Source organism: Plecotus auritus (assembly GCF_963455305.1).
Source record: "Plecotus auritus genome assembly, chromosome: 9".
NCBI lineage: Eukaryota > Metazoa > Chordata > Mammalia > Chiroptera > Vespertilionidae > Plecotus > Plecotus auritus.
The window spans coordinates 113,336,244-113,408,332 of record NC_137783.1 but is presented as its reverse complement, the minus strand read 5'-3'; the positions used below and the strand labels follow the sequence as shown (position 1 = coordinate 113,408,332).

At 37.6% G+C, this 72,089-nt stretch overlaps 5 protein-coding genes across 5 annotated transcripts; 2 read left to right on the top strand and 3 right to left on the bottom strand.

Annotated features, from left to right (window-relative positions):
* Window positions 1–10,881: 10,881 nt before the first annotated feature.
* Window positions 10,882–11,832, bottom strand: LOC308233358 (olfactory receptor 52A5-like; the record flags this gene model as incomplete). The annotated part of the gene is made up of 1 exon (XM_080640283.1): window positions 10,882–11,832. One exon carries the CDS (start codon window positions 11,830–11,832, stop codon window positions 10,882–10,884), a length of 951 nt encoding a protein of 316 aa, XP_080496409.1.
* Window positions 11,833–24,639: 12,807 nt separating this feature from the next.
* On the bottom strand, window positions 24,640–25,644 carry LOC308233663 (olfactory receptor 52A5-like; the record flags this gene model as incomplete). Its single annotated transcript, XM_080640638.1, has 1 exon — window positions 24,640–25,644. One exon carries the CDS (start codon window positions 25,642–25,644, stop codon window positions 24,640–24,642), a length of 1,005 nt encoding a protein of 334 aa, XP_080496764.1.
* An 11,917-nt stretch (window positions 25,645–37,561) lies between these two features.
* On the top strand, window positions 37,562–38,509 carry LOC308233662 (olfactory receptor 51V1-like; the record flags this gene model as incomplete). Its single annotated transcript, XM_080640637.1, has 1 exon — window positions 37,562–38,509. One exon carries the CDS (start codon window positions 37,562–37,564, stop codon window positions 38,507–38,509), a length of 948 nt encoding a protein of 315 aa, XP_080496763.1.
* Window positions 38,510–43,926: 5,417 nt separating this feature from the next.
* On the bottom strand, window positions 43,927–44,877 carry LOC308233354 (olfactory receptor 52Z1P-like; the record flags this gene model as incomplete). The annotated part of the gene is made up of 1 exon (XM_080640279.1): window positions 43,927–44,877. The coding sequence occupies one exon, from the start codon at window positions 44,875–44,877 to the stop codon at window positions 43,927–43,929; it is 951 nt and encodes a 316-aa protein (XP_080496405.1).
* Window positions 44,878–70,515: 25,638 nt separating this feature from the next.
* On the top strand, window positions 70,516–71,469 carry LOC308233661 (olfactory receptor 51A4-like; the record flags this gene model as incomplete). The annotated part of the gene is made up of 1 exon (XM_080640636.1): window positions 70,516–71,469. The coding sequence occupies one exon, from the start codon at window positions 70,516–70,518 to the stop codon at window positions 71,467–71,469; it is 954 nt and encodes a 317-aa protein (XP_080496762.1).
* Window positions 71,470–72,089: the final 620 nt, after the last annotated feature.

The following is a 72,089-nucleotide window of genomic DNA, read 5'->3' as shown; positions in this document are numbered from 1 at the left end:
CTATAATCCTGAGTGATAATTTGCAGTGTTTTGTTAATCAGTTTAAGAGATTTTTCAATCCATTGCCATAAGCTTTGCATTCACATCTTTTTAAACTTATTATTCTGAAAAAAAAATCAAAATGAAATTTATCCCAACAAAATGAACTGTTTAAAGGTCTCTTCTAAGTTGATATTAGTGAGGAGCTCTACATAATTTTCTTTATAAAATTCATGTTTTGAATCTATAATCACACTATCCTGTTTTTCTTCCATATCAAAACAACTCCCTTTGTTACTCTATCTGACTCCCTTTTACACTGATGCTGTGAATTCCATTGAGGACTATGTTCCTCTCAATGGTTTTCTTTACACTCATTTTATATATCCCCTGCCCAGCAGTCTTGCTCAGTCCATAGTGTCACTAACCACTGGTTAAGAATAAAGAAATATTGCCTCTACATAAATCTAACCTGAACACAGCACACATACACTAAACTGCCTTCTAAACAGTTCCATCTTGGTGAAGTGTCTCTACTTCTGGGAGCAGGGACAAGTAGTAAAAACATTACCTTCTGTATAAAGAATCTTCTAATATTCTAGACAAATTTTTTTTTCTGTCCTTAATATATGACTATTAAATATACCTACTTGAAATTGATATTTTATTTTATCTATAACTGTTTAATATAAAAAACTCATAAAACTTAATGCAGATGCAAATTCACTTGCCCTGTTTTCAGGTGTATATCTGCATGGAGGAGTGTGGGGATTAGCAAAAGTGAAGAATAAGTCTAAGATAACCAACAGATGCAAAACATTGGGGGGGTGAGGGCATGTATGGGAGTGGAGTGGGGGGGGGCAATGGTAAGATATGTACACATATAATGCCTTAATAAAAAAAAGATAAATGTTAAGAATTTGAGTATCTTAACATATAAGCTTCCTCTGTTTATCTTTTAGTACTATATTCAAATACTCACCTAAGTCAGGAGATATTCTTGCTGTAGTTAAAGATCTAAAGTGATTCACCATCGATGACAAGGAAAACAAATGGTGAAAGTGCTCACTAGACCAAGAGGAACTCAGTACTACTTGTTTACCCTCTCATGTCTTAGGTGAAATTCTGACAACCTAAGTATCATTCTCCTTTTAGCATTTCATAAGAGTGACCCCTCATGCATAATTATAGGGTGTAATTTCCCACAGTCCCCATAGATCCTTTCTAACATTTCTCTGTGTAGACCTCAGAAATGCCTAGAAAAACATATACTCACAAGCTCAATTCTTCAGTCTTTTTATGTGCCCGCATTGACATGCTAATGTAACTATATATGCAGTTATAAAGAAATGTTTTCAATGAGACAAATAGAGGACAAATATAATGTCAACATTTGGGCAAGACTATGATGCAATTCTCCTGAGGAATGGAGTTAATAGAGAACATGTCATATACAATATAATATTTTTTTCAGCTTTCAGTGACTTGTAAAAATGAATGTACAAATATTGGGGAAAATAAGCAAATATGAATTCCAGTACCTTATTCCCAGTATATTCAGAGGCTCATGATTTAACTTCATAAAGCTGAAAGAAAGAAATGGAAGTAGAGCACCCTCCCTAATAAGAGATAATCCAAACACTTTTGAGATACCTATTTAGACCCAATCGATTTTTTTCTGTTTAAATCTGTAAACAACTTTTCTATCTTTTATGGAAATAATTATTCTTAGAAATGTCATACTATAATATATAGTTAAGAAAGTGAAGGAAATATAGAATCAAATAAGTGATAGCAAATATGTGTATTGAGTTCCAAATCTTTAATTTTCTAGGTACTTCGTTACTTTCAAATGTTACTATTTGACACTCTGACTTTGCATTTCAAGAAAAGTCAAGTATCACCCAAGTAAACTGTAACTTTTTTGAAAATGTTAATGAATATAGAAAATTATTTTAAAATGTGAATAAATAGCTGGATTTTTATCACACCTAGAAACAAAAATTAATTCATTTGCACTTTTATTTCACTAAAGGCCAATGAAAATTTGTTGTTGAAATATGTTTATATTTCCAAATTGACTTCTTTTCATAATACACACTGAAAGACACTGTTCAAAGTTTTCTGTCTCCACTTCTTTATAATGTTACAAGAAATTAAAGACACTATAAATCAGAGAGCAGAATTTTTCTAGAGTTTATTGAGTATTTTCCTAATCTTTTATAGAAATATATTTGAAATAGTCATCTGCAAAGTCAAAAACAAATGAATGTTATATATATTTAAGATTTTCTATAATAAATTTAGTCCCATGCTTTCCATTTTATTTTTACATATTTTAACCGTTTGTATACTATTTATCAGAATAAGTCATATCTCTCTCAGAGTATCTTGGAGATACCATGTTGAACATTTGGGAAAATGGACGTTCAGGCCATGGCTTTGTTTGATTATTGTATCTAGGCATAATTTTGTATAAATGAAAAATAAAATATAACTTTTTAATATTTTAGTAAGATACTATCTAAACATAGATGAGTAAAATTCTGCTCTCTGATTTATAGTGTCTTTAATTACTTTGTTCATCAGTGTATGTTGTTCATTATATTCCACATATGCGTGAGACCATGTGATATTTATCTTTCACCAACTGGCTTATTTCACTTAGTATATTACTCTCCAGCTCCACCCATGCTGTTGCAAATGGTAAGAATTCTTTCTTTTTTACAGCAGTGTAGTATTCCATTGTATAGATGTACCACCATTTTTTAATCGACTCATCTGCTGATGGGCACTTAGGCTGTTTCCAAATCTTAGTTACAATAAATTGTGCTGCTATGAACATAGGGGTGCATATATTCTTTATGATTAGTGTTTCTGATATCTTGGGATATATTCCTCGGAGTGGGACTACTGGGTCAAATGGAAGTTCCATTTTTAATTTTTTAAGGAAACTTCATACTTTTTTCCACAGTGGCTGCACCAATCTGCATTCCCACCAGCAGTGTATGAGGATTCCTTTTTCTCCACATCTGCCGGGGCTGACCAGCAGACCCTGAGCGATGGATGAATTATTACTTTGACACAGGATTGCTGTGAAAGAGAGGGCTAAGGGACTGCCTGGCTAAAGGAACGAGACAACCTTGATCACCTGCCTCTTCAGGCTTTTATTGTAACAGCAGTTTGAGATAAAGTTTATTTTTTAGATACAATCAGTAGGGTAGGTAATCTTGGGAGGACACATGTGTCTGGAGTGTCCTTTAAGCAAGGACACCTAAAGATTAAGCATAAAGATTCTAGTAAAACACCCAGGGGCTCAGATTTGTTTGGAAAAGTCAAGGCAGGGTCTGCCACCTTCGGCAAGGTCCCCCAAGAAGTCCCAGACCTTTTAGAGATTCCTCCTTATAGACTTTCCAACCAAGTTCCATGCTTCCCCACACACATCCTTGCCATCCCTTGTCATTTGTTGATTTGTTGATGATAACCATTCTGACAGGTCTGAGATGGCACCTCATTGTCGTTTTGATTTGCATTTTCAGGATTAGTGACTTTGAGCATGTTTTCATATACCTCTTAGCCTTTTCTATGTCCTCTTTTGAAAGTGTCTATTTAGGTCCTTTGCCCATTTTTTGATTGGATTGCTTATCTTCCTTTTGTTAAGTTGTATAAATTCCCTATAAATTTTGAAGATTAAACCCTTCTCAAATATAACATTGGCAAATACGTTCTCCCATGCAGTGGGCTCTCTTGTTATTTTGTTGATGGTTTATTTTGCTATGCAGAAGCTTTTTATTTTGATGTAGTCCCATTTGTTCATTTTCTCCTTAGTTTCCATTGTCCTAGGAGATGTATCAGTAAAGATATTGCTACATGATATGTCTGATATTTTGCTGCCTATGGACTCTTTTAAGATTTTTATGGTTTTCTGTCTTATGTTTAAGTCTTTTATCCATTTTGAGTTTATTTTTTAATATGGTATAAGTTGGTGATCTAGTTTCATTTTTTGTTGCATGTCTCTGTCCAATTTTCCCAATACCATTTATTGAAGAGACTGTCTTGACTCCATTGTATGCTCTTTACTTCTTTGTCAAATATTAATTGAGCATAATGGCTTGGGTCTATTTCTGGGTTCTCTGTTCTGTTTCATTGGTCTATATGTCTGTTCTTGTGCCAGTACCAGGCAGTTTTGAGAACAGTGGCTTTGTAATATACCTTGATATCTGGTATTGTGATAACTCCAACTTTGTTCTTCTTTTTCATGATTGCTTCAGCTATTTGAGGTCTTTTTTGATTTTATATAAATTTTTGCAGAGTTTGTTCCAGGTCTGTGAAATATGCATTGGTATTTTAATCGGGATTGCATTAAATGTATAGATTTCTTTGGGTATTATGGACATTTTAAGGATGTTGATTCTACCAATCCATGAACACAGTATGTTCTTCCTCTTGTTTATATCTTTCCCTATGTCTTTTTTCAGCATCCTATAGTCTAAGTACAGGTCTTTTACCTCATTAGTTAAGTTTATTTCTAGGTATCAATGGTAAATGGAATTCTTTTTTTTTTTTTTTTTTAGTTTCTCTTTCTGTGAGTTCATTATTGGTGTATAAAAATGTCATAGATTTCTGGGTTTTAGTTTTGTATCCCATTATGTTTCTAAATTCATTTATAACATCTAATAGTTTTTTGCTGGTGTCTTTAGGGTTTTCTATGTACAATATTATGTCATCTGCGAATAATGAGTTTTACTTCTTTTCCAATTTGGATACTTATGATTTCTTCTTGTTTGATCGCTATGGCTAGCACTTTTATAATAATAAAAACATAATATGCTAATTAGACCACACGTCCTTCCAGACGTCCTTCCTTCCAAAGCTGTGGCAGGTGGGGACCGAGACAGAGGCAGCTGTCGTGGGAGCAAGGGCCAAGGCCCTTGCACGAATTTTGTACATAGTGCCTCTAGTGTTGAATAAGAGTGGTGAAAGTGGGTATCCCTGTCTTGTTCCTCTTTTTAGAGGAAAAGGTTTTAGTATTTACCCATTGAGTATGATGTTGTCTGTAGGTTTGTCATATAAAGCTTTTATTATGTTGAGGTATGATTCCTCTATTCCCATTTTGCTGAGAGTTTTTATCAAAAAAGGGTGTTGGATTTTGTCAATTGCTTTTTCAGCATCAATTGATATGATCATGTGGTTTTTGTCTTTCAATTTGTAGTTGTCTTTCTTTATAGTGTCTTTGTCTGGTTTTGGGATTAGGGTAATGCTGGCTTCATAGAAAGAGCTTGAAGTGTTCTTTCCTCTTGAATTCTTTGGAATAGTCTGAGGAGGACCAGTGTTACTTCTTCTTTGCATGTTTGCTAAATATCCCCCATGAAGCCATCCACACCAGACATTTTGTTTGCTGGAAGTTTTTTGATTACTGCTTCAATTTCATTGGTAATTAAATGTTTATTCAGGTTTTCTGATTCTTCCTGATTGAGTTTTGGAAGATTATATTTTTCTAGGACTATGTACATTCTGTCTAGGTTGTCCAGTTTTTTGGAGCAGAATTGTTAGTAGTATTTTTTAACAATCCTTTGTATTTCTGTGGGGTCAGTTGTTACTTCCCCTCTTTCATTTTTTATTTTGTTTATTTGGGTCCTCCATCTATGTTTCTTGGTGAGCCTGGCTAGAGGTTCATCAATCTTGTTTATCCTTTCAAAGAACTAGCTATTGGTTGTATTGATTTTTTGTATTGTTGTTTGTTTGTGTGTGTGTGTGTGTGTGTGTGTGTGTGTGTGTGTTTCGTTTGTTTGTTTGTTTTGTTTTTTGGTCTCTGTGTCATTTATTTCTACTCTGATCTTAATTATTTCCTTTCTTCTACTTACTCTTGGATTTTCTTATTGCTCTCTTTTCTTTTTAGTTCTTTAAGTGGTATGCTTAGATAACTTATTACCAGTTTTTCTTATTTCTTGAAGTGCTGGAGGCTAAGAACAGTAGTTAGCATAGTAAATGTGAGAAGTTTGTCAGAACTCCTCTGTTCCTGTCTGTCTCCACAAACTCAATCTCCATAAATTAATTTAAAAGTTTATCAGAAGGCTTATAATTAAGCATATTATTACCTGCTGCCAAACAGCTGAGGGCAATTCCCCTAACCTGATAATCCTTTATTGTTTACCAAACCTTACCTTTGATATGAATATCTGCTTTGCTAAAGGGAAAAATGTGTGAGTAAAAAGCCCTGGGTCTGGACATTCAGGGAGGCATTGCACCAGAGAGCTGGTTTCCATCTGGTTTTCCCAAATTTATATTTCTTGTCTAGTCTCTATCCATTTATGTTGCAACCCCATCTCCAGATTCCTAAACCCTTGTTGCGAAAAGACTGTTGCATTTAAGTAGGCCTATAGTGCTGTGAATGTCCCACTCAGGACTGCTTCCATTGTGTCCTATAGATTTTGGATTGTTGTATTTTCATTTTCATTTGATTCCAGGGTGTTTTCTATTTCTTCTTTGATCTTTTTGATAACCCATTCATTGTTCAATAGCATGCTATTTAGACTCCTTTTGTTTTATTATTTTTTATTGTTTTTATTGTCATTGATTTCCAATTATATGCCATTGTGATCTGAGAACATGCTTGATATAATTTCAATATTCTTGAATTTGTAAACACTTAGCCTCTGCCCTGATATGTGCTTTATCTTTGAAAATATCCCATGTGCACTTGAGAAGAATGTATGTTCTGTGGCATTGGGGTGAAATGTTTTAAAGATGTCAATTAAATTCATATGGTCTAGTGAGTCATTTAGTATTGCTTTTTTTTTTTTTTGCTGAATTTTTATCTAGAGAATTTATTCATAGACTAGAGGCCCAGTACATGAAAATTCCCTCATCCCAGCCTGCCCCCTCTCACAGTCCAGGAGCCCTCAGGGGCGGGAAGCGACCCAGCAATCAGGGGAAGGTGATGCCCCCATCACACCTCTGCTTCTGCCACTGCTGGAAGCACAAGCCTCGGCTGGCCCTGGTTACCTGAGCCTCGGACAGCCCTGAGCGGCTAGGCAGCCTCCATCAAAGGCTTCCCTGCTCCTTGGATCAGCCCGGGTGGCTGGGCAGTTGTCATCGGTGGTTTGCCTGCACCTTGGGCTGACCCTGGGTGGCTGGGCAGCCACCATCCAAGGCTTGCCTGTGCCTTGGGATGGCCCTGGGTACCTCAGGGACTGAGGGGACTCAGGGACTCCAGACCCAGGCATGTGGAGTGGCCATACCTGCCTGGGGGTAGGCCTGGCCATGCCACGTGCCTGCCACCCCAGCTGGGCTGAGGGGACTGGGTGCCACCATCTTGTGGCTGTGGGCACCACCATCTTTGAGGGTGTGGCAGTCAATTAGCATATTCCCTCTTTATTAGATAGGATGACAGTGGGGTATTAAAGTCCCCTACAATGATCATATTGCTATTGATCTCTCCCTAGATATCTTCCAGAAGTTTTTCTGTTTGTTTGTTTGTTTTTATGTATTTAGTTGCTCCTATATTGTGTGCATATATGTTTAACAGAGTTATATCCTTTTGTTGAATTGATTCCTTTAGTATTATGAATCTGCCTTCCTTATCTCTTGTTATGGCCTTAACTGTGAGGCCAATTTTGTCAGTTTTACTAACCCAGGTTTTTTTTCATTTCCATTTGCCTGAAAAAATTTTCTCCATTGCTTAATTCTTACACGTGTTGGTGAATTTATCGTCCAACCTATTGAGCATCCTTATAACCATTATTCCGAATTCTTTCTCTGACAGATTGCTTGCCTCCATTTCATTTATTTCCTTCTCGGGTGATTCCTCTTTTTGTTTTATATGGGGGTTGTCTCTTTGTTTTCCCATTTTTTTCTGTTCTTTGTGGTTGTTTCTATTTTATTAGAACAAACTGAATTTCCAATTATATGCCATTGTGATCTGAGAACATGCTTGACATAATTTCAATATGCCACCCAGAATTTTTTGAATTTGTCTTATGTAGTAGATGTTTTGTGGGGTACAGTAATGCAGTCTCTCAGGTCTTCTGGGCTGGGTATTTTAGTGATGCCCCCTACTTGAGATATTTGAGTTCTTTTGATATTATTGGGTCTTGAATGTTATTGGCCCATTTTTGAGTGGAGTCTCCTCTCGGGGTGTCTTGTCATGTGGATTGCTCCCTACACCATGCCAACTGTTGTGAAGGAACTGACTAAACAGCACAAAATACAACATGACAATACACAACACAAAAATAACAGAACATGAATGTACACAAGACACGTATAACCCCAATGAAAGTTACACCAGAAAAAAAGAGAATTAGAAGAGAGAAAAGAGAGCAAAAATGTTATTGAGACAAGAGAAAATTGAAAGAAAGAAATATGGGGAGAAAATACCACAAAATAAACAAACCAAAAAGCACACACAAAAAACACACAGAAAAAGGGGGGACAGAATCTGTAGAGGCTGAGGTTAAATGTAGAAAATAAGGTTAAGGAATTGGATGAAAAGTGGATGGACCACAGTTTAGTATAGAGGAAGTAAAAAGAGAATGAGTGAATAAGGAGGGAAAAAAGAAAAATAAATAAATAAATAAAAATTAAAATATTTTTTAAATTATTTTTTAAATTAATTAATTTATTCATTTACTGAAAAACAGAATAGAGGAGATAGCATATAGGCTCTAATTTAGGTAGTGAAATTAATTTTAAAATTAGGAGAAGAAAAGAGCAAGATAGGAGAGGCAAAAAATGTTTGACTAGCAAAGAAAGAGAAAAGAGAAGGATGGATGGAGTAGTAGCAGGGAAGAAGAAATTAGATATTTGAATAAGCCAACAGAGACTACAATAATAATAACACATCAATCCAGCAGATATAGAAGATCAATTTTCAACAAGAAGTAAAAAGAAAGGAAAGAGATAAACTAAAGTGGGGACAGGAGAATAAAAAATAGACTGGAAAAGGGAGAAGCAAGAAAGAAAAAGATGGGGAAAAAAGAAAAAGAAGATAAAATAACAATAAAAAATAAAAATAGAATAAAGAAAAAATAATACTAGAAAAAATAAAGAATAAATTAATTTAAAAAATAAAAAAAGTGAAGTGTTGTTCATTTCAGCTGAGTTTTAATGCCCCATGGGGACTGTTTTAGGATCCCTTTCTTCTGTTTTGTCTGCAAATTCTGGGCTTCCTATAGTTAGTTTGGTGCTGACCACTGTTAGGAACTGTCTTTGGCATTTAGCATAGTGTTGAAGCTCCATGCGATCCACCACTCCTCTGTTCCTGTCTGTCTCCACAGGCCTTGGCTGGAAGCAGGCTGGACCAATTTTCTCGCTTTGCCTGTCTGCTAGCTGTCAATCTGAATCACTCAAGCATCTGTTTCCCACAGGGCTTTAGGTGGGGGGGGATGCTGTTTCACTCTTTGAGAATCAGACAGGTGTTTCTTCCTTGATCCAGAGCTACTCTTCCACAATAGCCCAAAGTATTACTCTGTCCTTAATTGGTCAGAGATCCTTGTATAGAGACTAATGGCATTGGCTGGCAACCTGGAGTTTTTTTTTTTTTTTTTTTTTTCAATATTTTATTGATTTTTTTACAGAGAAGAAGGGAGAGAGATAGAGAGTTAGAAACATCAATGAGAGAGAAACATTGATCAGCTGCCTCCTGCACACCCCCTACTGGGGATGTGCCCGCAACCAAGGTACATGCCCTTGACTGGAATCGAACCCGGGACCCTTCAGTCCGCAGGCCGACGCTCTATCCACTGAGCCAAACCCGTCAGGGCTCAACCTGGAGTTTTTAATCAGTCTGGTTTCCAGAATATTGCGGCTGAACTGACATATCTTCCAACCCAGCCACTGATAGCTCTTTGGGGCTATTCAGAGCCTTTGTTCCCTTTGTGTAGCTCAAAATAGAGGCAGGGTGGGGCAGGCTGTATTACCTGTGTTGAGGCTACTGGGAGGAGCTGGCTCTTCAGCAGAAAAATGGCTACTTAGGTTTGGAAGTTTACAAGTGTCCCAAAGCTGGATTCCTGGTCATGTCTCCCTGTCCTACTTCCCTCCACAGCCTCTTCTCAGGCTCCACAAATCTGTGCCTCTATCTGCACCACAGCCTCAGGTAAGTGTTTATAATTGAAAGGTCCTATGAACTGAGTTTAGTGGAAAGCAAAGACAAAACAACCACAAAACTGCTGGTTTCTCTCCTGCCAGCACTGCACTACTCTGGCCACTTTTCAGGCCACCTTTCTGGATGCAGCCTTTCTCGGCTATGGTCTTAGATCTAGATTCCCCAGCTGTAAGCAGCCCTGTGACTTTTCCTCTCCACAGTTGAATGTTATACCTGTCCCCAAGGAACAGGGCTTTGGTGCAGTGCAGCTGCCTCCTCACGCTCTCAGCCCAGTGGTTGTGTATCACTCTCTAGCCCAGATCCCCTTTCGTACCATTCTACAGGTGTCCTCTGCCCTTCCTGGTTGCAAATTTTCCTCTCAGCTATGTCTAACTTGTTAATTCTAGGTGGATGATCTCCAATTTAGTGCTTTTCCAGGATGGCCCCAAAGTAGGTGCACAACACATTAGCCAATTCAGCCACCATTTTTCTCCTAATCAATATTTGATATTTTTTAACAGAGGCTAAAATATTAATATTTAGTTGTACTTTTACAGAATGTACTTTACTAAAAGCTGATTTAACTACAAACAACTATTCATAATTTCTTTTTTTATGTCACTTATTGGCTAAACATATGTTCCAAATCTAAATTTATAACAAGATAAATTATTTAAGGAATCATATCCTTTCTGTCTCTAATGAAAACCTAGAACTTTATATTTTAGCATACAATAAACTATATAAAGGACAGAATCTCACCAAAAGCTAGTGTTTCTTATGTAAAATTGTTGTTATTTGAAAAAAATAATAAGAAATTAAGAGGCATCCTTAGAATGAAAAATGAGGGACACTCGGTCTCGAATCTGTTTGGTCTTCACACCATACACAATAGGATTGAGCAATGGTGGGACAAGCAGGTATAGATTGGACAGAAGAATATGAATGTAAGGTGGAATGTGGAAGCCAAACCTGTGTGTAAAGAAAGAGAAGAAAGCCAGGAGATAAAACTCAAGAAAGACACAAATGTGAGCAATGCAGGTGTTAAAGGCTTTGAGCCTGGCTTCCTTCTGAGGCAGACTGAAGACAGTTATAAATATTTGAATGTAGGATAGTGTGATGAAGGTTATATCAAAGCCAAGTATACTGAAAGCCACAAACAGACCATAGATCTTGTTGATTCTAATATCTTCTGCTGCCAATTTCACGATGGCCATGTGCTCACAGTAAGAATGGGAGACCACAGTGGTCCAGTAATACTTCAACCTGCATTTGATGAGGATGATACTAGGAGTCACAAGAAGGACTCCTCTGAGTGCCACCCCAACCCCAATCAGAGTGAGAAGTTGGTGGGTAAAAATGGTTGCATGTCTCAGAGGATTACAGATAGCCACATAGCGGTCCAGGGCCATGGCCAGCAGAATACCTGATTCAATGGACTGCAAGGTGTGAATAAGGGACATTTGCAAGAGACAGGCATCAAAGTATATCTTTGGCAGATGAAACCAGAATATTCCCAGCATTTTTGGCAGGATACAGGTACTGAGAGCAATGTCTGTAGCTCCAAGCATTGCCAGGAGGAGATACATGGGCTCATGGAGGCTGCGCTCAGATTTGATGATGACCAGGATCAGAGAATTCCCAAACAGAGCAATGATGTACATGGCACAGAAAGGGATGCCAATCCAAGACTGAACAGCCTCCAGACCAGGGATCCCCACCAGTGTCAGCATTGAGGGCATGAAGACTGTGCCATTGAGCTTGAACATGATGGCTTAGATGGAACTCCCTGCTTTAGAGCTTCTGATTTAAGGTGTCATTGTGGGTTATCTCTCTTCTATTTTCTGTACTCACCTAAATTTCTGCAAAATATGAACTGGGAAAATTTTTACCTAATAGAATAACAGCCATATATTAAAATTTGTTGTAATTGTTTATCTAGAAAGTTTTTTTTATCACAATCTGATTAATTAATAATATATCTATTTTTCATATGTATACAAAACTGATATTATTCCATATTACTTTATTATAATAAATCAGTAAACATCAAAACCAAGAACATTGAATGCCAAATATATTCTGTAATATTATATAGGTGATTATATTTTTTCGGTTTATGATTTGATTTCTGATTAAAATAAATAACAGGTTTAACATATTTTTACAAGCACCTTTGGATACTATTAAACAACTCTGTTTCTATTTATTTGGCTATGGATGTGGTAATCTATGATCCAAATACATATTTGCTGGCAATTCTCATATTTAAACATTAGTACAATTCCTTGGACATTTACTTTTCTCTCACATATTGAAATTAGGCACACAACTAATACAAATTAAGGTCAATATTCTTTTATTAGGTATCTTCTATAGGTGGGGCTCTGTGCAGGGTCTGGATAAACAAACAGCAAAGCTACAGAACTTATCAGAAAATGAGGCTGAACCCATTTGACTATTTTGCACTTCAATTTTACACGAGAATATTTGATCTTATGATTACACTATATCATGCTTCCTGAGTATGTTTCAAAGCTAATAATGATCTTGCTGTGTGATAAAAAAGATTTATTTATATTTGCAATAACTTTTTTGGTCATTTTTCTAAATCAATTTAATTCTACTCCAAGAGCCTCTACTCAGAAAGGCTACACCAAAGCAGATGAAGATATATGAACAAAAATTATCCTCTCACTTCTTGAATTTCAACAAATAAGAATCTAAGTCTGAATGTATATTTCTGTAAAGGGATATTAAATGCACATACATAAAAAAATTAGATCATTTCCTTTAAGATTATTTCAGTTTTGGAGAATCAATACATCGAAAAGCTCACTTCTCTGCTGTTCTAAGCAATTGTTTAAGTGATTACTGAGTAATCCAGGATGCAGATAATATGTAATCACTAATTATTAGTCTTCCTAGCAGTTTAGCTCTTATATATTCCTTGAATCTACATGGACAAGAACTACTTCTTAACTCTCTGGATATTCTATTTCTGATGTTTGCTATTCCTCTCATTAACTCTTTACTCCTAATCCTGGCTACCAGTTATCATCTCACCACAAACACACACACACACACACACACACACACACACACACACACACACATCAGTATTTAGAAAATTTATAGAATCAGGCTCATTTCAAGTATCAGTAATATGTACTGATTCTTTTTTCTCTTCAAAGTGAAAAGAAAAAAATTTGGTTTTCAGGAAAATGGCCTTCTCACCTGTCCATCTTGAGTTTTTCACACTTGCTGATCACTTTCTTTGATAGTCTCTATTAGCTGTGACAGAGCCAGAGTTGGTCTGTGAACACATTATACAAGAGTCAAAACTACCTGAAGGAAGCTTTGTTCTGAGGATGAGTTAATATCAAAGAAAAAGCTGATGTCTACCCTGATGAAGATTTATTACCCCCAGTATCTTAGACTCTTATCCTTGGCAAAAACTCATGGCATTATAATTCATATTGTTCTTTAAGAAACATTTACTTTTGATCACTTGGCTTTGTGTGCCTACACCAAGAGGTACACATCTGAGGAGTTGGTTTTTATTTTTATAAAATAGTTCAGAAAGATCTATTAAAGGACTTTTCCTCCAAACTCCTGCTAGCACTCTGTAATTCCACCCAGTTTGGTGTTCATTTTTTACTTATGCTGTGTGGCCACAGACTCTCTTTGTTCAATAGGGTTGTGCAAAATTATTTTCAGGCATCATGGACATCCAGTTGTAAATGAGCCAAAATGTGGTCTACTACATTGCTGCCTTAGTCTTATAGGGTTATAAATTCAAAAGGTTGTTTGTTTGTTTTTTCTTAATCACCACTCATCTTTGCTAGTGAAGAAATACACCAAGCTCACTGACCATTTAACTCTCACTTATTAATTCTATTTTCAACTCTTCATACCTTCACAGAAGTTCTTCATGTGAGAGCCATATTCTCTTAGTTTATCATTGCTGCCATTACTCCATCTTCCTGATTCACATTCTTCTCTAACTTTTTATCCTAATAAAAGAATAATATGCAAATTAACCATCACTCCGCTACACCCACAAGCCATGCCCACCAGCCAATCAGGAGCGATTATGCAAATAAACCCAACCAAGATGGCTACGGCCACAGAGAGCAGGAGGGAGGCTTGGGTTTCCCCAGCAATGGAGGAAGCCAAGCTTTCCGCCTGCCCTTGCCGGCCTAGGCCTCCACTCAAGGCTACAAAGTTTCAATGATAGAAGATACATAAACCTAAACAGAAATGGCGGCAGCCAAGGAGCTGGAAAGAGCAGGAGGCTAGGGTTGCCCCTGGCAATGGAGGAAGCCAAGCTTTCCGCACACCCTGGCCTGCCTAGGCCTCGCTTAAGGCTACAAAGTTTCAATTATAGAAGATACATAAATCCCAATAGAAATGGCTGCCACCACGGAGCAAGCAGAAGGCTTGGCTCTGCTCCAGGCTACAAAGTTTCAGTTGTAGAAGTTAAATAAACTCCAGCTACCAGGGCCTCGACTTGGGTCACCAGGGGGCGTGGCTGGCCTGCAAACCATGACAGGGCCCTCGCCCAGGCCGCCCCACACCCCAAGGGAACCCCCAGCCTGATCCGGGACACCCTTCAGGGCAAACCAGCTGGCCCCCACCCATGCACCAGGCCTCTATCCTATCTAATAAAAGAGTAATATGCAGATTGACCATCACTCCAACACACAAGATGGCTGCCCCCATATGGTCAAAGATTCTGCCCCTATGTGGACACAAGATGGCCACCACAAGATGGCCAGAAGGGGAAGGCAGTTGGGAGGGACCAGGCCTGCAAGGGAAGGCAGTTGGGAGGGACCCAGGCCTGCAGGGGAGAGCAGTTGGGGGGGACCAGGCCTGCAAGGGAGGGCAGTTAGGGGTGACCAGTCCTGCAGGGGAGGGCAGTTAGGGGCAAACAGGCTGGCAGGGGAGCAGTTAGGCATCAATCAGGCTGGCAGGGGAGTGGTTAGGGGGTGATCAGGCTGGCAGGCAGAAGTGGTTAGGGGCAATCAGGCAGGCAGGCAGGCGAGCAGTTGGGAGCCAGCAGTCCTGAATTGTGAGAGGGATGTCCGACTGCTCGTTTAGGCCCGATCCCACTGGGATCAGGCTTAAATGGGCAGTTGGACATCCCTTGAGGGGTCCCAGATTGGAGAGGGTGCAGGCTGGGCTGAGGGACACCCCAACCCGTGCACGAATTTCGTGCACCGGACCTCTAGTTCATTATAATATATTAACTACCCCTTTGCCACACTATCCTTTTTCCTTTAATTATCTATCACCATGTATCTGAAAATCTCACAACATAATCTATATGTTTATTTTATCCAACTAATAAACTAAATAATATTAGAAAAAAACATAATTCTGGAAACTTATGCAGCTCTGAATTCTATAGCTGGTTTCCAGTTATTTCTATTCATACATTCTTCCTTTTTTAAAAACTCTGTAATAACGTATCTCTAGCAGCTATAAGACATTTGTTACTATTTTACTAACTCTCTTTTTTTTCTCTCAATACAGAAGAAGTCTCTTCCAGGTAATTTCCCTAATTATGTTTTGATATCTATTTATCATTCCTTACTCCTATTCTAGAAATTAGATATTTTTGGTTGTTTATCACCTTTGCCCCCAAAGCCTGAATTTTCCTTATGTACTCATTGACCAATTATTTCCTTTCTGATAATATATATTTCAGGTTTAAACACATTTTCTTATAAGAGGTGCTATTATTTCCTCTTGCTAATATTCTCTATGACATTTTATTTCCTTCTATAATTCTGAGTGATATTCTGCAGTATTTTGCTAATCAGTTTAAGAGATTTTTCAAACCATTGCCATAAGACTTTGCATACACATCTTTTTAAACTTAATTATTCTGAAAAAAATCAAAATGAAATTCTCTCCAAACAAAATGAACTATTTAAGGTCTCTTCTAAGTTAAAATTTGTGCAGTCCTTTTAATCATTTTCTTTACCGTGTTCATGGATTGGTAGAATCAACATCATTAAAATGCCCATACTACCCAAAGCAATCTATAGATTCAATGCACTCCCCATTAAAATACCAATAGCATATTTCACAGATCTAGAAAGAACTCTCCAAAGATTCATCTGAAAAAAAAACAACACCTGAATAGCTGCAGCAATCCTGAGAAAGAACAAAGTAGGAGGGAGTCATTACCAGATATGAAGCTGTATTACAAAGCCACTGTTCTCAAAACAGCCTGGTACTGGCACAAGAACAGACATATAGACCAATGGAATAGAATAGAGAACACAGAAATCGACCCAAACCACTATGCCCAATTAATATTTGACAAAGGAGGCATGAACATACAATGGAGTCAAGACAGTCTCTTCAATAAATGGTGCTGGGAAATTTGGTCAGACACATGCAAGAAAAATGAAACTAGACTACCAACTTACACCATACACAAAAATAAACTTAAAATGGATAAAGGACTTAAACATAAGACGGGAAACCATAAAAATACTAGAAGAGTCCACAGGCAGCAAAATCTCAGACATATGCCAAAGCAATATCTTCACTGATACAGCTCCTAGGCAATGGAAACTAAAGATAAAATAAACAAATGGGACTACATAAAAATAAAAAGCTTCTGCACAGCAAAAGAAACCATCTATAAAACAACAAGAAAACCCACTGCATGGGAGAACGTATTTGCCAACAACATCTCTTATAAGGGTTTAATTTCCAACATTTACAGGGAACTCATACAACTTACCAAAAGGAAGATAAACAACCCAATCAAAAAATGGGCAATGGACCTACATAGATACTTTTCGAAAGAAGACAGAAGAAAGGCCAAGAGACATATGAAAACATGCTCAAAGTCACTAATCATCCGAGAGATGCAAATCAAAATGACAATGAGGTACCATCTCACACCTATCAGAATGGCTATCAACAAATCAACAAACAACAAGTGTTGGCAAGGATGTGGAGAAAAAGGAACCCTCATGCACGGCTGGGGGAATGCAGACTGGTGCAGCCACTGTGGAGAACAGTATGGAGTTTCCTCAAATAAACTAAAAATGGAACTTCCATTTGACCCAGTGATCCCACTTCTAGGAATATATCCCAAGAAACTAGAAACACCAGTCAGAAAGGATATATGCACACCTATGTTCATAGCAGCACAATTTATAATAGCTAAGATTTGGAAACAGCCTAAGTGCCCATCAGCAGATGAGTGGATTAAAAAACTTTGGAACATCTACACAATGGTATAATATGCTGCTGTAAAAAGGAAGGAACTCCTACCATTTGCAACAGCATGGATGGAGCTGGAGAGCATTATGCTAAGTGAAATAACTCAATCAGAGAAAGATAAACATCACATGATCTCATTCATTTGTGGAATATAATGAACAACATAAACCGATGAACAAAAACAGATCTAGAGACAGAGAAGTATTGATCAGATGCTCAAACCTCAGAGGGAAGGTAGGGGAGGGTGAGGGTAAGGGGTAAAGATCAACCAAAGGACTTGTATGCATGCATATAAGCAACATCAATGGATGCAGACAACAGGGGGTGAGAGTTAGGGCAGGACTTGGGGGGTGGGGGGAAGATGGGGGGATAAGGACACATTTGTAATACCTTAATCAATAAATAAAATAATAAATAAATAAATAAATAAATAAATAAATAAATAAATAAAATAAAAAAGACTCATGTTTTGTTTCTATAATCACACTCTATCCTTTTTTTCTGCCTTTCTCAAAATACCCTTCCTATGTTGCTCTGACACCTTTACACTGCTGATGCTGGGAATACCATTGAGGACTATGTTCCTCTCCATGGTTCTCTTTCCACTCATTTTATATATGCCCTGCCCAGCAGTATTGCCCAGTCCATAGTGTCACTACAATAAACACTGGTTAAGAGTAAATAAATATTGCCTCTACAAAAATCTAACCTTAATATGGGACACATATACTAAACTGCCTCTTAAATAGTTCCATCTTGGTGAAGTGTTTCTACTTCAAGAAGCAGGGAGAAGTAGTGAAAATCCAAATTTGGACATTAGATTCAAGTATCTACTTAATACCACTTTCCAGTCATATAGCCAATATATCTCAATAGGTTCTGGACTCCTATAAAGAGACCTTTTATTATGTATAATTACATATGGGGGGAGAACCTCAATTTCTCTAGAAAAAAATTGAGTTGCCCATCATTTCTTCAAATCCAGCCATATATTGAGTGACTAAATACTTAGCAATAGGAGGCATAATTTTCATGTATGTTAGTAATATTACTCATAACATTACATGACCTTACAAACCTGTCATAGTAAAATGTATGCTAGAAGTCTGTAAACTAACTTAGAATTCTACAACTGTTTTCTTATACTTTCTGTGCTTCTAATACTTGCTTTAGGCTTTCTCTGCATCCTCCTTGTCTTTCCCATCTGACAATTACTAATTTATTATTAAACTCTCAACTCAAACATTACCTTCTGTATAAAGAATCTCTTAATATTCCATACAAAATTCAATTTTTTATTTTTGTCCTCAATATATGACTATTAAATACACCTTACTAGAAATTAATTAATATTTTATTTTATCTCTATCTATGTAATATAAAAATGCATAAAACAATTCAGATGCAAATTCACTTGCCCTGTTTTCAGATGTATATCTGCATGGAGGAGTATGGGGATTAGCAAAAGTGAAGAATAAGTCTAAGATAAATGCTAAGAATCTGAGTTATCTTAACATATAAGCTTCCTCTGTTTATCTTTTAGTACTATATTCAAATACTCACCTAAGTCAGGAGATATTCTTGCCGTAGTTAAAGATCTAAAGTGATTCACCATCGATGACAAGGAAAACAAATGGTGAAAGTGCTCATTAGACCAAGAGGAACTCAGTACTACTTGTTTACCCTCTCATGTCTTAAGTAAAATCCTGACAACCTAAGTATCATTCTCCTTTTAGTATTTCATAAGAGTGACCCCTCATGCATAATTATAGGGTGCAATTTCCCACAGTCCCCATAGATTGTTTCTTAACATTTATCTGTGTAGATCTTAGAATCCCCTAAAAAAAAAAAAACATACTCACAAGCTCAATTCTTTAGTCTTTTTATGTGCCTGCCTTGATGTGCTCATGTAGCTATACATACAGTTATAAAGAAATTGTTTTCAATGAGACAAACAGAGGACAAATATAATATCAGCAGTTGGGCAAGATTATGATGCAATTCTCCTGAGGAATGGAGTTAATAGAAAACATATCAAGACATGTCGTCATATACAATATAATATTTTTTTCAGCTTTCAATGGCTTCTAAAAATGAATGCACAAATATTGGGAAGAAAAAGTAAGTGCCAACTCAGGTATCTTATTCCCAGTATACTCAGAGATTCATGATTTAACTTCATGAAGCTGAAAGAAGTGAAAGTAGAGAACCCTCCCTAACAAGAGCTAATCTAAACATGTTTGAGATACCTATTTAGACCACATGGATTTTTTTCTGTTTAAATCTGTAAACAACATTTCTATCTTTTATGGAAATTATTATTCTTAGAACTGTTAAACTATCATATCTATATATATAAAACCCTAGTATGCAAATAGACTGAACAGCAAAACAACAGAACAGCTGGTTGCTATGATGTGCACTGACCACCAGGAGGCTCACAGAACATAATGGACATTGGCCCAGGCAGGATGGTGGAGTAAGTGAGCGGGGATGCCAGGCCAAGGTGGGGTGCCTGTCACTGTCATTGGGGCGAGCCTCTGGCAGACCCCAGTCCCACCTGGTGTTTGCACCTGCTGCCGGCACCAGCCCTGCTTGCACCCATGACTGGTGCCCAGCACTGGCCCTGATCACTTGGTGCTGTCAGCAGGTATGAGCGGCAGCTATCAGCTCCAATCGCTCCTCAGAGCTTCTCCACTTCCCACTGCTCCTGAAGGGCAATTGGGGCAGCATCCACTGCTCACACTTGCTGAGGGCACTGCCCGCTTGCACCTGCTTCTGGAGCTGGGCCCAATGGCTCAGGCCATCAGAGGGTGTAAGTGGGCTGGTGCTGTCAGCGAGTGGGAGTGGTGGAGGTGGGAGTGGGGTTGCTGGCAGACAGGGGATGGAGAGCCATGGTGGGAGGGGCCAGGCCGGGGGCATGGAGGATGGGCGGAGACCTGCCCCTGTGCCCACCGTGGCCCACAGTGCCTTTCAAGGTGTAGGAATTGGTGCACTGGGCCCCTAGTATAGTATAAGAAAGTGAAGGAAATATAGAACCAAATAAATGGTAGCAAATATGTGTACTGAATTAAAATTCTTTAATTTTCTAGGCACTTCTTAATTTTCAAATGTTACTCTTTGACAGCTGAATTTGCCTTTCAAGAACAGTCAAGTATCAACCAAATAAATTGTAAGAATTTTGAAAGTTTTGCCTTAACCGCTTTGGCTTAGTGGACAGAGCGTCAGCCTGCAGACTGAAGGGTCCCAGGTTCGATTCTGGTCAAGGGCATGTACCTTGGTTGAGGGCACATCCCCAGTAGGAGGTGTGCAGGAAGCAGCTGATCAATGTCTCTCTCATCGATGTTTCTAACTCTCTATCCCTCTCTCCCTTCTCTCTGTAAAAATCAATAAAAGATATTTTTAAAAAAGAATTTTGAAAGTTTTAAGAAGGATCAGAAATTATTTTAAAACATGAATGAACACCTGGATTTTTATTGTACCTAGAAACAAAAATTAACTTATTTGCATTTATATTTCACTAAAGGCCAATGAAAACTTGTTCTTGAAATATGTTTATATTTCTGAGAATGATTTTTGTTTCACAATAACACTGAAAGACACTGTTCAAAATTTTTAGTCTCCACTTCTTTATAATGTTATGAGAAATTAAAGACACTGAATGCAGAATCTTTCCAGAGTTTATTGTCTGTTTTCACAATCTTTTACAGAATATATTTGAAATAGGCATCTGCAAAGTAAAAAGCAAATGAATCTTATGCTGTATTTGAGGTTTTTTAAATATTCAGTTTTATGCAGTCCCATTTATTTTTATATATTTTAACAGTCTGTATACTATTTATCTGAATAATCCATCCTCTTTTAGACTACCATAGAGATACCATGTTGAACATTTGGGAAAATGGAAGTTTAGGCCATGGCTTGGTTTGATTATTTTATTTAGGCAAAATTTTGTATAAATGAAAAATAAAATATAACTTTTTAATTTTTTGATAAGATAATATTTAAATATGGATGTGTAAAACTAAAAATGCTAAGTGATAATTAGTTTTATTCACAATGTTCAAAATTATGCCACCTTATAGTGCCTCAAGATGCACATGACAACCCAGCTGAGGTATAGTTTTCAGGAATGGCAAGATTATTCTTGTAGTTGTTATGAAATCAGAAAATATACTGTGGTTTTTGGAGAACTGGAGTTGTTAAGACCTTGCAGGAAATTTGGTAGTGTTCAGCATCAACAGAGCACACTGTTGGTGAGGTGTTTTTTCAATGAGACCCCATCATTTTTTTTTTATAAAGCACTGAAAACACAAAGGTTTTTCTATCTTCAAGGCAGTTCCATCAACTTTGAGATGATGTAGTCACAAAGAAAGTTCATGATATTGAAGTGCTAAATCTAATAATAGTAGCTCCTATGATGAACTCAAAATCACTGGAATGAAATTTGAAAACATTTCAAAGTCTTTCTACCTTGTGACAATTAGAATGTGCTTGGCAGAGAGATGAAGGCATGGTTTAGTTTCATTGCTATCAGGAAATGACTACACAAAGGACCTCTCAGGGGACAAGGATCTTGACAATATATATCTACATCCACACCCACACAATACACATCCTCAACATATATACTAAAAACCTCAAGTGTTGCCCTAACTGGTTTGACTCAGTGGATAGAGCATCGTCCAGCGGACTAAAGGGTTCCAGGTTCGATTCCGGTCAAGGGCATGTACCTTGGTTGCGGGCATATCCCCAGTGGGGAGTGTGTAGGAGGCAGATGATCGATGTTTCTCTCCCATCGATATTTCTATCTCTCTATCCCTCTCCCTTCCTCTCTGTAAAAAAATCAATAAAATATATTTTTAAAAAACCTCAAGTGTTAAATGATCCTTTATTTGAAATCCTCAAATACAGGTTTCACTCTACTACTTTTCTCCTTTTGGATATTTGTAATTTTCATCCCAGAGGTGAGGAACAGGCATCTGATTAATCTCAGTTTTTAGGTTCAACTCTAATATGACTTAAATACTTTGTAGGGCTAATATAAGAATAAAATGCAATTAATAAATGGATTTTTATGATTATATTTTTAGATAAAATCTTTCTCTGTATATACCACCATCAGCACTATACTAGATACAGGAGATATTAAAATGAATTAGACAAAGTCCTTTTTCTAAATCCCTTTTTATAGCTGCCAATTCAATGTTTATCTTAGGAAGTCCTATATTATTTGTTATCCATTTCCATAATTTCACGGTATTTTTGCATGTATTTCCTCATTTCAATCACCCTTCTATATAAATTCATTACTTCATAGAATGCCATACATTTTTACTGAGACCAGTAAAAACAAAAATGTTCAAGTCATAGGACATTTTTATTGTCATACACACGGCAAAATGTTACAAGACACTGAGTAATAAAATATGAAATCACTAAATATACACCACAAATCCCCAATTCTAAAGCTACATTTTAATATTATGTCGTTTGGAAGTTATATAAAGAACTGAGCCCACAAGGAAACCTCAGTTAAAGCATTCTAGAAGAGATGCCAAGAAAAGTCTGAGCTTAGTCTTCAAGAGTAAAGATTATTTTACCATGTGAAGAATAATAAGTCATTTCTACTAGATAAACATTAAAATAAGAGTGAGAAAAAAATAAAAATAGAAACAGTTTCAGAAGTAAGGTCTTAAGACCAAAATGAGAAAAGAGCATCAAGAAAAAAAATTACAGTTAGATATATAACAAAGTTGTCAAGTAAAAATAATCTGGCTTTAGTCATTATGGAGATCATCGGTCACATTTGTAATTAAAGGATGGTGAGTGTGGTGTTCATGGTGAAAACATCGCACAATTTTGTGTAGGACAGATGACCATGGCTCCACATGAAAAATCTATTACAAAACCTGAACACAGTCATACGAGGAAACTGCTGCTTATTGCCCTTACACACTCTGACAGTATGTTTAATCAACTACACAAAATATCAACATGTCAAACTTATATAAAGAATGTGGCCCTAACCGGTTTGGCTCCATGGATAGAGCGTCAGCCTGCAGACTGAAAGGTCCCAGGTTGGATTCCCAAGTGCTATCATTTGCTATCGGCTCACTGTATTTTATATTAGGTCAAAGTCACTAATCTCCATGTATAATTGTCTGTACGAGGCTGCACCTGTATTATATTTAAACTTTATATTTAAATTTTTGATAAGAATCTTTTTTTCTTAAATTCACAAACACATTTACAACAATACTTATTTAAGGTAAAGGTCTAATACAGTTTATTGCCCATTTCTAATATATACATCTATGTGTGACTATTATTTTAGATATAACTTCCAAGGAAACACAAAAATAGCAACAAAACAATGAATATAAGTAAAATATGTATGTTCTTTCACATAGAAACAACTGTTTCTGTGTGGTCTATAGTTATAGAACTTGCTTTTATTTTTATGTTTTTATTTTTATTGATTGAAATCAATAAAAATTGAGAGGGAGAGGAAGATAGAAACACCAATGATGAGAGAGAATCATTGATCAGCTGCCTCCTGCTCACCCCACACTGGAGATTGAGCCCACAACCGAGGCAGGTGTCCTGACTGGGAATAGAACCATGACCTCCTGGTTCATAGGTCAAGGCTCTAACACTGAGTCACGCTGGTTGGGCAGAATTTGCTTTTATTGAAAAAACATTTCTTAAATATGATAACTTAGCACAAAAAAATGTTAAAACTTATCTTTCATATCTACTTCACCTTTTGTCTTAAATTCAAAATCCAATTTATACTTCAATTACATGATAATTCCATTTTATGTTTTTTTAATATGCTATGCAAATATTTTGTGGAAAACAAGTAATTATAAATACATTTCAATGGATAAATTGTAAATCCACATATTGTATAATTGATCATCACAAAATAAAGACTTTAGAGCCTTAATGGTAAAGATTATAATGGGTGTGATCATAAACAATTATACTACATATAATTTTATTTCACATTTTAATGCTTTACACTATTTTCTATGCAGTGGCATCAATATCACTTGATATTTTTAAACAGAGGCTAAAAATAGTAACATTTAGTTGTGCTTTTACAGAAGGTACTTTACTAAAAGCTGATTTAACTACAAACAAGTATTCATAATTTATTCTTTTGTCACTTATCAGCTAAATATATGTTCCAAATAATTCCAAATTTATAACAAAAGAAATTATTTTAGTAATCATAGCTTTACTATCTCTAATACAAACCTAGAACTTTATATTTTAGTATACAATGACCTTTCTAAAGCACAGACTCTCACTAAAAGCTAGTGTTTCTCATGTAAATTTTTTTTATTTGATAAAAGATTAATAAGAAATCCAGAGGCATCTTTAGAATGAAAAATGTGGGACACTCGGTCTCGAATCTGTTTGGTCTTCACACCATACACAATAGGATTGAGCAATGGTGGGACAAGCAGGTATAGATTGGACAGAAGAATATGAATGTAAGGTGGAATGTGGAAGCCAAACCTGTGTGTAAAGAAGGAGAAGAAAGCCAGGAGATAAAACTCAAGAAAGACACAAATGTGAGCAATGCAGGTGTTAAAGGCTTTGAGCCTGGCTTCCTTCTGAGGCAGACTGAAGACAGTTATAAATATTTGAATGTAGGATAGTGTGATGAAGATTATATCAAAGCCAAGTATACTGAAAGCCACAAACAGACCATAGATCTTGTTGATTCTAGTATCTTCTGCTGCCAATTTCACGATGGCCATGTGCTCACAGTAAGAATGAGAGACCACAGTGGTCCAATAATACTTCAACCGGCATTTGATGAGGATGATACTAGGAGTCGCAAGAAGGGCTCCTCTGAGTGTCACCCCAACCCCAATCTGAGTTAGAAGTTGGTGGGTAAAAATGGTTGCATGTCTCAGAGGATTACAGATAGCCACATAGCGGTCCAGGGCCATGGCCAGCAGAATACCTGATTCAATGGACTGCAAGGTGTGAATAAGCCACATTTGCAAGAGACAGGCATCAAAGTATATCTTTGGCAGATGAAACCAGAATATTCCTAGCATTTTTGGCAGGATACAGGTACTGAGAGCAATGTCTGTGGCTCCAAGCATTGCCAGGAGGAGATACATGGGCTCATGGAGGCTGCGCTCAGATTTGATGATGACCAGGATCAGAGAATTCCCAAACAGAGCAATGATGTACATGGCACAGAAAGGAATGCCAATCCAGGACTGAACAGTCTCCAGACCAGGGATCCCCACCAGTGTCAGCACCGAGGGCATGAAGACTGTGCCATTATTGAGCTTGAACATGATGGCTTAGAACTCCCTGCTTTAGAGCTTCTGATTCAAGGTAGCAGTGTGGTTTATCTCTCTTCTGTTTTCTGTTCTTACCTAGATTTATATAATAATCTGATTATATGATAATGTGATTTCAAATGGCATTTTGTGAGATATACTCACGTTAATGGGACAATTAAGTGTGTCCAAGAATGCAGATATAGGCTTCCTGGATGATTTTTATCAGATTTCAACCTCTGCTGTATTTTTTCTCCCCCTTCACTTTTCACTTGTCTCTTTCTCTCTGTGCTGTTTCCTTTACTCTCTCGTTCTCTCACTCTCTCTGATACACATAGACAGTAACAGGCACAAACACTCTCACTATTGAAAGAAAACACATTCTAGTAATATAAAGGCATATGCTTGTGTAATGTCAATTAAAACCTATTTCATTGAATATCAGTTTGGTGTTCTTTATTAATAAATAGATACTTATGGTAATAAGTATTTGATATTACCAAATACTTTTTTCCTACATCCTTACCCAATAAGCAATTAGTCAAGAAATCAGACAAAGAAATGAAGGGAATACTCACTATTTCAAGTACTATCGCAAGCATTGGGCCAATAAGAGTAAGATCCTTAATGTCAAGGAGACAATGATCTACTGGGAAATACCATATTCTATGTGTCATGTTAAAAATATGCTTATCAAGAGCATTGGCCTGCGTACTGAAGGGTCCCAGGTTTGATTCCGGTCAAGGGCATGTACCTTGGTTGTGGGCACATCCCCAGTGGGGGGTGTGCAGGAGGCAGCTGATTGATGTTTCTCTCTCATCGATGTTTCTAACTTCCTACCCCTCTCCCTTCCTCTCTGTAAAAATATCAATAGAATATATTTTTTAAAAAGAAAAAAATATGTTTATCAAGCATATGAAAGTAGTGTCACACAGTATTTGGACCCTACCTTCATCCTGGAGGTAGGTGCTAGGGAAATTTTTATCCAGAAACTTGGGTACAATTTGATATTTTAGGGGTAGAAAAATTATATATAAATCAAAAATCTTAATGAAAATTTAGAGCCACAAATTTTGATATGGAAAAAATTACTTGATAAAATAATGTCAAAAAAGTAAAAGTTGCTATGTAGTTTATTTCTCCAGGAAAAAAATTATTATTAAAATGTGATCAATAAATAATATCTTTATTTGAAAATGTATACAGAAAAAAACTGAGCTTAATCAGTTATTTTAGTAAAATACCTCATGAATTATCAACACAAGGAATAAACATACTTCAAATACACTACAATACTGAATAGGTAAATGTATTTATTCAGGGGATTTAATTCATATTATAATTTTTGCTAAAAAATAAAAAAAACAGTTTTTATACATTTCATGGAGTCCAATTATTATTTGCTTCAATAGGATGTGATAAAATGTCCCTAAGTTCTCCTCTAAACTAACTTTAGAGAAATTAGAAAAAATAATGTGTTAAAGTAATGCAGTAAATTAAAATTATTTGGAATTATCCTTTTAAAAAAAAAAAGTGTGGTGATTTTCCACATCCTTAATGCATCCCTTTCCTGTTTTATGTCTCCTTCAACTACCTTTCAATCCCCTTTTGAAGTGTTACTTACCTCAAGTTCGTGTTCTTCAAGTCCATTCATTCTGTTATGCAAGTGTTAGTTTATGTTCCAATTTATACATTTGCTTGCAATTTCCTTTTAAAAGACACTATTATAGTCTCATCTAGAAAATTGTTCCCATACCATTCAGTTCCTGGTAGTATCTTTTTCTACTTCAGAATATGTGGTTTTGTCCCATCCAACAAAGTCTTTCAGAATCTTCTTTGTCTTGGTTAATAAGATTACTGGTTTCATAATTTCAGCTAAATTTTCAAAATCAAAAGAGGCAGAAGTAAAAGAAAATGCATAGCTTATTTTATAACAGGGGTACAAAAATAGCAATGTTTTAGACATAATTATGATTTCCAAGGCTCAGTTCTAGGTTTGACTACGTATGGTGTGTGATCTCAATTTGGAAAGGTGCGCATTTCAGGAGAAAGTATTAAAAACACATTAGTCTTTCTCAATTCCACATTGCCAACAACAACACATCCCATGTTTATCAGTGGGCTCAGGACTTCTGTAGAGAAAACTTATTTCTATTTTTGTTAATGAAGGCAAAACACCAAATTTCCATTGGAAAATGGAATGTTTCCCATTCCTTTAAAATTTTTCACTCATGCAGTGGCTAATTCATGTAGATTTAGTTTCTGAAACCTCTACATTCTCTTGTCTCATCTCCAAGATTAATCTTACATCTCTTTTGATCATCTATAATTGCTGGAATTTTATCCTCCTTGTTTTCTCTTTGGTCTTTCTACCTCCTAATTCATGCTTTGCAATGCAATCCAAAGTGTTATTTTTTAACAAAATATAAAAAATCATGTAGCTGTAGTATTTTATGCTTCCATCAGGAAGGTTACATAAAAAAGCAACTGTCCATGTGGAACACTTATAGTGAAGTGGTTAAGATCATGCATTCTGGACATTCAGTATAAGCTTCAGCACTTACTAGCTCTGTGTAGTCTGTCAAGTTACCAACAGTTTTCTGGGGCTTCATTTGTCTTGGCTAATCAATAGAGATAATAATCATCCTTCCTCATATTAATAATAAGAAAATTACTTAAAGCATTATTTGAAAACACTATGCTTATAAGATGTTTGACTTATGGGGAACACCATATAAATGTATGCTATTAGTATTATTATTGCCATTCACTCCAACCTTCCTTGCAAACTTTTTACTAGTCATTAGCAAATGCATTTTGAAATTCTATAAAAGTATCTTAAAATGCTAAAACATATATCCTATACTTTCCTATGCTTCTAGCCTGTTTCTCTTAGATTTTCTTGTGTCTTCATAACTTTACCATCTAACAAATAGTAGTTTATTAATCAACTCATAGCTCAAGCCTCACCCCCTCTATGAAAAACTCTTGATTTTCTTAAGTAGGAGTCCATATTCTTCCTTTGTATCCTCAATAAAGGAAATGTACTGTTTAATGAATAATTCCCACTTAAAACTAGTGAATCAGAGTTTAATTTTATCTGAATTAATTAAATGTTCAAAATACACCAAAATGTTCAAAATTTAATGCAGATGCAAATCCATTTGCCCCGTTGTTTTCCAGGTGTACATCTGCAGGGGTAAATGGAGGGCAAGGATTAGAAAAAATGTAGAATTAATATAGAAAAATGGTAAAATGCTTACCTTTGACTTATAAGCATCATTTGTTTTTTTAGAGCTTTACTTTCCTATGTTGACCTGAGCAAGGATCCATACATGTCTTAGTTGCAGATTTGAAGAATCTGCTGAGAGAAGAAAAGAAAGGGGAAATACCCACTAGACCAAGAGAAAATCGGCACTATTTTTAACACCTTTCATATCCTAGCTCAGATCCTAAATGAAATATTTATCTCCTTTTCAGAATGTCTACTCAAATCTGACACTTACTCAAAGCTAACCCCTTTTATACAATTATATTTCAATTTCCTACACTCTTTTAGCTCCTCTCTACACATTTCTCTCCAGATCTTTCAGGCGCCTGAGAGAATACATGCTCACAAACTTAATTATCTAACCTTTTGCACATGCATCTGCTCATACTGGTATAGCATTCTATGCAGATAAAAAAATCCATTCCCAGAGGCAAATACAGAACAAAAATAATATCAGCCCTTGACAAGGGTTATGATGCAATTCCCCTGAGGAATTGATGTGAAAAAAATCTTTTCTCTAAAGGCCACACATTTATCCAAGTACCTCTTTATGTAAATCACTAGAGATCCAGTGCAAGGATTTGTGCACCGGTGGGGTCCCTCAGCCTGACCTGTGCCCTCTCGCAATATGGGACCCCTCAGGGGATGTTGGAGAGCCAGTTTTGGCCCAATTTCTGCAGGCCAGGCCGAGGGACTCCACCGGTACACAAATCTGTGCACCAGGCCAGTTTTGGCCCTATTCCCACAGGCCAGGCCAAGGGACCCTACTGGTGCATGAATCTGTGCACCGGGCTTCCAGTATGCACATAAGATCCTTGGTTAATCTCTTCCTGCCCTCCCCACTCCCCCTTTCCCTCTGAGATTCATCAGTCTGTTCCATGTTTCCAAGCCTGTGCATTAAGCATCTGCCCCCTGGTGGTCAGTGCACGTCATCACTACAAGTCAAATGGTCAAGCGGTCAGCCGGTCACTTAGGTTTTTATATATATAGATTAGTGTTCTGTATGAAAAAAGCATATGTAAGAAGCATTACAAGGCCCTTGAGCTTCCCCCTCCTGAACTTCAGTGACTCAGTTCTTCCCATAAAGTTTTAGGAAACTAAGCCCCAGTTCAGTCTTAGACAGCCCTTAACATTTCAGTTAATAGAAGAGAGGTCAAGGAATGCCATCACAATCTATAGAATATTTATTCTGGTTTTGAATGACTACTACCGTGTTTCCCCAAAAATAAGACAGTGTCTTATATTAATTTTTGCCCCCAAAGACACCCTAGGTCTTATTTTCAGGGGATGTCTTATTTTTCCATGAAGAAGAATACGGTACACATTTATTGTTAAATGAAAATAAAGGAAATTTATTACCTGTATACAGTAGTACTGTAGTTGTCAACACAAACCAGACAAACTGTGAATCCTGCAGTATCAAGAATTTACTCATTTATTCAATGACAATCATGTCATCATCTTCTGGAACATCATCATAACAATCCAATTCCTGAATTTCCTGGTGAATTTCTTGTGACTCCATTTCTTTCAGAATCAGTGGACCAAATCTCTCATGTTTAGCAATAGCACTGTCTTTAAATGAGTACTTCTTGTCAAGGTAGCCTGCTCGCAGTGCATTTGCAATGCAACTGTCAGTGATTTTCTCCCATGAATTCTTCACCCAAGTCACAACTTCTTGCAGTTTAGGTTTCACAAAGTTTTATACATGTATTTAAGCATGTATTCCATGCTGATTTCTCTCCATTCTATTTTCAATGTAGTCATTAATTTCCATGTGCAAATTGTCTTTGGATGGCTTGTTTATTGCAATATCAAGAGTCTGGAGATAGGCCGTCATTCCTGCCGAAATCATTATCTGATCTATTTTTCTTTCGTGAAGAAATGTCTTCATGTCTTTAGCGCGGTGAGTGCTGGCTGCATCCCAGACTAGCAGACCTCTTTGGCTCCCTCGCATAACAAGCGGCAGCATTAAATCGACCCACTTCCTTATAACTGCTTGTGTGGCCCAGGCTTTTTCAGTTTCAAGAATAAAAACACCCAAAACACGTTCAATCTTTTCCTTCTTGCCCTTAGAAATGATTAAAGGTGGGATTTTAGTGCCATCCAGACGAATTGCCAAAATACAGGAAACACGTGCACTTTCCTAAGCAGTGGAGGGAATGTACGCTAAGGAGGCACCCCACTGTTCAATTGTTGTTTGAGATGATTGGCCCATAAATACTGCAGTTTCATCCATAGCAATCATGTTGGAAAGATTGTATTTAGAGAAGTCAGCATCATCAATAAAGGACTTGAATGCAAGTGCTCACTTAATAACTTGAGTATCTTCCAACCTAAACAATGTTGTAGATCTTCTTAAAGACAGTTCACTTCGCTGAAGGAAATTATCCAGCCAGTGTTGTGATGCTTTGAAGTCTTCGGGGGCTATGTCAAACTGTGGTGCCATTGCAAGGGAAAATTCTTGAATCTGAGCCCTATTCACAACCAAAGCCTTTGCTCTCCTGTCAACAACCCATTCACAGATCAGGTCTTCCAGCTCGTAAAATAATGGTTGCCAACCTGATCCACACTTGCGCTTTTTAGCATTTCCCTTGTCCACTTGTTCAATGAGGTTACCATACTCTGCTCACCATTTTCGGACCAATCGGATACTCAACATCTTCTCTTTGCAGAAAGCAGTAAGATTTTGGCCCCGAGAGTCTTCCATGATTCCTTTCTTGTACTCCACAGAGTAGCTTTTTCTTTTTGTGCTCCTTTCTAGGGGTAAAAAAAAAAGGAATTGGGGTGAGGGGGATCACTCAAAATGACACAGGCAGGATCAGAGGGGGGAATCAAAATGGCACAGGAGAATCAGAGGGGGGATTACCATTTTAGTAACCCCTTTTGATCCTCCTGTGTCATTTTGATTGCCCCCTCTGATCCTCCTGTGTCATTTTAAGTGATCCCCCTACCCCCACCCCTGTGCCACTGAACACCTTCACCAGACATCCCCCCTATCCCTTTATCAGACATTTACCCCCTGGGGCCTGCCTGGGGACTGTCACTGGGCTTGCTGGGGCCTGGATCTGGGCTGGAGCAGGGTCTGCCAGTGACTGAGAACCTTCAGTCATCATGAAGGTGGCCGTGAGCATCAGGTAGTGTCACCAGAGACAGACCAGCACTCACCACCTTCGCCGCGTCCTGTCCGCTCTAATCCTCCTGTTCTTCTACACTCATCTGCAAAAGTCTCCTCCTCTCTCCTGCCCCACGCTCACCGCTCACTCTGACCTCCACTCTGCCTCCATACAGCAGTGATGTCAGGACTCCGCGTAACGTCACTGGTTGCTAGATGCCAGTCAGTGCGGCCCTAGCGACCAGTTTACAGTAAATTAATTTTCATTCTGAGACAGAGCCTGGGGCCTTATTTTCGGGGGATGCCTTATATTTCACTCAGAAGGAAACCTGTGAGTAGGTCTTATTTTTGGAGGATGTTTTATTTTCGGAGAAACACGGTAAAATCAAATGTATCAATACTGAGAATGGGTTAGCTCCAATTACCATTTCTAGCACACATAGGGACTCATAATTTAATTTCATGAAAGTAAAAGTGAGATGGTAGAAAAGAACTGTTCTTTCCAACAGAGCTTATCTACATAAATGCTCTTGAGATACAGATCTGGGTCTAATGGACTTTTTCACAAATCTATCTCTTATGTCTAGAGATTACCTCTGATGGTTGTCAGTTTTGACCAATGGGTGCTAGCAGTTATCAATATCCAGGATCTACTATCCTGTCTTTCATGTGAGCTGAGTCATAAACACATTTTTATTGTGGTTATTAAAAAAAGTATCATTTTATACAAAATGGAGTTATACTTATTCATAATTCCTGTATTTTCCCCAACATGTGTATTTAAAATTACTAGTATCCTGAAGCATCAAAGACTAGTTAACATAGCCTTTACTCTTTTACATAGGAAAAGAGTTGTTGATCTGAAGAGGGCACTATCTAGTTTCTGAAGGAATGAAAATTTCTCCATAAGTGTATTATTATTATTATTACTATCAATAATACTATATAATCAATTAAAGTGTGAATTGATAACTCTGCAGCTATTATAATCTTTTCTCTTTAGAAATAGTCCTAACACACAGGTAAGCCATTTAAGTAATGTGTAACATATTTTTGGTTTCTTGTTTGGCAGGGGACACTGATTCAGTCCGTGCATTCAGATCTATTCCTTTTTTAAAATATGTATATTTTGATTGATTTCAGAGAGGAAGGAAGCGGGAGAGAGAGATAGAAACATCAATGATAAGAGATAATCATTGATATCATTGATTGGCTGCATCCTGCATGCCCCACACTGGGGATCAACCCCACAACCTGGGCATGTACCCTGACGAGGAATCTAACCATGACCTCCCAGTTCATAGGTTGAGTCTCAACCACTGAGCCATGCTGGCCAGGCCAGATCCATTTCTATTAAAAATTCTTGATAAATATACTTATCATTATCCATGCCTTCTTTGGGCCTTGTTTTCTTTATCTATAAAGCGATAGTATTTAGTGTTTTGTTTTGTTTTTAACTCCTAGACTGCCCTAACTTTCTATAACACTGTGACCTGATAATGGCTGCTTTACACACAGAGAACCTGAACAAGAACTCTGCGGTCAGAGATTGTGATAGAAGTCTATAGGCCAGGGTCCTTACCTTCATTGCTGAAGGAAAGTATATCTGAAGAGAACATGTTCTAGATTTTTTAAAATTTATGTAAATTGCAAATACCTTGATTATTGCTTTTTTTAAAATTCCCATAATTACTAACATAAACTGAGAACAAATGTAAAACCTAGATCTGGCTTTAAATTCTGTGTGTAGTAAAAACCTAGAGTTGGAGAGGAAGGGTAGTCTTAGAATAAAATAATGAGTAAAAGTACAGAATCCTAACACTCAGATTCTTCTTGGGAAAAAAAAAATGTATTTCTGAAAGAGATACAGGTGTTTTTTGTTTTTGTTTTTCCTTTCTTATCAAACTGTGATTCATATCCAGGTTCCTCCTCCAATTGTATGACATTCGTCAAATGACTTAAAATGTGTTACAATATTCCTCTCACTATAAAAATAATAATATTTAAAGTTGTAAAACCTATTAAAATTTATAAAGTGTCATCTATGAAAATGTTATGACATGAGGAACATAAGAAATGATAGCTAATATGTATGTAGGATTTAAAATCTTCTGTTATCCCAGCAGTTCTTACCTTTTAGTTTCATTCATTGGTAGCCTCTTACTTTGTATTTTTTTCTATAGTGAATACTCTAGAAGACCTCTAATAACATAAAAACCAATTTTATTCCATTATTACAAAAATTCAATAAATATATACAATCATTGAAAAAACATATACATATTTCTCATAGAATTTATGAAAATTTTCCTCGAAGGAAAAAAAAATATGACAGCATATATTTGAAAGTATCAAGTTAGTGGGTTTTCTTCATTTTCAAAATGCATTACTTTATTTTTCTCATAAGGGAACCACATATTCTAAACATTAGAATGTGACATTCTCATTATTTTCATTAATAAGCCTCAAAGCTTCTGTGAGCATTTCTGGAACTTACAGAAAGAGGGGTAGTTCTGATGTTTCAAATATTAAAGCTTTCACCATAGCACCAAGTTTCTTTTTTGTTTGTTTGTTTGTTTTTAATTTTTTTTTCAATTATAGCTTACATTCAGTTTTATTTTGTATTAGTTTCAAGTGAATAGCATAGTGGTTAGACAATCATACACTTTACAAAGTGTTCCCCTGATATTTACAGTATCCACCTGGCAGCATACATAGTTATTACATCATTAACTATATTTCCTATGCTGTACTTCACATACCCAGGTCTATTTTGTAACTACCAATCTGTACTTCTCAATCTTTTTCTCTTTTTCACCTAATCCCCCAAACTCCCTCCCCACTGGCAACTATCAGTCTGTTCTCTGTATCTATGAATCTGTTTCTGTTTTTTATTTGTTTATTTATATTGTTCTTTAGATTTCACATATAAGAAAATTCATATGATATTTGTATTCCTCTAACTAATTTCACTTAGATCCATCTACACTATCTCAGATGGTAAAATTTCATAAATTTTTCTACTGTTTACTTATCCTTCTCATCTCTTGAGAAGGAGGGCTAATGTTCTTAACATCTACGTTTGATTCTGATCATATAACCACTCTACTTGTAAGTTATTAGTAATAGCACCCTACCCTAAAAATTAAAACTGATTTAAAATCTCATCTTTTATAACCTGTTCTTAATTTTCACTTTTCCACCTTGAGTTTCAGAGACACTTATTCACCTGTTTTTTTATACAGGTGAATGTAGAATGTTTAATGTATTCTCAAGATTTTTTCTTTTCTTTTTATATGCTCTGAAATTTTCTTTTCTTTTTATATGCCCCAGGCATATAAGGTTACTTACCTTCACTCTACAGTCCTCAACTACATACTTCTTTCTAAGGGAAATCAATACTAAAATCCTCTTTTACTCAATGTGACTCTATCTGTTATCATCATATTCTTTATTTTTTTTAATTTTATTGAATTTATTAGGGTACATTGGTTAATAAAATGATATAGGTTTTATGTGTACAGTTCTATAATACATCACAGTTAAGAAAAAAGTAACAATTTGCAAATCATATATTTGCTAAGGGCTTTATAATTAAAACTAGAGGCCTGTTGCATGATATTCATGCAAGAATAGGCCTTCCTTCCCCTGGCTTTGCTCCCAGCATCTCGGGAGCTGCCAAGTCCCCACTCCGGGCTGCCTGGGAGCCGCCAAGTCCTTGCTCCTGGCCGGAGCACCACTCCTGTAGCTCCTTCCACCCCTATCCCTCCCCCTCATAGCAGGCCTCCTGTCCCGGCTGGTCACTCAATGCCTGCACAGGCAAATTGACCTTCCATCTTCATCAGGTTGATTTGCATACTCATTTGCATACTCACTCCTGATTGGCTGTGGGTGTAGTGGAGGTACGGTCAATTTACATGTTTGTATATTATTAGGTAAGATATCTAAAAATCTCTCCAACCTCAATAAGAAAAAAAACCACCTCATCACAAAAGGGAAAATTATTCAAGCAGGAACTTCACCAAGATGTATATATGACAAATAAGCATATGAAAAAATGCAATATACCAAAGCAAAATAAAACAAGCATAAAAAATCTGACCATACCAAGTACTGGCTGAGTTATGGAGGAACTATAATTCTCACTACTTACTGGTCAGAGTATCAAATGGGACCTTGTTTTGGAAAACATGTTAACACTATTTTAAACAGTTAAATAAATATTTACCTCATGATCATTCCATTTCCAGCTATTACCCAATAGCCTAATACTTTCCAGTTTAAAATGCATGTCATTTATGTAATCTATATATATTATAGAGAAATATGCTAATTAACTGGAATGCTGTAACAGGTCAACCAGACAGGAGGAGGTTGCGCACGCAGCGTCAGGGTCGGGGTGGCAGGGGCTTCCTCACACCTGTGCTGGGGGAGGGCCTGGTCAGCAGCCGCTGAGGCTGCTTCAAGGGCCAGAGAGGGAGGCAGGGCCAGACCAGCAACTCCAGGGTTGGCAGCACAGCCGGACCCACCCCCAAGCGGGTTCAGTCATGCAGCTTGACAGCAGACAGCAGGGCTTGCTTGGCATTAGCCACGGCGACCCATGAGCAGGCAAGCCGGCCCACAGGTAGCACCCAGCAGGGCCTGCTTGCTCATTGCCATGGTGTGGAGCAGGCAGGCCCCACAGAGAGCAGAGAACCATGGGGAGTGGGCCTATGCCATCAGTAGGATATCCCCTGAGGGCTCCCAGATTGGAGAGGGTGCAGGTCGGGCTGAGAGACCCCCTTCCCCCGTGCACAAATTTTGTGCACCAGGCCTCTAGTATAGAAAATAATGAGGTAAAATTAGTGTGAAGGTCAGAAAAAGTAGAAATTCTGTATAACATAAAGAGATGTATTTTCATTCTGACCTTCACACTAATTTTACCTCATTATTTTCTATACTAGAGGCCCGTATAACCAAAACAATTATATAATGGTAAAGCATTTAGAGAAGGGCAATGGGAAATGTGCAAGAGAAGTTTTTATTCCACTTTGTTAAATTTCTCTTACTTAAATTTTATCTGCAAAGTTAAGATTACATTAACCAGTCCATTTCATTTGGGTCTTATGACCCTTTGGGGGTAGTAAAGGAAGAGCTGTGTTACCCAAGAGAAAAATTACCCATTTCACATTTTCCTGAGGATGCTACCAGCCATGAAAGCAGGATACACCTGTGATCATATATTATCTTCCTCTAAAAATAAACAGACACTCCCAGAAGTCCAGCCCCAAATCTAATCCCATATGTGCATGAATGTTATTGCTTCTGCATAAAACCCCCTAGTCTCCAGGCATTGCTTGTCACTAGCAGTGGAAAAATTTATGTCTAGAGAAAGGGATTTTGCCCTAAAGGATAAAGAATCAGGTCTCTATTTTGCTGAGTTTATAACACTAAAGGAAATTGCATTGTATTTTCTGTTCTTTTCAAAGCAGACAAACATTCAAATTTAGGGAATCATAAGCTTATCTGATTTACCACATCTCTAGAAATATTTCAATTCTCTCTTCATGTCTGCTGTCGCCATCTCAAACTACAATAGTTCCAGATTTATCCTCACTGGATTCCCTGGCCTAGAAGTTGACTATCTCTGGCTCTCCATCCCTTTCTCCTCCATCTACGCTATGATTTTTCTGGGAAATTGTCTGGTGCTGCACGTGATCCGAACTGAGCCAAGCCTGCACGAGCCCATGTTCTACTTCCTGGCCATGCTGGCCCTCACTGACTTGCTCATGGGAGTCTCCACCATGTATACAGTGGTGGGAATACTGTGGGGGTTCATTCAAGAGATCAGCCTGGATGCCTGCATTGCTCAGTCTTATTTCATCCATGGTCTGTCCTTTATGGAGTCCTCTGTCCTCCTCGCTATGGCTTTTGACCGTTACATTGCCATTTGCCACCCACTACACTACTCTTCCATCCTAACTAATGACAAAATCATGAAAATTGGGGTGGCAATCTTATGTAGAAGTACTTTACTCATACCTCCGGTCATCATTCGCCTAAAGTTCTTAAATTATTGCCATCCCCACATTCTCTCTCACTCTTTCTGCCTGCACCAGGACTTAATTAGAATGGCCTGCTCAGACATCCGCTTCAACAGCATCTATGGTCTGGCTCTGGTGATCAGCAACTTGTTGTTGGATGCAGTGCTTATACTTGTGTCCTATGTCAGGATCTTGCATGCAGTCCTAGCTATTGCATCACAGGAGGAGAGAATCAAGTCCTTGCAGACCTGTGTATCTCACATCTGTGCTGTTTCAGTTTTCTACATCCCAATCATTGGCCTGACTATGGTGCATCGCTTTGGGAAACACCTCTCACCTTTGGTACATGTGTTCATGGGCAACATCTATATCCTTTTCCCTCCCTTGATGAACCCCATTATTTATAGCATAAAAACCCAGCAAATACGAAGGAGAGTCCAGAGACTGTTTTACTTGAAAGAAATGTGCTGAGATCAAATGTGCATGATTTTAAAAGTTGACAAGTGGAAATCAAAAGGGTAAGAATGAGTATCTAATTTAAAATGTATTTAATGACTTCTATTTGTGTAATTGATATGTTGCAAATAATTTCCTCTTCATTTTGCCCACAGCCATCATAAATTAGTAAGATTTTAACATGGGTTATATTCTGATCAATTATATAAATCATAATATATACATATTAATGTATGCGAAAAATTAGCTGTTAAAATTTATATCTTACTATGGCTATCTCAGTGAGAATGGTTTTGAATTCACCCAATATAGAAAATGTAAATTTTCTAAGTTAAAGTCCTAATTATTAAAGGATCAGTAATGATCTTAGTCCATTTTCACTAGTCTAGGCAACATTTTTGTTTATTGTTTAGCCATCATCTCTGCTACCCAATTTTGCTACATGATAATGTAATGGAGTAACCATATAGGGATACTGGACTATTTGGATGATTTAAAAAGTAGTGGAACAAACAAAAAACTAATCTGATGCTATTTGTCCACTATCCAAACATTCTTTTCTCACTTGAATCATATTAATAGTAATTGAACTAGAGATATAGAAAACCAGTAATTGCCAGAATAGAATGGTGGAATTTTTTATCTAAATAATAATAACAATAGCAACTAGCATTTGAAAATCATTTGAAATGTTTATTATGAGTCCATATCTCATTTAAATCCCAGTCCCAATTTTAAAAAAATGGAAGAGCACAGAGTATTATTAAGACCATGTAATATAAATATATTTCTAATTTATTTCTCCATCAAGATTCTGTGGTAGATATTATTTTCTATTAAATGCATGGATATTTAAAAACATACAAAAGTTAAATGATATGTTCTACTTTTAGGAGGTTGTAGGTGATGGGATGCGGAAAAACTTTCTATTTCGGTTTCAAATCACGTGACAACTTTATTTTCTTCCTTCTGTACTTTTTAATATGAACTCTATTAAATGGTTATGCAATCATTTTAACATTGACATGCTAAATAAAAATCATCAAATTAAGTCATGGATGATAATGTAGTACATATATTTGGATTCTCTTAGTATGTGTAAGTTTCCTCAAAATATTATTGTCATATGATATTTACATAATCTACTTAATATATTTATGCAATTTTTGAAGTATAATTACAAATATTAATTCACTCTATTTAGATATATATGCACATTTTGATGAGCAAAGAAAATATTTATAGTTATGTAATCACCACCACAATCAAGTATAGAATCTTTTCATCACCCCCAAAAGTGCCTTTTTACTTCTTTGGGATGAGTCTTCTCCCATAACCCCAAGTGCCTGGCAACCAATAATCTGATTTTTGTCATACAGTTTGCCTTTAAGAGTAGGTCATAGAAATTAAATCATAAATAATGTAATACTTTATATCTGGAGTCCTTCACTTGCAACAATGCTTTTGACATTTGTTTTTGTTGTTGTCTTTATTCACAATTTATTTTTATTGTTGAATCTTATTCTTTTGTATGACATACAGCAAATTTATTTATTCATCAATTGATCAGCACTTTAGTGTTTAATAGCTTTAATTTTAAACAAAACTATCATAAACATACACACTCAATGATTATCAACGGATTTCCTCAAAATTGGTAGTTGATTTTTAATGTGTATATCTTTACTATTAATAATGCAACTTCCACAATAATAATAATAGTCATAAAAATAATGCTTAGTTTATATTTATCAGAAGCCTATTATATGCCAGTCACTATGCAAGCACTCAGTAGTGATTGTTGATATTAGTCTTTAAAGCAAATCTATGAGGTAAACGATAATCATTTAACTGTGCAGATTAGGAAATTGAGGTAAGGATGTTTTAAATTACTAGAAAATAATGGTGGAACAATTTAGTTTCACAGCATTTTTACTACTGCTATTGCTGTTTTATTTTACATTATAGATATGTCCACATCATTCTATTTGTTTCTGTTGGGAGTGTGTCATGGTGGGAGTTGGGAATTTTAAATTGTGTATTTATGTAAATATAAGTTTCAAATGAATTATTTAATAGGTCATTCTTCTCTCAGCCAGTATTATGACATACCAAAATCTTAAGTAATAGGTTTTCTACTTTATACTTGAAAAGTCAGATGTGGTGACTTTTGTTTTGTTTTGTTTTTTTAGCATTACCTTGTTCCAAGGGAACCTATTTATGTCAATGGTTGTCTGAATTTTTTTTTAATATATTTTATTGATTTTTTACAGAGAGGAAGGAAGAGTGATAGATAGTCAGAAACATCGATGAGAGAGAAACATCGACCAGCTGCCTCCTGCACACCTCCCACTGGGGATGTGCCCGCAACCAAGTTACATTCCCTTGACCAGAATCGAACCTGGGACCTTTCAGTCCGCAGGCTGACGCTCTATCCACTGAGCCAAACCGGTTTTGGCGGTTGTCTGAATTTTTAACTATGCACTTGTGTCAATTAAAGTTTTTGAGTTTAAAAAGTATCTTTGATGAAATAAAACCCAATTTATTTTAACAACTTTTCTGTTTTTTTGGAAATTTATATTCTCTGTTAGACTGTTGTGGGGTTTTTTTTCTGCCTCTTTACTCACTTTCACTCTCATCCAAGTTCCTTATCACCTGCATTAAAGGGGAACCCTCATGTCCCTGAGAGATTGGATGACAGAATTGGATGAGATTCTGATCTAAATCTGAGTCTTCTGCACCCCCTACTGAATGGTGACTCATTATTTTCTCTTAAATCCAAGTAGTGACTAATGTTTACTCCTCACATCCTGAAACTGGACCCATTTTCTCTTACGTCCCTGATCTAACATTTATGTTTATGGAATCATTTTTCCCTAGCCAAAGCAACTTCACTGCTCAGCATGAGCCATGAATTGGGTGTCCCCCACAGTGCTGTAAAAAACTCCTAGATTCATTTATTGCCTGGTGGATGACAAGGACACCAGTTGTCTGACTGACCAATGCACATGGCCATTTTTACTCTAATGCTGCTCTCTCAAGTTGGCGTGAGATATCTTGCAAGGAAATTTTCCTCAGATATTTAAGCAGAAAAAAAGGGGGTATTAATCTCCCTCTGCTTTTAGCTTTCCCCTGTAACATTGAGTTTCTATCCTTTCATGTCCTGACTCTTCAAATGAGGGCATGGGGATGTGCAGCTGAAACTTGGACCTTTGAAGAGGATATCTTCCTTATTCTCCTTTTCCATCTGTGTTTCTCCTCCCCATCTCATGTTCAAAAGGGGTCCACTACTCCTTTGTGTGTGAGAGGAACATCTTCTACATCCCAACCTCCTTTTTCCTTATTCTTCTTCTAGCTGGTACCATCTAACAGAAGTGTTTAATGACAGAATGACATTAGAACTCTACTGAAAGAAAATAAAAATCAACAGTATTCAAAAGACAAAATATCTCTAGCATACATACATACTTATATTATTTAAAATATAGAGAAAATGGAATTTACATATATATGTTTATACTAGAGGCCTGGTGCACAGAATTCGTACACTGGAGCGGTGGGGGGGGGGGGGGGTGTCCCTCAGCCCAGTCTGCACCCTCTACAATCTGGGACCCCTTGGGGGATGTCCGACTGCCCTATGGGATCGGGCCTAAACCAGCAGTCGGACATCCCTCTCACAATCCGGGACTGCTGGCTCTCAGCCGCAAGCCTGCCTGCCAGCCTCATCACCCCCCTAACCACTCCACTGCCAGCCTGATCGATGCCTAACTGCTCCCATGATGGCCCGATTGCCCCCAACTGCCCTCCTCTGCTGGCCTGATAACCACCAACTGCCCTCCCCTGCCAGCCCAGTCACCCCTAACTGCCCTCCCCTGCTGGCCCGATCACCCCCAACTGCCCTCCCCTGCTGGCCTGGTTGCCCCTAACTGCCCTCCCCTGCAGGCCAGTCACCCTCAACTGCCCTCCCTTGCCAGCACGGTTGCCCCCAACTTCCCTCCCCTGCAGGCCCAATCGCCCCCAACTGCCCTCCCCTGCAGGCCATCTTGTGGTGGCCATATTTGACCACACTGGGGTGGCCATCTTTGACCACATGGGGGCAGCCATCTTGTGCAAGGGTGTGAGGATAAATTTGCATATTACCTCTTTATTATATAAATATATACTAGAGGCCCGGTGCATGAAAATACATGCACTGGAGCGGGGAGGGGGGGCGCCTCAGCCCAGCCTGCCCCCTCTCACAGTCCAGGAGCCCTCAGGGGCAGGAGGCCACCCAGAAATCAGAGGAAGGCGATGCCCCATCACACCTCTGCTGCTGCCACTGCCAGCAGCGCAAGCCTCAGCCAGCCCTGGTTACCTGAGCCTCAAGGGTGGGAGGCTGGGTGGCCACCATCTGAGACTTGCTTGCACCTCTAGCCGGCCCTGGGCGGCTGGGCAGCCGCCACCCAAGGCTTGCCTGTGCCTCGGGCTGACTCCGGGCAGCTGGAGGGCTGAGGTGACTTGTGGACTCTGCAGGCAGGCATGCAGAGCAGCCAGACCTGCCTGGGGATGGGCCTGGCCTTGCTGTACACCTGCCGCCCTGGCGGGGTTGAGGGGCCTGGGCGCCACCATCTTGTGACTGTGGGCACCGCCATCTTTGAGGGCAGGGCAGTCAATTAGCATAATCCCTCCTTATTGGCTGTGGGTGCCACCATCTTTGCGACGGTGTGAGGGTCAATTAGCATATCCCATCTTTATTAGATAGGATATGTACATTCTGACTGGTTTCAAGTAACTTTTATTATGGTAGTATGTCCCACTTTTGGCAACTTTTACTTATTATACAATAATACTAACATTTTGGCACGTGTTAAGCTTTTTTTCCACTGTATCACATTTAAATCAATTCTGAACCCAAGATGATGCTGCAAATGTGCAAACTAAATTTTATTACTATATCTATAGATGATTACTAACATTAAACACTTAATATGTTCCAGATATTATATACTTTCTCAATTTTTAAAAAATGAACACATAGGTACAATAATGTTTCTAAGATTTTATAGTTAGAATCAGTGGAGCAGAGATTTGATTATTGGCAGTATGACTTCAGAGATTGCCCTCTTAGTCACAAGCCTGTAATGTAATCTAATAGGTAAAACTAGTATTTCCTCATTAATTACATGAAAATTATTGCACTCAATCAATTATGCTTTAAGCCTATTGTAACAAAACTCAATATTACACAGAATCTAAGGTGTGCTTACTCTGATATTGCCCTGAACAAAATCACAAAAAGAGAAATTTTTTACTTTTCATCTCATTTACTTAAATTTTTACTGTTATTATTCTCCTCTAATACTGAAATGATTTAAGATGTCCAATATAATTGTAGGTACTCTTCAATTAGCAAAGTTACACAGAAAAATGAAGACTATGTTGTTTAGTCTACATCAGCAAAATTTCTTGTTCAAAGAAAACATCTGAATAACCTTCTCCTGAATTTTCTTTGTTTTAACACCATAAATGATGGGGTTGAGAGCGGGTGGTACCACCACATAAAGATTGGCAAGAAGAATATGTACATGGAGAGGTATGCTGTGGCTTCCAAATCGATGAGCAAAGAATGAAAAAAAGGCTGGGGTATAGAATAGTAGGATAACACAGACATGGGAGCCACAAGTACTCAGAGCCTTGAGTCGAGTTTCTTGGGAAGGAATTCTAAACACAGTACAGAGTATAAGGGTATAGGAGATGATGATAAGCACTACATCCAGGCATGTGGAAAATAGGGCTACAATCACCCCATAGTAGATGTTGACTTTTATGCTATCACAAGATAATCTGGCAATGCCCATATGTTCACAGTATGAGTGATGAATAATGTTCTTCCCACAGTAAGTAAGCCGATAAACCAGAAAAATCAAGGGGAAGCAGATAAAGGAACTCCTAATCACAGATGCAATACCCATTTTTCCAATGACTGAGCGAGTTAGAATGGTAGTATATCTCAGTGGGTAACAGATGGCTACATAGCGGTCAAATGCCATGGCCAGTAATATGGCAGACTCCGCAACAAAGATGAAGTGAAGGAAAAACATCTGGGACACACAGCTACCAAAAGAAATACCCCCATCTTGAAACCAGAAGATTGCTAGCATCTTTGGTGTGGTAACTGTGGAGAGAAAAATATCCGACAGGGCCAACATAGAGAGGAAAAGGTACATGGGTTCATGAAGACTATGCTCAGTGAAGATCAGAAATAATAAGAGGGTGTTGCCCACAAGAGCAACTATATACATGGAACAGATGGGGATGGAGATCCAGGTATGTGCATCTTCCAGTCCTGGAATTCCAATCATGGTGTACCAAATGTCTCTAAGGATGGTAAGGTTTGAAGTCATCATCTTTTACTGTTCCTCTGATATTGAGACCTGGAATGAAAAGCTAGAGTGAGAGAGCAAAAATTAGAATGAGAGAGAAACTGAGAGAGAATAAGCAAAGTTATTTTATCAGGTTGAGGGTGAATCTTGGCATTGCAGTAAAGTTAATTGCCTTAAGAAAAGACTGGTAGTCAGTAATTATTCAAGGATAATGAGCCAGATCAGCTTCATTAACATGAAAGTTACCAAATTTATAGGGCTAATGCTACTGGTAATGATAATGGTGGTAACAATAGTAATAATAAACACTTAATGGGTTTATAGTTCCATATGGGCACTATAGTCAATACATTATACCAGTGGTTGGCAAACTGTGGCTCGCGAGCTACATGCGGTTCTTTGGCCCCTTGAGTGTGGCTCTTCCACAAAATACCACGTGCAAGCGCACACATACAGTGCGATTGAAACTTCATGGCCCATGTGCAGAAGTCGGTTTTCGGCTCTCAAAAGAAATTTCAATCGTTGTACTGTTGATATTTGGCTCTGTTGACTAATGAGTTTGCCGACCACTGCATTATACTTACTAATTTAGCATCATTCAAGAAAGTCCCTTGTAAACTCTTGCACATCAGACTTTTCCTCCTTGTCTGACTGGTCATTTCTGGTGAGTAGTCATACTTTATTCCCTGGAGCCTCAGAAATAATAAGTTCAGAATATGGGTGTGAATTTTAGGGGAGCTCAAGACCTTTAAATCCTTGAAAATTATTATCCCTTTATTTTTTTTTTAAATATATATTTTATTGATATTTCACAGAGAGGAAGGGAGAGGGATAGAGAGCTAGAAACATTGATGAGAGAGAAACATCGATCAGCTGCCTCCTGCACACCTCCCACTGAGGATGTGCCCGCAACCAAGGTACATGCCCTTGACCGGAATCGAACCCGGGACCTTTCAGTCCGCAGGCCGACGCTCTATCCACTGAGCCAAACCGGTTTCGGCTATCCCTTTATTTTAATATGAAGTCTTCCATCATCAAATAAAAATGACTTGGAGAGAGAAAATGGAAGTCTGGATAGTCCTGGTTTTGCACAGTGCTGTATTCACTTAATGTTGTGTATATTAGAACTATGTTCTCTCTTTGCATGTTTCCAGTATGCATGCATTTCAATTAAACTACCACTGTGCAAAGCAAGCACTCATATAACATTTGTAACTCAGCAAGCAGTGTTACTCAGTCCTCTCATCTTCTTCACACACTTCATCCTGCCTCCATTCTCCTTTGCCTACAATGCCTTTTTTTCTACTGTTTATTCCTTCCAATTTGTGTTTTAATGTTTGTGTTTTGCTTTCATTTTTCCCTTTTCTGCTCAAACTTGAGTATTATTACTACAATATACAGATTTAATGCAATCTCCATCAAAATCCTAATGACATTTTAAAAATTTTTTTTATTGATTTCAGAGAGGAAGGGAGAGGGAGAGAGAGATAGAAACATCAATGATGAAAGAGAATCATTGATTGGTTGCCTCTTGCAAGTCCCCTACTGGGAATCGAGCCCACAATCCCTGTGACCCTTCAGTCCTCAGGCTGATGTCTATCCACTGAGACAAACTGGCTAGGGATTTCTACTGCTCTTAAGGATGTTCTCAGGTGAGGATTTAAAAAAACAGCAAAAATAACTTATAAGGAAGAAAAATAGGTACTAAACTTTTGGATTTTGGTCTTAGAGAAGAGTTTATTCATTTGACCCAAAGGCAAGGGAAGTAAAGGCAAAAATACTAGTAAATGAATGGGGCTATATCAAACCAAAAATCTCTGCACAGCAAAAGAAACCACTAATAAAACAAAAAGGCAACCAACTGAATGGGAAAGAATAAATGAGAGAGTCTGCCAAACTTATTTCCTTAGTGGTTCTTAGACATGTGAAATATTAGCTTTCAATAGGAAGAGCAAACAACAGCTCTGACAATGGGTTAATATTCAAAATATATAAAGAATTTATACAACTCAACACCAAACAAACAAACAATCCATTTTTTAAAAAATGGGCAGGGGACATGAACAGACACTTCTCCCAAGAAGACATACAAATGGCTAACTGATATATGAAAAGATGGTCCACTTCTCTAGCTATTAGGGAAATGCAAATCAAAACTACAATGAGATACCACCTCACACCTGTTAGAATGGCTTTTATCAACAAAACAAGTAGTAACAAGTATTGAAGAGAGTGTGGATCAAAAGGATCCCTCATTCACCGCTGGTGGGAATGTGAACTGGTACAGCCACTATGGAAAACAGTATAAAGGTTACCCCCAAGATTAAAAATAATATTAGCATATGACCCTGCAATCCTTCTTATAGGCACCAACCTAAATATTTTGAAAACATTTATTCACAAAGGTATATACACCCTTATGTACATTGCAGCATTTTTCACAGTGGTCAAGACATGGAAACAACCAAAGTGTCCTTTGATAGATTACTGGATAAAGAAGATGTGGTACATATATACAATGGCATATGACTCAGAATAAGAAAAGATGAACTACTGCTCTTTGCGACAACATGAATGGACCTTTTGAATATGCTAAGTGAAATAAGTCAGAAAAAGCTAAGAACCATATGATTTCACACATATGTGGGACATAAAATGGAAACTGATAGTCACAGACAATAGTCTGGTGCTTATCACAGCAAAGGGAGGCAGAGAGATAGTCAAGGATAAAGGGGGCCAAATATTTGGTGGTGGACAATTATTTGATTTGGAGGGTTGGGCACACGATGCAATATACTGATCATGTATCATTAAAATGTACACTTGAAATCTATTAATCTTATTAACCAATGTCACCCAAATACATGTAATTGGAAAAGATATTTAAAAACACTGAAAGCATAAAAAAAAAATAAAAAAAATAATAATAAAATAAAAACACTGAAAGCATGAGATAAAGAAGATATGTGTTTAAAAAAACTGAATGAAATAGAGAATTTGAAGTGGTAGGTTAGATGAGGGATAAAAAATGTATTATTTTGAGACATACTATCTGGAAAAAATATTGATGTTACTGATATTAGAGAGACAGAAATGCAAGATTTAAAGATGGTTGATGCAATTCTTTCTAAACTATTAATATGTCACATGTCTAAGAACCACTAAGGAAATAAGTTTGGCAGACTCTCTCAAATTTAAAAAGTTGCACTGGAAAGAAAACTGGACTACACATGAAGCACTATCTGAGCTATAGCCTCAGCTATGCTAACCAATGATCTGGGACCTTGATGGAAACATTTCACCATGCTGAACTGTCTTCTACATAGGTTAGAATGAAACTAGTTCATAAAGATGTAGCCTTCTAAATAAAGAAATCTAAAATTCAATCATGGACCAGGAGCTCAAAGCACACAAACAAATAAAAGCCCCAAAATAGTAGGCCATTTATTTCAGTTCTACTGTAAGTCTATTTATTAGATTCAAAAAAGAATAAAGAAGAGAATAATTCTGGGTGTTAAATCTCTTCTTTAGCTGTATCTCAGTCACATAGTGTATTTGATCACAGTGAAAGCTTTCAATCACCTGGGCTTTTTAATCCAAAGGACCCAATTTAGTACATATTATTTATATTTTTGAATTAATTTTTGAGCATTTACCATGAGCTATATCCTGTGTTAACCAGTTTCTATAATTTAATCCTCACGAAATATCATTTGCTGATAATAACCCAATAATGGCTGCTAGAATGATCTCTAATTAACACACCAGGAAACTATGACATGAGGAGGTTGAATAACTTGTCTGAGTTCACACAGCTATTATCTAATCAAGCACAGATTCAAACTCAGATCATCTTGCTCTAAATCCCATGCTTTTAATATACTGTTTAATTTTCCACCTTTGAGCAATCTTTTCTTCAAACTTTCTTCTCCTTTGGTTTCCTTAATCCCATTATGTTATTGTCTTCCTATGCTATTATTATTTTTATTATTTCCAGTGTTGTTATATTATTATTATTATTGTTCCACTTTCCAATTGTTGTATTGAGAGCAGAATTTGAAGTTAAAATATTAGACCTTTACTAGTTTCTAGTGAGAGGTATTAGACCTTCACTAGTGACCAGTGTTGCTTACCAAAAAGGAAGTTTCACTAAATTCTCTTTTATTTTTTACCTCCTTTTCCCCAACCATTTATATCTACCTCTCTCATACCTTTGGCTTCCAATTTATGTCATATTTTATCCTTTCCATTTTCTTTACCACCCTAACTCTACCCTGCCCAGATAGATAAGAACCCCCTACCCCAATAATAGACAAAAAGTATAAGCTGGCATGAGAGTCACCTGATATTCCTGCTCTTGCTATCCTGTGAAATAGGCTTCTACACTTACTACATCTAGCCTTGTGTCTTAATTCCTTCTCTTTTTTGAATGAAATGAAGCAAACCCATTTTTTCCAAAGAGAGATTTAGCCAGCAAGCAGACTTAAAGAAAATCACACAGAAATCTATGAGATAAAACCTTAAAGAAAACACCTCAGTGATCTCTCTTCACTTATAGAGCATTATGTTAGGTGAAATAAGTCAGTCAAAGAAAGATAAATATCACATGATCTCACTCATTTATGGAATATAATGAACAACATAAACTGATTAACAAAAACAGATCCAGAGACAGAGAAACATTGATCAGACCATCAAACCTCAGAGGGAAGGTAGGCGAGGGTGGGGGTAAAGGGGAGAGATCAACCAAAGGACTTGTATGCATGCATATAAGCCTAACCAGTGGACACAGACAACAGGGCAGGTGAGGGCATGAGTGGGAGTAATAGGGGAGTAATAGGGGAATAAGGACACATATGTAACACCTTAATAAATAAAGAAATTTAAAAAAATTTTTAAAAAGAAAAATAAATAAATAATATTATATTCAAAGTTAAAAAAAGAAAGGAAAAATCTTACTATAACAAAACCCCAGGCCCTTTTCTTCTGTTGAACCTCATTTTAGAATAAGCCCAACTTTCACAAATAATTCTTAACTCTTTTCCATAGAGATTGGCTATTTCAAGAGTCGTAAACCACCCTTCAACAAACCGTTTATTGATCCAAAAGAGTATAATCTGGCCATCTCAATCAATAAAATAGCAAATATCATTTGATAAGCCGTGGCCTTGGGAAGGTGCCACCACAGGGACATATATGACAGGAAAAAAGTCACAGGTAATTTGCTCTGTATCAGGAGTGTGTCCAGTCAAAAATCTGAGAAACATGGGACACCTTCTAAACTCAGCAGTAACCTATTGTCCAGTATGGAATATCGGGTGCTTCTTACCTCCTTTATTCCGCAGCTGCAGACTCACTGAGGTCCCCTAAGTCGACTGTCTCTCCTTGGTCTAGGTCCCAGTGCTGTCTCAGAAGCTGGTGGTTCTATAGCTCTCTTTATCCCAGGAGACCTAAGATCCCAGAATGAGGAAATCCAGTAAGTGTTTGTGGTTTTCTGAGCTCTTGGTCCTTTTACTAAGATCAGGAAAGACCCAGTGAATAGTTACATAAGCTTGTGGGAAGAACATAATTCTTAGTCAGCCCTGGGGAATTAACAATAGCTCTATCAGAGGCAGTAACTCACAGGGAAACTGCTCTGACAGATACAAACAAATCATAGAAATATGTGCTATTGTTGAGGTTTCCACTTGATAAATATATTTTTTTTTTTTTTTCTGAGAGTGTGATTATCAACCACAGCAGAAGGGTCTAGGTTTTAATGTTGAGGGGAGCATGCTTCTTAGGAATACTACCTCCAAAAAATGCAAAAGATCCATGGAGGGGGGAAATAGAGCAATTGATCATCAAATATTTTCCAAATCTTGTTTCCTGTGTTAAATCTAAGTCAAATACAGATATATAAAAGGAATATTGTATATAATCATCGACTCATATGCACTGTCTAATATAACAAGGGAGAGGTGTATGTGTAGAAAAATGGTCTTTAATATCAACTACCATTGCCATGAATTTACCATTTAAATAATAACATTTTATGATATATAATTTCTTTTAAATCCACAAAGATTCCCGGTATTATTATTTGTTCATTGGCTTGATGAGGACATTGAAGTCCAGAAAGTTGGGTCATTTTGTTCCTTTGCACACATAGCAAGTAATCAAACTGAAAATTAAATGCAGGTTCCCCATTGCCAAATCTCATGCTCTTCTTAAACAACATTTTGTTATTAATAAAAATTTAGAGTGGTCAAGTAGAAGAATAAGTGCTTTTTCCAAATCATTAAAGCATTCACTTAAAGCTAGAAAGTATTCAAACTAATTTATTCTTTTTATATGTGAAACACTATGCAAATAGTATAGAAATATATAGATTATACATATACTACATGGCAAAGATTCAACACTCCATTATATACATAATTAAAGATTAAAGGATCCCAGCCAGTGTTGCTCAGTGGTTAAGTATCAACCTATAAACCAGGAGGTCACAGTTCCATTTCCTGTCAGGGCACATGCCCAATGTGGATTGTGCAGGAGGCAGCTGATCAATGATTCTCTCTCATCATTGATGTTTCTATCTCTCTCTCCCTCTCTCTTCCTCTCTGAAATAAAAATATATTTTTAAAAAGATTAAAGGAAAGGACCTCAATTAGAAGGAATGGAATAAATAACTGTGGAATGAATCTATTTGTCTATCTATCTATCTATCTATCTATCTATCTATCTATCTGTGTATATATAGATGTATAACACCATGTAGCATTATTCAGATGTAATCTGACAGGGACTGACTATGCCCAGTGCCATAACCCTGACCCTGGTTCTTTCTGATGTCTATGTGTGTTTTGCCTCCAGGAATCCAATGTATTCCAACACACCATGCATGAATCAGGGTCATAATTGATGATGCAACCCATAATAAATTATGGTTTTAGGAAACTGAAAAGGCTGCAAGACCTATTGTTGATCAATATAAAGAGGTTCTTTAAGAGGCATGGCATTACAAGTTGTAATAGTGTTAATACCTTTTCTTTTTCTTATGATGAAAGATATGAATTTAGCAAGAAAGCGTGCATGTGATAATAAAGAACACAAAGAGATAGTTCTTAGAGCTTAACAGAAAAAGATAGAGCTTAAACACCATGAAGAATTCTCCCATTCATTGGGTTGAACAATAAACAATATGTAAGAACTTTTCCTCTATCCATTATTCTAAGTCTTTATTGATAAATAACTATCCCTCGTGTGGGCCTATGGATTTTGAATTGCATGTTTTTAAAATCTTTCTTGTTGAAAGTATTATATATGTCCCACTTTTTCCCCATTGACCTCTTCTAGCCTGCTCCTGCCTCCCACCCCAAGCCTTCACCATACTATTGTTCATGTCCATGGTTTATACATATAAGTATTCAGGTCCTCTTCCCACTCATCCACCCTCTCACCTCCCCTCTGAGATTCAACAAAATAAAGTTCTTTATACTGACAGGGTCCAACACAAATAAAATATACTTTACTATGGACTTTTACATCTAGGAGTGGCCGTGATGTAGACCATAGTTATGGGGTACATATTAGCCTCTAGTGAGAACCAGGAATTCCTGGCAGGTTAATTCTTCTGTATAGTAAAGCCAGATACATTGGTGTGACCTAATATAGTAGACATAAGTATTTCTTAAGTTAAATACAAGTATATAGTTATCAAATGTACTCTTTTATTTGCCTTCGTAATTATACTTTAGACTCAGTATTAATTCTATGTCTAAGTTTTTGACTAGTGGAATACAGTTATAAAAACTAATGTTGAATACAATTTCTAAAAACTATGTCTGTACTAGGTCTGTTTGTATTGATTAATTTTTCTCTTCATTATGCATTATATTTTCCTGCTTCTTTGCATGCATATTTCTAATTGGATTCCAGACATTGTGATTTTATAAAATTTATATATACTGATAATTTTAATAACAATTAAAAAATTATAAAAAATATAAAATAAAATATTAAATCTAATCCATACTAGTGGTCACCATAACCTTAAGAGAAATTGTTTCATGTGACAAAGATTTTTAAATAAAACTCTCTGTAGCCCGAAAATTATTTAAGAAGGAAACAAAGAGAAGTTTCCTTCAAAAGTCGTAAGGATTGTAATTGAAAGTCAATATATTTGGCCTCTTGAACTAAAGTAAGTAATTTGCGCTTTTGCCTCCCTGACAAGGTTTATATAAAGTTACAAAAAGAAATTGACAGCCAGTTTGAAATTGAATTGCCATGGCCTAGAGCAAAGAATATCCTTACATGATATTATTCTACAATGTCATTATAATTTTAGATATTTTACAACAGCATATTGTACAATTATCCCAAACAAACTTACAAACTAATTCTTGGAATGTTTGGCAGCAATTAAAAAAAAAAAAAGGACATGAAAGGATTTAATCCCTTTCAGAAGGAATTAAGGCACTGGGAAGGCACCTGAGCATTCTATATTGGCCCCTCTTGCCTTTTGTGCCAAGAGGGACCCTCTTCTCACAATCCAATTGCCCTCAGCTGTTGCCTGAGCTTTCTGTTCATGCTGAGCTTGAAGCCTCCTGGTGGCTGGTACCATGGATCTGTCTCTCGCCCAATCGTGTGAGCTGGGCCCTCCCTGGAGAAGAAACCTGAGTTCCCCGAGATATGTGATCAGTGTTGGGGCCCCGAAAGCAGGCAAGGGGATCCCAAGGCAGGAGCTGGGCGTGGAGGCCATGAGGGCATAGGCTACCAAAGAGACAGAACTGAACCTCACATCATCCTGCTTGTCCCCGGAGGATGACTGGTTAGCCAGAGATGGGTAAGATTCCTCAGGGAAGGAACAACCTAAGACAGGCACAGTCTCAGAGGGGCCATCAGGAGAGAACTTGGGGATCAACAGAGGTGGGCCACAGACCCTCACCCCCCCAACCTTGCAGGGGCCTGAACCCTCACCCCTTCTGAGGGAGGTCTCCTGCCCCCATGGCTGCTTTGCTTCCCATGCCCAGCTCAGATCGGGACACAGGTGACAGACAGTGACTTGGCCCAGCTCAGATTGGGACCCAGGTAACAGACAGAGACTTGGGAGGGCCCAGCTCACGCCATTGGGCCTGAGACAGATCCATGGTACCAGCCATCACTAGGTTTTAACCTCAGCATAAACAGAAAGTTCAGGCAACAGCTGTGGGAGGGTCCCTCTTGGCAAAAAGGCCAGTATAGAATGCTCAAGTGCCTTCCCAGGGAGGCCTTAATTCCTTTCTGGAAGGGATTAAATCCTTTCATGTCCTTTTTTAAATTGCTGCCTAACATGCAAAGAATTAGTTTCTAAGTTTGTTTGGGACAATTGTACAACATGCTGTTATAAAACATCAAAAATTATAATGACATTGTAGAATAATATCATGTAAGGATATTCTTTGCTCTAAGCCATGACAATTCAATTTCAAACTGGCTGGCAATTTCTTTTTGTGTAGACAAGGTCTAGTTACATTTTCTGTACCTCTCCCAGGAGCAAGTAATGATAGTAGACGTGTTTTTGCTTTTGCTCCCCTCCTTTGGTGTCCATGCAAGCCAGAGGCCTCTCTTTAATTTTACACACAAAGGAGCGGTGGTTTGATTTTGTGTCATACAAAAAGGGAAGCTGGGTGGCAACACCTGTGTAATTATAATTCCTTGCCCCACCCATGTTCCTCCTGGATGAACCAAGGTGTTTGGTATTATTGATGACTATATTAGGTGGGGATCAGCCCACATAAGGGTTCTTACCCATGAAGGGTCAGGAACATAAGTCAAAAATACTTCCCCATTTTTGCCCATTTTCCCCAGGTAATATTACCGTACAGCTGATTACTGCTAGCATGGCAAGAAAGACATTCTCGGGAGTCTGTACCGTCTTCTTTACCATGCTCCAGGTGGTCTCCAGGCTGTTTGTTGTCCAGCTGGTCCTCCTCCTGCTCCTCATCTTCAGTGGATTGCTTGGAGTCGCTGCTCTCTGTGGCTGAGGTCGTTGATTGTCTGCAGCTGCATGGTGTGGCTCCAGGCGCAAGGTCCTCAGTCTGGCTAGTTTCTCTCTTGGATCCCTGTTGCAGTTTAATATTTCTAGCAGGAATCCACACGGGTTTGGAAAAATTCTCTGTAAATATACAAGCATACCCTCTGCCAAAGGTTAATAATGGATCAGGTCCCTTCCATAAACCAGATTCGGGATCCTTCCATTTAACTAGACCATTTTCTTTTGTTTTGTTCTGACACCAATGCAGCTCCATAGGTGTCTTTCCATCAGCATCACAAGTGAAAAAATTTAAAGTAATTAAGGCTTGGTGCAGCCTACCCGCAGGTGATTTCTCCATCATCCCCCCTTTTGTTTTTTCAAGTTGGGATTTTAGCCGCTGATGCTGTCATTCAATAATGGCCTGTCCTTGGGAATTATATGATATTCCTGTAATGTGCTGAATTTTCCACCTTTTACAAAATTCCTGGAATTGACAGCTTGTGTAAGCAGGCCCATTATCAGTTTTAATAATTTTTGGAACTCCCATGACGGCAAAAGCAGCTAGGCAATGATTAATAACCTGTTTTGCCATTTCTCCTGTAGATGCAGTAGCCCATAGGACTTTTGAAAAGGTATCTACAGAGACATGTAATGCCCAAAGGCGTCCAAAGGAATTATAATGTGTTACATCCGTTTGCCAGATATGGTCTCTTAGCAAACCTCTAGGGTTGACTCCTGTGTTAGGCCCTTGAGGTAGATGTAACATGCAAGTTGGACATTCCTTAATAATCTGTTTTGCCTGTTGTCGAGTGATTTAGAATTGTTTAGACAACATTTTGGCAGGCTGATGTAAAAGCTGATGAGATTCTAAGGCTTCTTTTAATAAAGCAACCAATTGATCAGCATGTGCATTTCCTTTTGTTAAAGGACCAGGTAAGACACTATGAGCCCTGATGTGAGTGATATAAAAAGGATATTGTCTCTGTTGTACAATCTGCTGAACTTGTTTAAATAGTAAAAATAAACTGGTCACTGAGCCATTTCAACCGGGCAGTTTCAATTCTATTCACTAAGTTCGCAGCGTAAAAGGAATCAGAGACGTATTAAGAGGCTATTGGAAATCCTGCAATGCAGCCTTAATGGCTTCTAATTCAATTCTTTGTACAGAAGTATGACTGGTCAGTATGACTCGGTCTGAATTCATTGTATGATAGGCAGCTTTCCCATTAGATGATCCATCAGTAAAAACAGTTAAAGCTCCAGGAATAGGTTCCTGCCTAGAATTTTTTGGTATAATGATGGAGGTATTATATAAAAATTGTAGTAATTTATCTTTTAATAGATGACAGCTAAGTTCCCCTGAATATCCACTTAGCCCAATTTGCCAATTTATATCAGTCTGAAATAACATTTCTAATTGCTTTCCAGTGAGGGGGAGGTAGATACACTGGGCTCTTCCCCTCTAAGCTGTTTACAACGTCTTCTAATTTGAAATATTAATTGGGCCAATAGTTCTACATAAGTAACCACAGTTTTAGAGGATTGATGCCCTAGGTGGACCCATTCAATAATGGCAGAATTTTTATTTTGAAAAATGACTCCAGTGGGACTATTTGCAGTAGGGTTAATTTGTCCCAATAAAGGTAATTCGGGCTATACCCGTGCTACTTGGGCTGAGGAAATTGCCTGCTCAATTCTTAGCAACTCATTCCTAGCTTCATCTGTTAATGTTTGGGGAGAGGAAAGATTAGCGTCACCTCTAAGTAAATTAAATAAGTTTGTCATTTCTCCTGTAGAGATCTTCAGATAAGGTCTTAACCAGTTAATGTTCCCTAATAATTTCTGAAAGTCATTTAAAGTTTTAAGACAATCTTTTCTTATCTCCACCTTCTGAGGCCTAATGCATTGGTTATCAATTACAATCCTTATGATATTTGAAGGAAACCTCTTTATTTCCTTCCAAAATAATTTTCAGGCTACAGAGAGTTTCATTTAAAAATCTTTGTCACATGAAACAATTTCTCTTAAGGTTATGGTGACCACTAGTACAGATTAGATTTAATATTTTAATAACAATCCTCAGTTTATCCTGTAAATACCAGTGAAAGAGATTTCAAAATTTTCAAATTTCTCCTTTTTTGTTAAGCTGGAATTTTATTTATTTATTTTTTAAGAGTATCCCCATTAGCTAATTTGCATATACAGAGGGATCATGGGAAGCCTTCAGTAACTTTCTTAGAATACTTAATCAAATTGCTTACAAAGACATTGGCTTATTCCAAAGGAAAGGGTTGGCCCCTATGGCTTCCAAGGAGACCAGCAAGCCATGTGGCCATCATGGCGGCTGTCTAATCTGTTCTTTTAAAAGACAGTCAAATTTATATTGCAGACAAACAAAAATCTCACTAGCTGTTTCTGATCTTTATTAGAATTGTTTATAAAAATATTGGCTTTTCATTTAGCTGAAAACCTTGATTATAATTTAAAAAGCTAATATATTTAAGTAATTAAAGTAGGTATCTTCATTTAAAAAGCAAAGCAAATTTAGTAAATGTTTAAGTCTGATTCACAAGCAGCAAATGTTGCCCCACCTCTTAGCTTAATTAAGAATGCAGGCGGCTGCGGGCTTTTTGTCATTTTAAATTCTGCTGTTGGATTATAAGAAATATTTAGTTACTTCATTTTGCCCTTCTTAGAGGACAAAACCTTCATAACATTTAAAATATATTTATTAATTTTTATTTGATAAGGCTTTCCATGCAATTTCAAGTATATTAGATCTGTTAAATTTAAAAAGATTTCCTTTAAGAAGAGAGAATAAATTTCTTGTATTACTCCGGGCCCTTGGAGTTTTCCAAGAATCATCTCTGTTAAAGCCTTGAAATTTTAACATGGAAAAAAAAAACAAACCATCATATATATATATATATATATATATATATATATATATATATATATATATATATCCATATATGATTTAAAGATTATAATACTTTTTATAATTATCTTAAGATACCAATTAGATTTTAAACTAGTTTTTGCATAGAAAAATTTGAATTAATCCTCTTTTTTAATTAGACCAATAATAAGCAACTTATTTTGAATTCCTAATTATTAGAGAAAACACAACATTTTATTTTCTCAAAAATAAGTTCTTATACTTTAGACATTTAATTACCACAACTATATAATTTCTCCCAATTTAATTTGCACTTTGAACTTTTAAAGCTGGCAAGTCAAATATATTTAGCATTTCCTAGATTAATAACACTTTACATTTTTAAGAAAAATACAAGACATAATCAATTAATAGATTCAATTCTGTCCTCTAGGTTTTTTATGAGGCAAATTTAAACTTTACTTTTTATTTGCCAGTAGCTCTGTAAAACTCGGTTTGGTTTATTCTAATGTAAATTACCACATTTTTCAAAGATGGTTCCTGGCAGGAAACTAGATTACCTGTCTGCTGGGGGAAGGGCGTCTACCCCTTCCTCCATTAACAAAGGGCGTAGCCAGTTACCTGGGCTACTTAGCTCTTTATAATTAATACATTATTTATCTATATTTCAACAATTTCTTTGAGATTCTAGAGTCAATTATAATTAAAGCATTTACTTTGGATAAATTCTATAACAGAGACAAATTTACTTATTTTCTCGTAGGCCTTAAAAGTTAATTTTTAACAAGGTTCATTAGCATTTGAAAAACTACTGTTGCTGGAATTAGCTTGAATTTCTTTGGAGAAGACTTTTTCATGGAGAAAAAGGAAAGTTTAAATTAGCATACTGGGAGAGTGGGCTTCCATATTGGATCTCCATGTGTCTCCCTTCCCCCACATCCTGCTTACTTCCGGGTAAGTTTCAGCAACAGATCTGGCCGAATTTCTTTTCATGCCTAAAAGATAGACAGATCTTAAATTTTTTCTTTCTTTTTCGCTTTCCGAAGTAATAACTAGCACCCAATTTGGCCAAGATTTGCATTTCCCTGCGAGTTCTTTTATACTTTTTAAACAAAACCTTAAGTAATCTCATTGCGGGAGAGCGGATAGCCCTGCCCTCTCCTGCCACCTTTGAATTTCTCCGCACCAGAGGCAGTTTTAGCAATGGAGTTTCATTTCTTATTACAGATTTTAAATTCCAAATACCAATTAAGATTTTAATTTGAACAAGAAGCCACATTATTTTATAATCTAATTCTTCCCCATTAGCCTGGCTGAAAAAGACGTTCCCACCGTACTTACAGATCGCGACTCTGCAGCTAGTCCATGGGCTTTGCGTGCGGTGAATTTCCCTCACCTTTTCTCAGTGAATTTTCCACACTTTTCTCGGTGTATTTTTTTTCCTTCCTTCGCTCTTAGGCGAAAAATACCTTCTCCTTCAGAGGTCCCGTGTTGAAGGCGCCAGATGTGTGAACCCTTTTCACGTCCTGCGTGGTTCAGGGCCCACTCAGGGTCCGGTTTCTGGAGAAGGCCGCACACAAATGAAGAGAGAGACTAGAAAAGAGTTAATTTGGAAATATTGGGGGGCCAGGCGGGAGCCCACCTCTAGTGGGAGGACTACCCCCTGCTCTGGCCTTTTATTAAGGTTATGAGATACACTCATATCCTTTAGGCAGGAAATTCCAATAATAGAAATTTACATAGGAGAAACAGAGGTGGAGGCTGCTTCAGCTAACAATGTTTCAACTAAACAGTGAGTGATCAAAACAATTTAGGTTGTTGACAAACCTTCCCAGTTTCCTGGCCACATCTTTCTATTAGTGGTAGAATGATTGGTTTCCGGCACCACCTTGCTGAGAGTTTTTATCAAGAAAGGGTGTTGGATTTTGTCAAATGCTTTTTCTGCATCCATTGATATGACTATATGATTTTTATCTCTCAATTTGTTTGTGTGATGTATCACGTTTATCGTACTTGGTCATGGTGTATGATCTTTCTGATGTACTGCTGGATCCGATTTGCTAGAATTTTGTTGAGGATTTTGGCATCTATGTTCATGAGGGATATTGGCCTGTAATTCTCTTTCATTATGTTATCTTTATCTGGTTTTGGTATCAGGGTGATGCTGGCTTCATAGAAGGAGCTTGGAAGTGTTCCTTCCTCTTGAATTTTCTGGAATAGTCTGAGGAGGATAGGTTTTAGTTCTTCTTTGAATGTTTGGTAAAACTCCCCTGTGAAGCCATCTGGCCCTGGGCTTTTGTTTGCTGGAAGCTTTGATGACTGCTTCAATTTCTTCCATAGTTATCAGCCTATTGAAATTTTAAAATCTTCCTGAGTAAGTTTTGGAAGGTTGTATTTTTCTAGGAATGTGTCCATTTCCTCCAGGTTGTATAGTTTGTTAGACTAGAGTTGTTCATAGTATTTTTTAACAATCCTTGTATTTCTGTGGGGTCTGTTGTTATTTCACCTCTTTCATTTCTGATTTCATTTATTTCGGTCCTCTCTCTTTGCTCCTTGGTGAGCCTGGCTAGAGGTTCATCAAATCTTGTTTATCCTTTCGAAGAACCAGCTCTTGGTTTCATTGATCTTTTGTATTTTTTTTTTTTTTTCGGTCTCTATGTCATTCATTTCTGCTCTGCTCTTTATTATTTCCTTCCTTCTGCTCACTGTGGGCTTTTCTTGTTGCTCTCTTTCTAATTCTTTGAGTTGTTGAGTTAGATCATTTATTAGCATTTTTTCTTGTTTTTTTGAGGTAGGCCTGTGGAGCTATAAACTTCCCTCTCAGGACTGCTTTCATTGTGTCCCATAGCATTTGCAATCTTGTGTTTTCATTGTCATTAGTCTCCAGGATGTTTTTAATTTTTTCTTTGATCTCAATAATAACCCAATCATTGTTTAGTAGCATGCTATTCAGCTTCCAAGTGTTTAAATTTTTTGGAATGTTTTTATTGTAGTTTTTTTCTAATATTATACCATTGTGGTCTGAGAAAATGCTTGATATGATTTCAATCTTTTTGAATTTGGGGAGACTTTGCTTGTGACCCAATATGTGGTCTATTTTTGAAAATGTTCCATGTGCACTTGAGAAGAACGTATATTCTGTGGCTTTGGGGTGAAATGCTCTGAAGATGTCAATTAGGTCCATCTGATCTAGTGTGTCATTTAGAATTGCTGTTTCTTTGCTGATTTTTTGTCTAGAGGATTTATCCAGTGATATCAGTGGTGTATTAAAGTCTCCTACTATGATGGTATTATTGTTGATCTCTCCCTTGATATCTTCCAGGAGACTTTTTATGTATTTGGGTGCTCCTGCATTGGGTGCATATATGTTTACCAGAGTTATATCTTCTTGTTGAATTGCTCCCTTTAGTATTATGTAGTGGCCTTCCTTATCTCTTATTATGGCCTTTACTTTGAGGTCTATTTTATCAGACATAAGTATCACAACCCCAGGTTTTTCTCATTTCCATTTGCCTGAAAAATGTTTTTCCATCCCTTTGCTCTCAGTCTGTGTGAATCCTTTGCTCTGAGGTTGGTCTCTTGTAGACAGCAAATATATGGGTCATGTTTTCTTATCCATTCAGCTACCCTATGTCTTTTGATTGGTGCATTTAATCCATTTACGTTTAATGTTATTATTGACAAGTACATGTTTGTTGTCATATTTTTCCTTAGTGTTTGTGTTTCTTCTTGCCTTTCTCTTTCTTCTTTTTACAGCAGTCCCTTTAGCATTTCTTGCATTGCTGGCTTGGTAGTGATAAACTCTCTTAGCCCTTTTTTGTCTGTGAAGCTTCTGATTCCACCTTCAATTTTGAATGATAGCCTTGCCGGGTATAGTATTCTTGGATTCAGTCCCTTGCTTTGCATCACTTTGTATATTTCATTCCATTCCCTTCTGGCCTGATGTGTTTCTGTTGAGAAATCAGTTGATATTCTGGTAGGAGACCCCTTGTTAGTAACTTTCTGTCTCTCTCTGGCAGCCTTTAGGATTCTTACTTTGTTGTTGGTGTTCGCCAATCTAATTGTGATGTGTCTTGGTGTCGGTCTTTTGGGGTTCAACTTGTTTGGGACTCTATGTACTTCTTGGACTTGCATAGTTTTTTTCTTGCCAATATCAGGGAAGTTTTCTGTCATTATTTCTTCAAACAGGTTTTCTATTCCTTGCTTCTCTTCCTCTCCTTCTGGTATCCCTATTAAGTGAATGTTGTTTCATTTTGTATTGTCCCAAAGCTCCCTTAGGCTCTCCTCTTGCTTTTTAGGTCTTCTTTCCAGTTGCTGCTGTGTTTGTGTGTTTTTTTCCTACCTTGTCTTCTAATTCGCTGATGTGGTCCTCAGCCTCTTCTAGTCTACTGTTTAGGCCTTCCATTGTGTTCTTTATTGCAGCTATGTCGTTCTTCATCTTCTCTTAGTTTCTTTTCATGTTAGTGACATTCTCATTCAGCTCCTTATAGTTCTCATTGAGTTGTGTGTATTTGTCATCCATCCATTTAAACATCCTTATAACCATTACTCTGAATTCTATCTCTGATAAGCTGGTAGCCTCGAATTCAGTTAACTCCCTTTCTGGTGGCTCCTCTTTTTCTTTCCTTTGGGGATTGCTTTTTTGTCTTCCCATGTTTTCCTATAATGTTTTAATTGTAGATCCAATTGCTTTGCTACCCAGGTTCTTTTGGGAATGGTGCTACTGGCGTAATCTCTCAGCTCTCCTGGGGTTGTTAATCTAGTGTAGCTCCCTACTTGAGCTATTTGGGTTCTCTTGATGTAAGCCTGCGAGCTTGAGAGGCACAACTGCGGTGTCCAGAAGTCAGCCGCGTGGAGGGGAGTGTCCCAATTTTTGCCTTCTTGCACCCTTAATTGAAATCACGTGTGCCCAGCAGGGACTCACAGTGGCACCCAGGAACCGTCTGTTGGGGTGATGGGGCTCAGGGGGCCTGCTCTCTGGAAAGGCGTGACTGTGGTGCCCAGAGTTCTGCAGTATTGGGGTGGGCAGACCCAGCTTTTGCTGTTGCACCTGTGGTGGATAGGCGCTTACTCTTAGTGGCAGCTCACAGGAGCCCCCATGGATGTTTGCCAGCGAGGCACACTGAAGGACTCTGAAGGGCCTTGGCAGTGTAGCCACGCAATTGAGGCACCTGTGGGCCAGTAGCCAGGATGAGTGAATTCAAAACTTCTACTGCTGGGGGGTAGTGTGCCCCTGCGTGTTCAAGATCGCACCCAGGGAGAGCTCACAGTGGCTCCCACTAGCGCCCTGTGGGTAGATGGGCTCAGGGTGCCTGCCTGTTGGAACTTCGCCTCTGTGGAGGTGTGCTTGCCGGGCACACAGTTCTGATGCACTCTGAGGGGTCCTGGCACTGCAGTTGAGCCAGTGGGGTGAATGTGGGCAGTTATCCAGGAAGAGGGAATTCAGAATTTCTACTGCAGGGCTGCACACCCTTGTCTGTGCAGAATCACACCCTCAGGGGCTCTCAGCGGCTCCCAAGCACTGCCTAAGGAGTGGAGTGCCCTGGCTGCCTGCACAGCTGGATACTCGCGAATCCGGAGTTCTGCCGCTGGGGAGGGAGAGGTTGCACTTACTGCTGCCGAAACAGTGCACCTTTGGAGGTGGAGGTCCCAGGGTCCGCGGGTCTGCAGCTCGGGTAGCAGGATTTTGGCTGGAGTGGCTGCTGGGTCACGGGGCAGTTCCAAGGCCTGTCGGGTTGGTGATGTTGATGAGTTCCTAAAAAAGGCCGTTCTCCCCTTCAAGATGGTGTGGGCTCTATGCTGAAGTCCCGCCATCCGGGGAGTGCCTGCAGCGGTGGTAGTCTCTCCTTGTCAAGGAAAGCCTGTCTGCCAGCCCCTGCGGCTCCTGCGAGATTTAACTTTCCCTCACTCACTCACACACACACCACACACATCCACACACTCTCCTTTCATATCCTCACTCACTCACTTCCTTTCCCTCGCCTCCGTCCTGCCAGCCGCCATCTTTTCACTCCCTCATTTTTAGTTTTTTGAGGAAACTCTATACTGTTCTCCACAGTGGCTGCACCAGTCTGCATTCCCCCCAGCAGGGCCTGAGGGTTCCCTTTCCTTCACATCCTCGCCAGCACTTGGCAGTTCTTGATTTGTTGATGATAGCCATTCTGACAGGTGTGAGATGATACCTCATTGTTATTTTGATTTGCATCTCTCAGATGATTAGTGACTTTGAGCATGTTTTCATATGTCTCTTGGCCTTCTGTATGTCCTCTATCAAAAAGTATCTATGTAGGTCCATTGCCCATTTTTTGATTGGGTTGTTTATCTTCCTTTTGTCAAGTTGTATGAGTTCCCTGTAAATGTTGGAGATTAAACCCTTATTGGAGACAACATTGGTAAATATGTTCTCCATGCAATGGGTTTTCTTGTTGTTTTGTTGATGGTTTCTTTTGCTGTGCAGAAGCTTTTTATTTTTATGTAGTCCCATTTGTTTATTTTCTCTTTAGTTTCCATTGCCCTAGGAGCTGTATCGGTGAAAATATTGCTTCAGCATATGTCTGAGATTTTGCTGCCTGTGGATTCCTCTAAGATTTTTATGGTTTCCCCTCCCCCATCTGCATGTCTTTTGATGGAGTCTCAGATATAGATCCCACCTGCTGGTTCTGTGGAGGAAAGGCCCAGAAAAGAACAATGGTTTCTTCCAGCACTTTTCTCTGGGATAAAGCTGCTCTTCCAGTTCTTGCCCCAATGACAGACAACCCAGTTCTACTCTGCATGCCATTGGTGCCCCAGCAGACAGTGAGTGAGTTTGAGTAATTCTGTGTGGAGGCTCTTTAAGAGAAAATCCTGGAACTCCAGCAGCCCTTAGTCTCACTTAGCCAGAATCCATATGGTTTTCACAGCCAATAGCTGTGGGGAGTTTTTTTTCTAGTACTTGAAACCGTGAGCCGGGGGCCTGGTGTGGAGCTGGGACCGGCCTTTTTCTTGTCTTCACCTCCCCCACCAGTCTCCATGTGGCTTCTTTTTTACATCTTTAGTTGTAGGACTTCTGTTCAGCTAGATTTCAGATGGTTTTGAATGATGTTGTTCAATAGTATAGTTGTAATTGTGATGTGGTTGTGGGAGGATTCAAGTACTGCATTTACTTATATCACCATCTTACCAGAATCTCCTATAAATATTCTTAAATTTTGTTTTGATATACTTTTATATTACCTGGAAACAGATCTTTAAGGTCTTGTGTTTAAGATATGTCAGGCATGAGCCCTAGCCAGTTTGGCTCAGTGGATAAAGAATTGGCCCATGGACTGAAGTGCCCTGGATTCAATTCCAGTCAAGGGCATGTATGTTGGTTACAGGTTCCCCAGCCCTGGTCGGAGTGCGTTGAGGAGGCAACCAATCAATGTTTCACATCGATGTTTCTCTCTGTCTCTCCCTCTCCTTCCCACTTTCTCTAAAAATCAATGGAAAAATATCCTAATGTGAGGATTAATTTTTTAAAAAAATTGTCAGGCATGACCAAGACAACATTTAACTTAAAACCAACTACTAATTACTACCCACTACTGGGACTTTATTCTTCAAAATCTTATACTTAATTATATTCTGTGAAGTATGAGTTATTTCGTTGTGGCTGTGAACAGACCATGTGTGAATATTGGTTTTGATTCCTCTTATACTTTTGTGGTTATTTCTTTGGCTTCAGTTAGTTTCTTTACACATATGCACTGGTCAGTAACCTGTGAAATATTTGAGGGAGACTGCAATATTGTGATTCATAAGAAATATATACATTTGGTTTTTCTGATGAGCAAATATAGTTTTCATTTATTTTATCTTCATTCATGGTTCCTGCCTCACGATTCCTCAAACCCATGACATTTTCTAAGAACAATGGGAACATCTTGTGTTACATTAGATCTCTAGTCCTCAGTTCCTGAAATCACTTCAGAGCCATTAAAGTGAAATGAGTGTTACTTGTTATTCATTACATGCCCATTTCCCCCACTATGTTAATGGGATGACTTTTTGAAAGCCAGGGGTTCTTTGCCAGGGAAACCAACCATGTATTCAAAGGGTGGAACTTTCATGCCCTCACCCTCCTGGTGTCTGTGTCCATTGGTTAGGCTTATATGTATTCACACAAGTCCTTTGGTTGATCTCTCCCCCTTACCACCATCCTCCCCTACCTTCCCTCTGAGGTTTGAGCATCTAATCGATGCTTCTCTGTCTCTGTTTTTGTTCATCAGTTTATGTTGTTCATTATAAATGAGTGAGATCATGTGATATTTATCTTTCTCTGACTGATTTATTTTGCTTAGCATAATGCTCTCCAGGTCCATCCATGCTGTTGCAAATGGTAGAAGTTCCTTCCTTTTTACAGTAGCATAGTATTTCACTGTGTAGATGTACCAAAGTTTTTTAATACACTCATCTGCTGATGGGCACTTACTGGTAGGCTGTTTCCATTTCTTAGCTATTGTAAATTGTGCTGCTATGAACATAGGGGTGCATATATCCTTTCTGATTGAAACGAGAGTGGGGTGTGGAGGGCAATTGCGGGGAAGGGGGGGTAAGGACACATATGTAATACCTTAATCAATAAAGAAAAAAAATTGTTTTAAAAAAAGGCTGGAACTTTGAGTTCCATTCCCTGATTTTTGGAGTGGGTTAGAGATTGAATCAATTACCAATGATTAATGTCTTAATCTGTCCTGATTATGTAATGAAGCCTTCATAAAAACCAAAAAAAAAGGGGGGGGCATCTAGAGAGCTTCCAGATTGGAACACTTCTTATGCCACTATCTAGGTCCCAAACTCCACAAGCTCCTTTTTCCGGGACTTTGACATATATCTTCATTTGGCTGTTGACTCATATTCTTTTACCCTTTGGAATAAATTGATAATCTAATTATCAGGTTTTCTTAGTTATGTAAGCTTCTCAAGCAAATTAATTGAACCCAAGGAGCAGGTAATGGGAACTTCTAATTTACAACCAGTTAGTCAGAAATACAAGTAACAACTAAACTTGCAATTAGTGCCTGCATTAAACCCCTGGGTTGCAGCAGGGAGTCGGGGGAGACAGGTAGGACACTGCAATCTTTACACAGTTGGTCAAGCACAGGTAACAATATGGACTTGCAAATTGAAACCTTGAGTGGAGAATGGTCTTGTGGGACTGAGCTCTTAATGTATGAAATCCAATGCTATCAGCAGGTAGAAAGTATCAGAATTGACTTGAATTGGAGAGTTGCTCCTTGATGGTGTGGGAAACTTCCCCACTCCCCAAATGGTAATTGATGTCAGAAATTTTGCAGGGACCCTCTGAAAACTTCCAGGATTCTCTTTATGTGAAGTTAGTTCTCTCTTCTCCAGTGCTCTGTTTAATGGACTCTAAAAACTTTGGTCTTCTTTCATTCTCAGCTATTGTTCTGCAACTCAGGAAGTTCATGGGCTCTATCTGGGTTTCTGCTACCATAGCCTGGAAACTCTCTCAAAGCAGTGAGCTGAGGCAATTGTAGTATTTATTTTATTTATTTATCTAGTATATTTTTCTGTCTCTCAGGGATTATAGTTCTTTGTTGCCAGATATTCATTGTCTTGAAAACTATTGCTTTATACATTTTGTCTTAATTATTTTGGTTGTTTTGGATTGGAATATAAATTCAATCTCTCCTACTCTACTTTGATGAAAAGCAAAATTCCCCATCACCATTAATTCTTCATTGATCACATATGTGTTGAATAACTTCTACTAGTATATGCTCAGTACCATCCTAGGGTTCCTAATAAAATAGGAAATAAAGATTAATACTTTTTAAGGAGAGAAAAAAAGTTACAGTCACAGGGAAGACATAATAAAACCTTACAAGGAGAGGAAAAATAAATTACAAATAGCAGCTTTACAGAAAAAAAGGGCAAGAAAACCAAAATTTTTAATGAGACCATGGTAACTCAGTTTAACATAAATTATGCTATACTTCTCAAAAAAATGCAGTTGACAATGATGTGAAACAATATAATAATGGGCATGCATAACAATGGTAATGATAAAAATCATTCTCAAAAAGAAAATAGAGAATTACATCTTCAAATGATTTATCTCTGAAATAATCAAAACTAAACCTGGATTCTTAAGGGTCACTTAGGAAAAACCACTTCTAAAGAAGAGCTCATCATATATTTACGGTGAACAGTTGCTATACAACTGGTTTCAAGCTTGAATGTGTGATTAATTATAAGGACTCTGGAGTGTTGAGAAAAGCAAGTTTGGTACACCTTTGCATCCAAATAATTTGTTTTTATGACATCTCATGTGTAGCACATTTAAACCACTATCTCATGAGAATAGTTTAATAACCTCCCTCTGGCACCTTCCATCTAAGATTCTCTATTGCAATAAAGAACTCTGGTTGGTGCTGGGCATATATACCTCTATGAGAGGCTTCTAACGTCTCATAAGAAACCATCCAATCTCTGCTATGCCCAGGAGAATGACATGAAAAGAGAAGAATCATGCTGCTTAACTCACTTGTCAACCCATAAGTGTGCTGTTTTCATGAAGAGTTTGCAAAACATATAGAATAACTATTGAATTTATAGTCTTTAAAATAACAGGCAGCAGCATCTTTAGGAGCTGCTTAATGACAGTTTTCCATAAATTCACAAGTGGTGGAAGCTCACTGTCCTTAGAAAGAAAAGAAAATGAAGAGTTGGGAAAAGGTGATAGTACAGAAGTTTAATTGGACAATCCTGAAAAGTGTTATGGAGTTCAAGGTTAACTTGTAATAATTCACAGTACATATGTAAGAGGTCAAGGTCTTTTTTGGGGCTCTGGGACATGACTGGAGAAATTATATGCCTTAAAAGGATTTTTCAGGAGATTGAAGGTGGGACATATTTAATTGGAATAGTTAACTTTCTTTTGGATCTCCAGATAAAGTCCGTAAAGTATCTTTCTGGCTAGGATGAGTAACCCAGCACAGATAAGTGAAAACCCTGCAAAGGATAACTGAAAATTGAGCACATTGATAAACAGAATTTACTAGTATATTCTCTACCTGATTATATATCTTTCTTGTTCTCCTTTCAGATTTAGTGGCATATATTCTTCAGTTCTAAATAAGCCTCTGTAGGAAGAATGATCCCCCCCCAAAAAAATATGTTTTACATCAGAGTTTAAAAGGAAGCCTGGATTACTGGTGAGTTTTAAATCTTTGCTGGGGGTTAGCAATTATATGATACAGTGGGACTCTCTAAGTATGTAATTTATTTGCTTAAGCAAAATTTATTATGTGCTTTCCATATCCATACAGTTTTAGATTCTCATTACTGTGTGATATGTGAAGAGTAAAAAGCCAATCTTACAAGCATTTAAATTCAAATTTGATAAGGGAAACTCATTCAGGTAACAGTTGGAAGATGATATCAAATCATATGTGGTAAATGACAGATGTAAGAAAAAAATCAGTATATTCTATAGGGATTTAATGGCTAGAGAAATTTTTCTAACATGAAATATTCTTGGAAAAATTATATAGGATGTTGGCTATAGACTGATTTTTAAGCAATGAATTTAATTACTACCATTTGAGATAAAGCATGATCACATTTGAGATTACATCAGGAAGTGTGCAAATATTCTGATGTGGAAATGATTAAGTCTTGTATGGTGGTATTAAGAAACCAACCTGGCTAGAATGGAGAGTGACTAGAAAAAAAATGTTAGTTGAAACAAAAAACATTCTCATTGAAAAGGGCTAGGCATATAGGCACGAGGAGTATTAAAAAATAGAGGCAATAAAATGAACCAAGTATATACTTAAGTTTTACATATAGAGGCAATAAAATGAACTAAGTATATACTTAAGTTTTACATGGTAGTTGCAGGTGTGTTGATGTTTTTGGTGCTTGTATTGACTGGATCAGTGACAAAAACAGAAGGGAAAGAGAAGTATAAAAGAAGAGAATGAATTCCAAGATATTCTGGAAGATAGTTAAAGCAAAGGGAAGAAAACTGGTTATATCAAAAGGTATTTTGAATTGTGTTTAAGGAATTATTTGTTAAAGTTTTATATTATTCTAACACCAGCTAAGAAGTAATGACAATATCCACTTTGATTATTTTATCACTTTTTTGTATTTTGAAAAATCAATATATTAATTTAAAAGAACATATTGAACAACCTAGAAATTAATTGTATAAATGGCACCACATGAATTTTTTAATGCCTTGGGGGATCATGTGGGTTATTAAAATATCCTTGCTTTATTTCTGCATGTAAATAACAGGAAAAATGCCCAGGTTTCCAGATTCCTGAATATTATTAGGCTTTATGTTTATGTGGATAAAGTGCAGAAACTTCTTTTAAAGATTCAGCTAAGGTGAGTAAATATAAAATTAGATGCAAACATAATTAAATAGAGAAATAGAAAGCATTCTGAGAATACAGTTTTTCTAAGCTTTGGATAGAAACAAAAGTATGTCCTTACTTTTCATTGTCACTTGATCAATGATTAAAGTGTTATAAGCCAAAAGAACTCTAGTCACTAACATTTTAAAAGCATTTACCAATTGTCTTAATTTCAGGTAGTTATTCCAATAGGTTTGGAAACATCTTAGGATCAATACTTGATATAAAGATGCCTAGGAGTAGTATTGTCCAGAGGAGTTACATGGATTATGTCCTACTGATTTAAAATGTATGTTTTTCTTTCAATAGGAACATTTAGAACCTGACCTGGGCTGATCTCAAGAAATACATTTATGGGGTTTATAAACAATAGCTGGTTTCAGCCACCCACTTTTCTTCTAATAGGTATTCCTGGAATGGAGGCTGTACAAATATGGATCTCTATCCCACTGTGTGTTATGTATGCAATTGCCCTCCTAGGGAACTTCACCATCCTCTTTGTTATCAAAACCATCTCCAGTCTCCATGAACCTCAGTACATCTTCCTGTCTATGTTGGCAGCCACAGATGTGGGTCTGTCTTTATCAACTCTACCTACAGTACTCAATGTCTTTCTCCTAAATCACAGAAAGATTGAGTTCTGCTCTTGCCTAGCACAGATGTTCTTCATCCATACCTTCTCCTCCATAGAGTCAGCCATTTTGCTGGCTATGGCCTTTGATCGTTTTGTAGCTATCCGAAACCCACTACAGTACACTGTGGTCTTAACCCCTCCTCGGATTATAGGGATGGGGCTTGCAGCCGTAGTCAGGGGTGTGGTTTTGATGGCACCCTTGCCAATACTACTCAACCAATTGTCCTTCTGCAAAGATACTGTTCTATCTCATTGTTACTGCTATCACCCTGATGTTATGAAGCTGGCCTGTGGCCCTGTCAGAGTCAACATCATCTATGGGTTATTCCTTGTCCTCTGCTCCTTTGGAGTTGACTCTCTGTTCATTGTCATTTCTTACATCCTGATTTTTAAAACAGTGCTGGGTATTGCATCCAAAGACGGCCAGCTCAAGGCACTTAATACTTGTGTTTCCCACATTTTCACTGTCTGCATTTTTTATGTGCCACTTATTGTGCTGGCTCTAATTCATAGGTTTGGTACATTCACATCTCCTCTTCTCCATGTCACCATGGCCAATCTCTTCCTCTTCTTGACCCCTGTCCTTAATCCCTTGGTTTATAGCCTAAAAACTAAACAGATAAGGTCTGCAGTACAGAAGATATGTAAGAACAGGAGGAACTGGCTCAAATAGTCAAGTATGGCCTTAGCTAAAACGATGCCCTGATTCTCCCTTTCCCTTTTATTTGTCATTTCCCCTCTGAGAAACATGTCATCATTTAACAGTATGGTTTATGAAGAGTTAAGGTACTATCTGTCAAGAGGATGATGGTATTTTTGTTATTGTCTTGACCCAATTCATCATCCCTAGTATTTCATGAGGAATCTTACTGAAATAATGTTAATGTCTCTTTTCTATTTAAGTATTTGAGTTTAAATAGCTAAGTGGTCACAATTAATTATGTGATAAAGGCTAAGTTACTAACACGTTTTAGAAAGCTTTCAGTTTTCCTATTCCTACCCTTCTCTCCAACCTCACTCAACTCCAGCTACAGATTGCCACTTTTCAAACTAGACGAGTCAATATATTTATACACATATATGCCAGCCTTTACCTTACTCTAACTTTTTTACCAATTCCCTAATTTCAAATTTCAACACCAATCTTAAACAAAATTTTCTTCATTATGAATGTTCTTGATATCTTAGTAGAATTGGTACTTCCCATTAGCCTTTAATATACTCAATAGATGATTTTATTATAACACAGCAATGTTTTACTAATATCTTCATGTCTATGTTTCTCAATTAAAA